The following is a 51,705-nucleotide window of genomic DNA, read 5'->3' as shown; positions in this document are numbered from 1 at the left end:
TGAGGAGGTTGGAGGACTGTGGTTCAAAGTCAGCCTGGGCAGAAAAGTCTACAAGACTCTATCTCCAAAATAATCAGCACAAAACAGGGTTCCAGGCATGGCTCAAGTGGTAGAGCATCAACAAAACAAGCAAGCTGAGCAAGTACATGGCACTGAGCTAAAACCCAAGTATTGCCAATAAGAATAATATTCCCTAGCCAGCTTTGGGAACTAACACACCTACAATCCTAGCTACCTGAGTGGCTAAGAACAGCAGGGTCTTGGTCTGGGGCCAACCCATTAAGAAAAATATGTGAGACTCCCATTTCAACCACAGCTAGGTAGTGGTATACACCTGTCATCCTAACATACAAGGGTAACAGAGATCATTATCAGGCCAGCCAGGTGGAAATATCTGGCAGAGTCTCCGTCCACAGGAAAAGCTGAGTGCAGTGTTACACACCTGTGACACAACCAACAAATGGAAGCATAAAAGTGGACAGATCGTGACTCCAGCATGGGTAAGGAGACCCCATCATAAACACAGGCAGTAAAGCTGGGTGACTATGCTCATGCCTGCAATCACAGCTGAAATCTGAGGGATTGTGGTTTGAGGCCAGCCTAGGCATGAGACTCTTATCTCCAATTTGTCAAAGCCAGAAGTGGAGCTGTGGCTCAAGTGGTAGAGCACTAGATTTAAGCAAAGAAGCTCAAGGACAGCACCCAAGACCTGAGTTCAAGCCCCAGGACTGTCAGAGAAAGGAGAAAAGGAAAGGGATTTTATTTCTGGATAAATAAGTATCTTATTTCAGGGTTCACATCTACAATCCTGGCTACTCTAGAGGTAGAGGTGGGAGGATCAGCCCAGGAAAAACCTGGAAACTCTATCTGAAAAATCAGAAGCAAAAAGGATTGGAGGCATGACTCAAGTGATAAAGTGCTTGCCTGGTAAGCTCAAGGTCCTGGGTTCAAACCCCAGTACAAGAAAAAAAAAAACCCTTATGAAAGCTTGTTTTATGTAATTCAACAGGATCCTAATTTTTCTTATAAAAGTTCGTCAATGCTGAAAGAAAAAAAAAAGAAAAAGCCCTATGTCTTTCTGAGAAGCACACAGTAACCTGACTGATAAAGTCAATCTCTCATTGCCTGAGCTGAGGACTCAGCTCTCCTGAGGTGCCCCAGTGGAGAAGCGGAGCTTGGACTGAGATCTCCTGGTGCAGCTTGATGCATGGATAGCCTACATATCCTCAGCTTGGTGCACAGAGTGCTACAGATCCTGAGCCACACTGGCTGTGAAGTCAAGACTTCCTTGCAAAACTATAACCAAGATCACACTACCTACCTCCCTGGCACACAGTTTCATGCCATGCCACAGTAGATGGTGCATGTGGAATACACAAGGGATTTCAAGTCAGACTGGATGACAGACAGAATCTTCTTAGTTTTCTCATCTGTAAAACAGACCTGGGAGAAAAACACTTGCAGAAGCATGTCAAAGAATGACACTTATTCACCTATGTTCAGATCAAACCTAATAAAAATGAAGCAGAACAGTAACAAGCAAGGAATATTTTATTTACATGTATTCTCAAACTCCACAAAAACAGAACTCACAAATAGGAGCAAAGAACAATGTTTTTCAGGCTCTCTGGGGATATACAGGGCACCGAATCTTCTAGAAACACAGCTAGCACAATAACAAAGTTTACTAACTGACATCACTTTTTGCTTCCCTAGTCAAAAAAAGGCTGTAGAGAAAAACCTTTAAATTGTGTACTAATATAAATTTGCGGCACAATTAAACTTCAATGTACTCAAAGAATTATTGTATAGTAAACTGCAGAAAATAGACAAGACACTCAATAACCTGCTCACAATTAACAACTAAGCAATAGACACTTGGATAAATATAGTATATATTACTTATTTGTTAAACCTCACATTTATAATGAGCAGATGGTTTACCACTAATAAGAACTGGTTTCTTATTTTTTAGGAGAAAACCAGATTTAGTAATGGAAATAAAAAGTACTTGACTGTAAATTGGTTTTAGAAAATATTTTCTTGGGGCTGAGTTGCTGTGAACATTTATTAACATATTTGGATCATTTTCAACAATTAAAAAATACAGATGCTAAAAAACTGAATTGCTGGAGATAACACAAAGCATTATTTTTTGTTTGTGTTCTCTAAGTAGCAATGAAACTAAGATAATACAAGGAGGTTTACAATATAATGAATAATGGTGTCAGCAGTGTTTCCTATCTAATGCTCAGGGGTAATTCTATCTTTTGGACTACCAAAGGCTAACTTAAGAAACATGTTGATAATGAAGAACTGACATTTATTACATAAACTAGCTCTAACAGAGGGTCTTCTCTAACTTTTTATACTTCTCAATCCCTATTTATACAAATGAACTTGAGGATTCAGGAATGAAAGGAGAGTAATGTTACTTGAGATCTTAAGTGACCCGTTTAAGAGAAACACAGTCAACATAAGGCCCAACATAAGTAACCATAAGCCTATATCGGTCGGTACCTTTCCTTGTGTGCCTAGTCATAAAATTGCGAAAATAAGCTTTTCCCACCTCTATAAAAAATATTACCCCACTATGCTATGTAATACATGATAGAGACAAGATCAGCTGACAAAGAAAGAGTAACTCATAGGCTCAGGTGAGGAAGAAAACACATCCTTTCCTAATCAACCACACTCTAATCCTTCCTTAAATATAACTGTTCTCCTTGATTTAGATTCCCTCTAGAAGGTCTAAAACAACTTTGCATTTTCTAGGAAAATCTGATTTGTTTTTTAATATTAAGAGTTTTAAAGACAAAAAAGAGTTTGCTGGCTATGGAGCATTCTCAGCAGCCATTACACTCCCTTCAGTTTACCACAGACATGTAAAAGTCACATTTTATAGAAGATAAAGGAAAACAAAATCACAGCTCAATGTTCTTCCACAGGACTCAACCATCTCCTGATTTCCTTCCAGAACCTAATGCAAGCCCAGGAGAGCAACTTGGTAGGCACTGAACCATTAACTAAAAGAAAGTGAACCTAAGAAAACCAATATCTAACACTGTAGTTTTCGAGTAATCATTGCTCAGTTTTTCTTCCAAACTATGTTACTGACATTCATTGTACAGTCTTGGAAGAGGTATTTAGAGAAAAACAGCATTTTCAAGTTATGTATCACAAAATTATAAGGAGCAACCAAATCCTTCACTCAGCCTTATTTCCAAAAGCAAGTGTACTTTTATGCAGAGCATTCCAGAACATGTTTTGTGCCTGACTCTTCTTTGTATTTTATTTGTGTTACATGGCCGTGACCATTAAGACCTGTTTGATTTCCTGTCTTAAATGTTTTTATCCCTGTAAGCCATGTTAATAAAGCAGATAGACCCCCTTAGTTTCATCATAAAGAATGACCACATTGCCCTGCAATGATCCTTGTACAATGATGCAATAGTGTCTTTGAAAAAAGAAATACTCAATATCCATTAGTAAGATTAGCAAAAACTGTTGCTGTGTTTCTATCTGTCCTTAAAAAAAAATAGGTCTGTCAAGTGCCCGTATCTCATGCTTCTAATCCTAGCTACTTGGGAGGCTGAGATCAGAGCATCCTGGTTCAGAGCCAGACTGGGCAGGAAAGTTTCTGAGACACACTCCTCAAACAAACCACCAAAAAGCCAGAATGCAGAGCTGTGGCTCAAGTGGTAGAGCACCAGCCTTGAGCAAAAATGTTAAGGGACAGTACCAGGACTCTGAATTCAAGCCACAGTACTTGGTTTCATAGCTCTACAAGAATAGCTATGTGTGCTACTCTCAAAATACACACATGTACATATCTGTATATTAAAGGTAGACTCCTCCTCTTCCTTCTCCTCTTCAACCTATACTTTGTGGTCAAACACTTTAAGAATGTGTTTGAAGCAACAACATTTACTAGCTGTGAAGGAAGTGATTGGTAAGTTAGGCATTACTGATAGGACCTGATTAATGATTACAGCTCTAAGCCATCCATACTCTCCTATGAAAAATAAATTACATTAGTTATGACTAAAAGCCAACGAAGCTTTGAAGTACTTTTCTGAGGGGTGCAATCAACTTCCACGTGGCAGGGGCTCAAGTTGGAACACTACATAGACTGTGGCTTTAATAGGAACAGACTGACTCTATCCCATCACCACTGCCTGGTCACTGGGTTTTAAGAAAATGTCTGGTGACAGCATGAATCATGTTAACAGCACCGTAAGGAAGCTTTGTCCTCAGAACACATGTGGGGGGAATGGAGAGAGAAGGGGGACTTTCCTAGTTACGTGACACACACTGGCTGAAACAGAAATGACTAAAGTGAGTCCAAGATTAAGAACAGGTGACGGCACTATCTGAAGAGAACAAATAGCTTTTTAGGACGTTTACCAACAACCAAAGAGTAGACAAGATTCACGTAAGAGTGGTGCCTCCCCTAGATAAAGAGAGGACAGTCCTCCTCCCTAGCGCCTGCTCTGACAACAGAAAGCCTAGGCCTGGGGGAGGCCAGCTACTCTGACAGATGTGGGTTTGGAGTGGGACTGCTTTTTGAAAGTCCTAAGCATTCAGTTCTCTTCAACTTGTTTCCCTTCTAAAATTCAGTACGTTCCTCTTTCCTCACCCGAGCTCTCTGTTCATGAACAATCTCCCCCTTCCTCAGGAGGGCGTTCCTACACAGATCATTTCCAACCAGTCCCCACAGGTGAGTTCCACAGATGCCCAGACACACCTGTACATCTTATTCCTTTTAAAAATGCCGATTTGTTTTGCGGTAGCCATCATCCTTTCACGTGACAGCGGCTGTTGAGCTACATGGGGAGGGTTTCATCTGGTGGAGGCAGCTGTTCCTGAGGTGTCACCGTCACCCAGCGCCTGCATCAGTGTGGAGCAAACCCCGTTGCCAGACTGCAGCCTACCACAGGCGTCATGTCCCAGATCTACAAGAAGATGAGACACATGGAGAGGGCCATCTCATCGTGGGGTCCAACACCAAGACTCGGCTGGCAAGCTAACTTCTGCTAATCACGAAAACAAAACCTGAATGTATACATAGGGATAAACAGTGTTCAAGAAAGCACAAATGAAATATAGGGTTATCTGTATGTATTAAAAAATCATAACTCCTTACGATAAATTTGAGTGCTTAATTCAAAACTTCATGGCGAATATGGAGTATTTTGTAGTTTTCCAACTTTAGTTAGTATACAAAGTATCAAACTTATTTCCAGTATCAGTTAGTGACCTGGAGCCCTCATAAAAAATGGAATGGTTATTTCTCTCAGTAAAGCTGCCTTCTGTTCAGGACACAGGAGACTCTAGCTGGGAAGGAAGATTATGTAGCCAGCAAAGCCCCAACCAGCTGGGAAGAGAAGCCCTGGGCCAGCTCAGCATACACAGAAAGTGAGAGCAGGCCCTTACCAGGTCACTGGGCTAGACCACCAAGATGAAGGAAAACACCACCGAGACTCACTGGCTATCCACTGGCAATAGGGTGCTGATAAGAAATGAAGGCATACTTGCTGGTCAGAAACCACAGGCTGACAAAGGGGGTAGCAACACTCACGCTAACCATTAGGCAAGCTTACCTTGACAATGCGGTCAGTGCCACAGGTCACCATCAGTCCCCTGGCAATGTCCATGGACATGTGGGAAATGTTATGCTTTCCTTCATGAAAAGTTGCTAGTGAAGTCCGACTAACAAAGATAAAGGAGAAACACCTATCTGTACCTGGAGTTAAAGGATTTTTTTTAAGCAATATAAGTAGTACAAATACTGTTAACAGTGATAAAATGAGCTTTGAAAATGTGGTTGTGGTTTTGAAAACCAACTTTATAATTAAAGGACAACAGTGTCTGGTCCTGGTGGCTCACATCTGTAATCCTAATTACTAGGAAGCCAAAACCTGGAGTTTCACAGTTGGAAGTTGACTTGAGCAGGAAAGTCCATGGAATTCCATCTTCCATGAACTAGCAAAAAGCAGGGCACTGGAGATATGGCTCAAGTGGTAGATAAAAGAAGAAAAAGTGTAAGTTCAAGCCCAACAAGACAAACCATAGTTTTATAATAGATTTCATAAAGACTGAGTCTATCTCAGTCAGGTTGTATACATCAGGCTCTGGATTCAATACCAACACTTCAAGGGGGAAAACAAAGCTTTATACAACATTGAAAATAACTTTTAAATTTATTTTTGTAGGACTAAGGGCTTGAACTCAAACTAGGCTGGTGCAATGGCTTCAGGACTGTTTTTCACTGGTCACTTTTTGGAACAGGACTGACTTCATTTTCTATCCAAGTGTGTATACCTGAACTGTGATCCACCTGGCTTCCCATCCTCACTGGGATCACAGGCACACTACTGCATCCAGCTTCCCTGTGTGAAGATGGAGTCTCACAGACTTTTCTGCCTGGGTGGACCAATCTCAACCTCCAAGTAATTAGGACTGTAGATGTGAGCCACTAGCACCTGGCTATGTGCACATATAACTGGTGCTTAGAGCCCATGGGCCTCACAGCTCAGGAATGGCCAGGCAGCTGCTAGAGCGGTCAAGGTGGCCTCACAAGTATCCAGGAAAACATCTGTCCCAGCCCATGTGACAGCTTGAAATAAACAGTAGCAATCCAAAGTCATAAAGCTAGGACAGAAACTTCTCTTTAGAAATGGCTTGTGCAGCTCTGAAGGGACAGAGGGTCATTTCTCATTTGGGTCATTTCTCAGGCTATCTGTGTTGATACTCATCAGAAGGAGCAACAGGCAGTAAGAGAAAGATCTATGAACACTCACTCTTCCTCTTTGATGGAGTCATAACAGGAATCACAAACTCGGACCTGGAACTCAAAGCCCATGACAGGGTAACTGGAGCGCTTGCTGCTGCACTTGCCACAGACGGCCTGCCCACACTTCCTGCAGTGATGCTTCCCGAGAAAGAGAAAACGGAGTCAGCCTCGCCTGGTACACATGGCAGCCTTTCCTCAGTACACAAGGCTTCCCTTTCAAGCTGGGAAATGGGAGTCAGAAAGAATGGCTTTGAGTTCTAACCACCACCTGGTGCATCAACTAACACTCAAAAGCTGGAAAATTTCAAGACATTCAGGATCTCCAAATACACTTGCTCTGTTGGTCGAATGCTGTTCCACGTAGCAAACATTAAAACCAAGTTCATCCAAAGGGGATACTCTTAGGGAAGGAAGACAAAGGTACAGTGCCTATGTGCTATGTGCCTCAGATCATATAAAGTAGTATTTATCCAAATGAACTCCAGGAAATAGAAACCCAGTGTCTGTTCTTTGCTGTTTTTTTTTTTTCTTTTGACTTGTTTGTTCATTTTTCTGTCTTTGGGAAGGTAAGGGGGAAGCACAGAAATGGAAAGAGAAAGGATGAACAAAAGCAGCAGCAGTGCTCACTAAACACTATGTTGAAAACGAACTACATAGTTTGTGGGTGGGGATGGGAGGGAAAAACTGGGAGAGAACGAAGGAAAGGGTGATACTGTCCAGAAAGAAATGTACACATTACCTAACTTATGTAACTGTAGCCCTTCTGCATATTACCCTTATAATAATACAAAAATAAAAAATTTAAAGGTTTAGGTTCATTCAAGACTCTAATCACTTAAGACTGCAAGAAGGAAAATGTATTGTATCTAAGTTTTGAGTTTTAATGTGACACAGCCTCATTAGGAAATAAGTATCCATTAACACATGCTTTGCTATTTCAGTTTCTCAGATTGTGATTAAGGAAATGTAAATCTCAAGAACATTTCGCACTAATTATTATTACTGATTTGGACATATCATTGTTAAACACCTAGCAACCAACACCTTTTCTCTCTCTTCCTTTACTAGTTATGGCATAAGAATAAAATTTATTTTTTGTTTCCATTAGAAGTAATGAAGAATACCTCATCTATTAGTTACAATGTACAACTTACAAACTAGACATGCATTGCGAGAACTCGGCTAATGACAGAATTTAGGTGTCATTTCAGAGCATTAGGCTGTTAAAAGCACTAAAGTACTTCCTGGTGAGCTGCCAGTCTCATAGCACACCTTATGGAGAGCAGCTCTGTGAGGGAAATTAAAGAATGTTTATTGACACATAGACTTCAGGTTAATCCTTCATAGGAGTGCAACCAGTCTTAAAGGAATAATAGCATTCCTTTTACTTACCTGCACACATTCATGTCACCCTGAGTGGCTACCTTCAAGCTGCTGTAGAAATACATTTTGTGGGAGAACTTTAGAATGACACCAAAACCTTGTGCAACACGCATGTTGGAACACATTTCTCTAATTTAAAAATAAAAAATGTAAGACAGGTGCTGGTCTCTAATACTTGTAATCCTAGTTCAAGAGGAGCTAGTACAGGAGGCTGAAATCTGAAGATAAAGGTTTGAAGCTACCCTGAACAGACAAATCCACAGGACTCTTATCTCTAGTTAACCAGCCAAAAGACTCTAACACAGGCATGGCTCAGTGGCACACCAGCACTAAGCAAAAAATAAAATAAAATAAAAAAATAAGACCTGAGGCCAAGTACAAACCCCAGTACAAACACAAAAATAAACAAATAAATGAGTTTTTAAAATGTTTTATTCAAAATATTTGTAACAAGAATGCTCTGATATACCTAAATGGAAACACTTTAGAATAATCTAGAATTCATAGAGTCAGAGAGTAACCCAATGAGAACTAAGTTGTTACCCCTTACCTATTTGTGACAGCATAAATAAAGCATACATTGACATGCCCCAATTTAGCCTGATTTTATATTTGGCTGGATGAAATATTGATTTTAGTAAGTAACAGTCCAAAGTTTAAGAGCTTTTAGTAATTTAAAGTCAAATTCTCATGGGGCCTCTATACATCCCTGCTTTTCCAACCAGGACAGGAACTGGAGGAGCAGGTATTAAGTTGCTGGCCCCAGCAAAATGTTACCTATGTGATAATGACAGGAAAAAAACGTAAGGGCTGGTGAGGAATAGTGCTTGCCCAGCAAATGTGAGGCTCAGAGTTCAAACCCCAGTATCACCTAACAAAAAAATTTTTTAAGAATAATAATCAATTGCATTTGCGAGAGCATATGATTCTAAAAGAAATAACAGATTAATGACATACCCATTGAAAGCATGATCCACAGAGTGACCACTCACCATGGTGACTCACCTGCCTCAAACCCAGTGTCTTTGTGTCCCACATTTGCTTTAGGTTCCAGAAAAAGGGCTGCTCACACTTTTGACAGGAATCACTCTCCAACCACTGAGGTGCCTGGGGGAGCAGATAGGAAGACAACATCAGCATGTCTGCATGTTGAAACACGGGAGCACGCTAGCATGCCGAGCATGCTAGGCTTACTGCTTCTTTTCAAGTTTCGCTGGCGACCATAATCAAGATCGTGTTTGAATTTCCAAGACTGCATTTGCTGTTTATAGGGTTGCTCAATCTGTAACCTACAGGTAAGAGGGGGCAATTAGTTACATTTTTATTGTGAACTATTAAGAGCTGTCTATATATTTCTACCAAAAGCTAGAGTCATTTGTGATCTACATCCAGTTGAGCAAAACAATTCTGTTTCTTGCAGAATCTGGTGAATTACTACTTTCTTAGAAAGGCTTCAGGGTCACAGGTGACTAAGAGGAGAAAGCCAAGGAAACATAGCTATATGCTAGGCCTCTGGGGTGAGCATCATGCTAGACTGACTGGCCCTTCCTTACTCCCCTACCCCAAATCTCAGGTCTCTCAGGAGCAGGGTTCCCTCCCTGCTGTGATTGGCACTGCAATTCTACAATCTTGACTGAGCCATGAGCTCTTGTCTTTCCTTACACTAAGCCAAACGTATTTATTGGTACTATGTGCATATATATATATGTGTATATATATATACATATGTATATATATATACACATATATATAGATATATTCAATCTGTCACAAAGTAGTTCCCTGGATTTGTTTGGGGGAGGGGCAGTACTTGGGATTAAACTCAGGGCCTTGTACTTGCTAGGCAGGTGATATACCTCTTGAGCCAAACCTCCAGACTCCTTTCTACTACTGGTCATTGTTGAGGTAAGACCAGGCCAGTATGGGCTGTAATTTCTCATCTTGTTTTTCTGCATGTGGCTGAGGACAAAAGACACACACCACCATGCCCTATCATTGAATGAGATGGGTGGAATCTCATGACCTTTTTATTTTTAATGTTCAGAAAGGCTGTGAATCATTATCCCTCATCTCTACTTACCAAGTAGCTAGGAATATTAGCTTGAACCATTGTGGCTGGCATTTTTGGTGGAAGAGGATTTAAAGTTCCAAAATTACCTTATCAGGAACTTAGAAAATATTTCTCTAAACCAGAAAATTATAAATTGTACTTGATTATGAGACAAAAACTTTAAAAAGATGATCTAACTCTAATTACCAGCTTTTGTTAAGTGAGTATAATTAAGTAGTAAATAATAGTTCCAGTAAATTAATCCATAGATCATGGTATAGGAAATATTGTTTTTCTTGATCTTAAAGGTTGAATCATAGCCAAGTACCAGTTGTTCACACCCGTAATCCTATCTACTCAGGAGGCTGAGATCTGAGAATCACAGTTCTGCCCAGGCAGAACAGTCCATAAGACACTTACCCTAATTAACGAGTAAAAACCCAGAAGTGGGAGTATGGCTCAAATGGAAGAACACCACTTTGAGTGAAAAAGCCAAGAGAGACAGCAAGTCCCTAAGTTCAAGCCCCAGAATCAGGAAAGTGACATTTAGAAGACTTAGTGAAGATGGGTTTTCTATAGATTTCACAGTACGGGCTTAAAGGAGGGGTACCAATGGTTCTTTACCTTGTATCCTCGTGTATCAAAAAATTTGAGACCATCATAGTTTGCATTTTGGATATGTTACTGGAAATCCCTGGCATAAGACAGTCATTGGAAATGTTTTAGGGGTGGGGAAAGGCAAGGCACTCCCAAATAGACTGAAGCAGGCTCTCAATACTGGGGAACTGTTGGAAATGAACAAGGAGAAAGGAAGAGTAATGGAGAGATGAGTATCCACGGAGGAAGATGGTCACCCTGATGTAGAGCTACTCCGGTCTCCCTGAGCAACCCAACAGAGCTGGTGATGGAGGTTGGCATGGTTTGGAACACTGCCTGGCAACCACATCCCTAGAGGAGGCACAGAGGTTAGTGCTGCCAACAGCACTAACGTTTGGTTGCAGGGGAGGGACACAGGTCTGATTTTTTTTCATCTAAGGTCTGAAATAGACTTGAATGTAGTCCTGCAAACCAGTTAGGTCCAGTGAAAACCAGCACAAAAGGTTCACACTAAAACTACCTTTTGTGGGGACCAGGGAGTCTAATGGGGACACCATGATGGTTTTAATGGGAAGAACAAACAGAAATCTGTCCACTCTTTATTTCCCATTCTTACTATACCAAAAATGCTCGCTATAAGAACTTGAAAGCACAAAGTTCTAGTTATTTCTCAGGGCTCTAGAAACAGATTTTCTTTCAAAGACAGTGGATATGCTCAATTTTCTTCAAAAGCAAAATTCAATCACCCAAATTCAGGAGTGGGGCTCTCTACTGAAACAGAAGGGGAATGACCCACTTCCAAACTGAGAAGGAAAAGGAGAAAAGGGGAAAAAAAGGAAGGTGACCAGGTATTTTTTTATATCTTGGTGATTCATTTGCCTCATCTCAGCAAAGACCACAGCACAAGAATAATACACTCTACCACTAATTGCTGTGTATAAAATAGTATTCATTCTATAATCTAGTAGTGAAAAACTGCTCTTTTTAAGAGGACTCATACTCTGCAGCTACTGTCATATGTTCATTTATATTTTTTGGCTACTTCCATAAAAAGTACCCTCTATAATTACAGTCTGGCAAAGGAGCAGGCTGTCTTGCATCTTGATGGCCAGGAGGACAATGACAGCCCTAGTGGTCTGGAAACTCTCCAGTCAGGGCTCACTGATGACTTAGAAGGGAATTCCAGGCAAGCAGTGTGGAGCTGAAGAAACTGGGCTCTTCCTCCCTTGCCGTGATTCTGGGAGTCCTGTACACCACATAAACACAAACGCAGATCCCAGCTATTCAGAAGGCTAAGATCTGAGGACTGTGGTTTGAAGCCCGCCTGAGCAGATAAAAATGTGAGAGTCTTACCTCCAATTAGTCACTAAAATGCTGCAAATGGCGCTGTGGCTCTAAGTGGCTGAGCACTGGCCTTCAATGAGAAAGCTAGGGACAGTGTTCAGGCCCTGAATTCAAGCCCCAGTACCAGCAAGGAAAACAAACAAACAAAAAAATCAGGGTCTGAATTTATAGGTCAAAACCTGCTACTTCTATACTACACTCAACTGGAAACCAAATCTACTAGATCATTTTTCTCTCTTTTTCTTTCTTCTACATTATCTACTTCCCTATCTCTTCCAGATGATTAAAAGGAAAAAACTGGCCACAAAGGAAGCACTCTGACTTTGTGTTTCCCTTCAGACATGTACACACACAGTTCACAATTATGTAATTTAAAGGCTCCTGCTCCTACTTTCTGAGTACTTTCTAAAAAGAATATATCAAGGATAAGAACAGGGGACTGACACCCATGAGGTTAAGCCCAAACAGATCTCCAGCAGTCTCCTTCCCTAAGCCTTCAGGGAACATGCTCTCTTCTTACTCTTTCTGAGTAAGACTGAAAACTGAAGGACCAGCCCGGGGACAGACCAACCAATTAACTGTTCTTGTTGAGAGCTTTAAGCACAGCTCAAATCCATCTTTGCAAACAAAGTATTACAATTCTGCAATACTAAACTAGTGTTCAATGTTTATTAACAAGTTACTTTAAGCTTTCCCAAGACTTTTTAGAATATTCAAAAAGAAAAGTTAATCAGCAGACACATAATCAAAATTTCCTGTCTGACTTGTCTCACAAACTTACTAGAAAAACCTAGCAACCAACATATCTTCATATGACAGACTCAGTCTTGCTATGTATAGGGTAGTCTATTTCTGTCACTAGACTGCAGGCTGGTGGTAAGCAAGAATCTTTGTATAGGACATAAAGGATAGCCATAAAGTCTAGAAATGAGTAGTGCCTCTACTGTTCAAAACACTGTATCCTTTCATTATTTCTTACGGAACACACTAACAACCAAGGGTTATTCAGAGCAGACCCTCGTGCAGGGGTGGGAGGCATTGTGGGTTACCATGTGATGTGCATTCCAAAAGGGCACCATGTTCCACACTGATGCAGAGGAACCCACCCTTAAGCCATGGTGGATTCCATGTGGCACACAGTGAGTCGTGATGCGGTGCCAATGCACCATTTATCATCATGCACAGCCACCTGAGCTTCCAGTGGCCACCCTGTAGGTGCCGCCATAAATGCTTTGGAAGTTAATACATTACTGGCACTCTTCATGCCCCCAAATCTTCTCTGGAATCTGTCCTCTTGCTATGGACATCAAAGGGTACAAACGTTGCTGAGAAACACGAATAGTCCAAATGCTGACAGAGATGAGAATGGAAATCCTGCCTGGAAACCTGATGACATCTATAAAAAGCTGTAAGAATGTAGGTATCCTTACACCAGAAGTTTTGCCTGTAGTAAATAACTGAATGGTCACACAATGACAATTAACTGTATTCACTGCAGCATTACTCAAAATAGAAAAGGATGGGTATGGTAGGACATTCCTGTAATCCCAGCTACTTAGAAGCAGAAACAGGATGATCATTAACTATACTCAAAAGTTACTAAGACCTATCTGCAAAACAAGCTTGTACAATGGTGCATGTCTATACTCAGCTATTTGGGAGGCAGAGGTAGGAGTGTGGTCAAAGTCCAGTGCAGGCAAAAGCACGAGACTCAAATTAAAAAGCTAAAAATCATCAAAGGCAGGGGCTATGGCTCAATTGCTAGAATGCTTGTGCAGCAAGTGCAAAGCCTTGAGTAAAATCTCCAGTACCACAAAAATAAACAGAAAGTAAATGAATAAGGAAGACCAACAGTTAGACTGTCAAGCAGCTAGTATCTTAGCAGACATCTCATTCAATGGTTTCTCTTTATGGAAGAGTGAACAGATGCTCAGAAGACAAGGTCCCATTAGGGGCCTGGCTACATTAAAAATTGTGTTGCCTTAGCCAAGTGCCAGTGGCTCATTACTATAATTCTGACTATTTCAAAAAGCTGAGATCTGAGGATCATGGCTCAAAGCCAATCAGGGAAGAAAAGTCTTGAGGTTCCTATCTCCAATTAACCAACAAAATGCCATTAGTGGAGACAGGGATCAAGTGGTAGAATGCCAGCCTCAAGTACAAAAGCCAAAAGAGAGCTTGAGGCCCTGCACTTGAAATCTACCACTGACTCAAGATAAAATAAACTGGGTGGCCTGAAAAGAATGCTTTGTTGACATGGACTCAAAGGAGCAGAACTCACCGGAAAACAAAAGTAGAGAAAGAGATCCATTTTCCCGGGAAAATGACACGCATCTAGCTATGTTGTTGACACATGCTTCCCGGGGCTTCCGAGAGGAAAGGCCTGCTCCGAGGGGTTGGGGAGTCTGCCACAGGCCAGATCCCTGCATGTGACAGGAGACTGTCTCACGTGTCAGCCTCCGGGGTCATCTGAGCACACACTGCTTATCATTGGTGGAAACTCTCACACGCGTGGGTGGAGGATGCATGACCTTGTGAGGCCAGAAGCAGAACAGGGATACCCCATGGCAGCACTCCAGGGGGCAGGATGTGGGGGGCTCACTAGTGACCAGAGCCTCTCACCTCTTCTCGGCTAACATCCATGTTCCACACTGCAATTCCACCATCCGAGGAACAGGAAACCAGCTGCCTGGTGAGCTGCAGGTAGCACAGCGATTGCACCCGGTCACTGTCAACGGCACACAGAGTCACATGGCTCAATGGGGAAATGACTGTCATGCACATCAGTTCAGCTCCACATTCAAGCAGTGTTTTATCACCATTTGGCACGGCAATGAGAGTTGTGTAATAAGCTTTGCTTGGCATTCTAGAACTTACTTTACAGAGTCATAGTTTCTGTAAACTACATGCAAGTCTGTCACTTAGAATGGCCAGCTGGACAAGGAAGGTCCTGGCACAGTTGAACTTTAAGTTCCTGGAGCACAGTTCCTGGAACAAGTAATCGGACAGCATGGAGATCATGTGCATGCATACACACGCATACACACATATACACACACAAACACACACTCCCATGAGTGAAAAAAATGTGTTCTTTTCCTTCAGGCTTATCACACCTATCCACTGGAAGCCAGGGAAATGATCTCCTGACCTGTCAACTTTGTACCTAATTTTTCCTTGGCTAAATTTCAACCTGACTGCAATTATAGCTGACTGACTAAAGAAGGGAGCACCTACTAGAAGACAAGACCTCAAGTATCACAACGTCAGAGCTTAGGTGAGGATGAATGTCGAGTGAAGGTATGCCCTCCCACCTTTTTTTTTCTTTTGTGTTGGATCTGAGGCTTGAACTCAGGGTTTTAGCACTGACCCTTAAACTTTTCTGCTCATGGCAAGAGTCTACTACTTGAGCTACAGCTCCACTTGTGGTTTTTTAGTAGTTACATGGAAATAAGATTCTCACAGACTTTCCTGCCCGGGCTGGCACTGTGCCTTGATCCTCAGATCTCAGCCTTCTGAGGAAGTAGGACTGCAGGTATGAGCCAGATGCCCAGCTTAATATATTCCTTCATAAGGAAATGCATGCACAATACATGCAATCTGCAAGGGTCAAAGTCCTCACTGGCAACTCTAAGCAGCACCTGCTTTAAGCAGATATCCTAAGAGAGTGGTAACTGATCAGAGGAAGAAAGTAGAAGGTGCTCTTTGGACTAAGAAATCCTGATTTATTATTTTTTTATTGTTTTTTGCCAGACCTGGCACTTGAACTCAGGGCCTGGGCACTGTCCCTAATCTTTTGCTCAAGGCTAGCATTCTACCACTTGAACCACAGCACCACTTCCAGCCTTTTCTGTTTATGTGGTACTGAGGAATTGAACCCAGGACCTCATGCATGCTAGGCAAGAACACTACCACTAAGCCACATTCCTAGCCCAGCTTTTTTTTTTTTTTTTTTTAGCCAGACATTTAAGCCTGACACAGGCAGGCACAAGTGGACTTGGGCTTATCAATTACTGAGTAGGGTGGTGTACACCTTTACTTCTAGCACTGAGGTCTTCTAGGCTGAGGCCACAGGCAGATTTCAAGTTCAAGGCCAGCCTATGCTGAATACCAAGACTCAATATCAAAAGTAAAAATAAATAAACAAAATTAGGGTTGGGACAGAGCTCTAATGCTCCATTTGGCTCCCCGCACCCTCAGATTCTTTCCCCATCCCCCCCCCCCCAAAAAGAAAAATGGTCACATACTGGTGGCCCTGAAGCAAGAGTGTCCGGCCTTTCCTGCCTCCAATGTCCCACATGATGATGCTGTTGTCCGATGCTCCTGAGAAGAGTAACCGCTGAATGGGGTCCCACCAGAGGCAGGCAACACTCCCTGGTGGGGGAGGATGAGGGGGGAAGAAATGAAGAGCTCTGCATCAGGATGTGCACACTGACAGTAAAGGCCTGAGCTGACACCAGCTGAGCATTTGAGTAGTCTATTTTTGTCACACAAAGGGTCATTCAACCATATCCTCATGAGTCAGAGACAGGACACAGCATACCCCTTATCCATCAGGATTTTCCATGGAGCATCAAACTGCTTTGAAAACCAAGATTTTTTTTTAAAGAACTTTTTCCTTATCTGCACCAATAAATTATCAAGTAGCAACACAGGAAATATTTCAGGAAAAAAAAAAACTTTTGGAGAATGAAAGTCCCTACTAATATTTCATGAAAAAATTCAGTACAATTTACTGTGGTCAGTGAGAAGATGTCAATCTAGGTTATTCCAGACCTCTCAGGTTAGAGACATTTCACACAGCATACCTGTGTTGTTTGAAAATTAAATGAATTAACTCAGAACACTGTGCTGCTGTCAATAAACTTTGTTTGTTTTTATAAAAAAAAAAAACCCTAAACCTCACATTTCCCACTTCACTGGCTACCTTATCTAATTTGATACTCTTAGGATATCTGCGGCTTTTTCTTTCAATGAATCTCCTCATTGTTTGTTGGCTACTGTTTAATAAAGAAAGAATTATTAGCAAAGTTAATAAAGCTGAACTGTTACATCAGCTGATAGTAATTCTGTAGATATACACGCTAATAAGCAAGTGACAAACTAGTTTCTCATAAACTTTCCTAAATGAATATTAAAGGTAAGAGAATGAAGCACTCTTCAAAACTAGCTTCCGGGGCCAACTTTGCATGAATCAGACATTGTTTAATCTTATGCCTCTGCCCTCCTTCAACTAGAGGTCGAGCAGCATACACACAGTCATCCAATATGAACACAACTAAGTGGTCCCAGAGCCCAGAGAACACAAAAGGGCCTGGAGGTCATGAGAAAATTGCTCAAAAATAAAATGTATTTTTCCCCAGCTATTCTACTGCTGTTCCTCTTCATCTTCCCCTACAAAGTCCCTGATCTGATGCAATTTATTTTACTTACAGAGATTAGCTAAAATACACAGGATACATTTGTTACACTTAAGATAGTAGCTACTGTCATGAATGTTTAATTCTTAATTAATGTGTGTGTATAAGAACTATTAATTCCAGGGCTGGGGATATAGCCTAGTGGCAAGAGTGCCTGCCTCGGATACACGAGGCCCTAGGTTCGATTCCCCAGCACCACATATACAGAAAACGGCCAGAAGCGGCGCTGTGGCTCAAGTGGCAGAGTGCTAGCCTTGAGCGGGAAGAAGCCAGGGACAGTGCTCAGGCCCTGAGTCCAAGGCCCAGGACTGGCCAAAAAAAAAAAAAAAAAGAACTATTAATTCTTCCAACAGGTCTTTGCTTCTTCAGTCTAAAGCCCAAAACTTCTAATTTGTGACTCTTATAATAATGTGATCTTGTGATCTGAAAATTAAAAAAAACGGACTTGCAAGTGGCTTAGTGTTCAATGAAACCAATTTATTGCGTGCATGTGCACGCAAATTACCCAATCCAGCCAAGAGAACCGTCTTTCACAAAGCATTGCTAACTCACTGCCTTGTAGAAATAAGGGAAGTCCACATGCTACTTCATTACCCCATGTCCCTACTCAGAGAGTAAGTTTCCCAAGTATAAGCCTGAGCCAGCCCACATATCTCTTCTAATTGTATTCACTTAACAGGCTTGCGGCAGGCTCTAGAAACTGACAAACTTGAAGAACAGTAATAGTGGTATCAACAATTCTTTTAAAGATCTTGTCATTACAAGCAACTTGAATGTTCTAGTGAAAACAGTAAATTAATTTAGGAAAATAACACAGAAACTATTATTCAATCAATCAATTTAGGAGTTTTTGTCAACATAAAATTGAAGCAGGCACCTTACTTTCACTTAGTTTCCTCTATCCCATTAAGCTGAAGTCAAACTGAAACCCGATAGATCATGAGGAGTTGAGAACTGTGGTTCTACCTAATTCAACAGCTTAAGCTGGGTGAGGAATTGTTGGGTGACCACTGTGCCTACCTTCATGTCCTTTGAGGGTTGTGATAACAGAGCACGTGTTCTGTTCAAGCTTCAGGAGTGTGATCTGTCCAGAAAAATCTCCAACAAAAGCATATTGAGTATCAAAATCATATCTGAGAAGCAGTTAAGGATATATACAGAATTCATCTCAAAATCCTCCCATAAACAGATAACAGTTTTATCAATGTTGTAATAGAGAAATAGTGCATTTTAAAGAAAATAAGCACAAACCCAAAACCATACCATGAGAAAAAATTTCAGATGAAAACCGCACAAGACACAGAAAGAAAAAACTAAACCAGCCAGAAATACAGGGAAAATTCATATTCACTCAATAAAAACTGATTAATAGATGAAGTGATAATATCTTAGAAACTAGCAGTGGAAAAACAAGAACTGCTAGGAAAGACAGGTAGTTAGAATCAAGTTATAATAAAACATAATAGAGTATATTGCTGAATATTGAGATCAGTAAGAAAACACTGGATCAAACAGCTTTTCATGGGACTTCTCTGAGAACGATGCTAAGCCTACAGCAGATACAGGATGTCTGTCTTTCTGTTGGCCTGGATGATTTAGTTTTAAATAAAGACAATGATTTAACTTATTTAACAAGCCGAACGCACTTATTTGTAGAAGTCATTGTAAATTTCAATTTAAAATACATTAACTGGCAGGCACTAGTGGCTCACACCTGTAATCCTAGCTACTCAGGAGGCTGAGATCTAAGGATCACAGTTTGAAGCTAGAATGAACAGGAAAGTCCATGAGACTCCTACCTCCAATGAACTACTCAGAAAAAGCCAGAAGTGGTGCTGTGGTTCAAGTGGTAGAGTACTAGCTTTGAGCACAAAGCAGCTCAGGAACAGTGCCCAAGCCCCTAGTTCAAGCCCTAGGACTGGCAAAAAAAAAAAATTAACTGTTGGTAGCAATTCATTACTTCCTGTTTATGGCTGCACACAGTAGGGCAACCTTTGTGTTCAGTCAGATAACAGCTATTACTCCAAATCACAGGACAAAGGAGTACCAAGCAAAGTCACAGCTGTGATTCTATGCTATGTTCAAAATATCACTAGTTGTGACACCACACAAAGGACAGAAACACTAATCTATGAGTATTTTTCCTCTTTTGAACTGAAAATATATGGCACATTTTTCTTTTTTAAGACAGTCTGATTATGTAGTTTGTGATCCTCCTGTTTCCTGAATACTAGGATTCAGGCCTGGGCCAGAACACACCTCCAGCTTTCTACGCAAGACCACCACTAAGCCACAAGCAATCCTTTGGCATATATTTTTGGTTTAGTTTTATATATAGGCTGTACTCAGACTAGATTGTTTTACCTCTACTCCCAGGCTTTCCAAATTATAATTTGTGTATGTCTGTCCTGGGGCTTGAACTGAGGCTTGTACACTCGCTCTGAGCTTTTCTGCTCAAAGCTAATGCTCTACCATTTGAGTCACAGCTCTACATCTGGCTTTTTGGTGGTTAACTGGAGATATGAATCTCATGGCTTTGAAATGTAATCTTTACATCTCAGCCTCCTGAGATACTGGGATTAAGTCATGACTGACTGACCCTCAATTATTTTTAATACAACCATCTTGCACTAAAACAGAGGAAATACAGAAATTCCTGGATTTTAAGTGAAATGCATGGCAATCCTCTGCTTTTTCAATTTCAACAAGCATTCATCCCAAACTAAATGCTGAGAAACTGAGGGTGTGGGGAGGAGAGGCCAGCATGTTAGGATACTGGAGACACGAAGCCCAGGAGGTGAAGAAGTGCCGCCCCAGCATGTTCCCGCTCCTCGTGCACATCCAGCTCACACATTTGTCGTGACCGGTGCTGATCACCCACTCTGTGGCCAAGCTGAAGATGATGGCAGACACCCGGTTCTGGTGAGCTGCAGGAAGACAAAGGAGAGGCTGTGCCCTTCAGGAAGAATGGTGATCTTCAAGAACACTTCCCCCATGGGGTAAGAACTGAGACTCAATTTCTCCACCTGGGTGTGTCTCAACAGTCCCCCAGAGAAATGTTCCCACCAGCCCATCCCGCCCCAGCAGATTTAGGACAATCTACTCCACCCTCAATGCACTAGGACAGGCCCTTCCCAAGGCCCGCCCTCTGCTGTCCCACAGAAAAGGCCATTAGAAGCCACATGATCGTTAAAAAGCAATGCTCAGGAGAGATATGAGTAACAGAAAACAGACTGCTTTTGTTGCTATGCTCAAGAGAACATTTTTACTTTACTGTAAAACTTTTAACTACTAATGAGTTTCATATGGAAAGCAGCAGTCTTCTTTAACACAGCAATTGTGCTGACTATCACTTCAGTGTTTTGATCCTTTAGAAAACATTACCATGGTAAAGAAGACTGACTGGACTATTTAAAATTTAAAACAGGGCTTAATATTTTACTTCTTGAATACTTTTTGTTTGTCCGGTAACTGTGTGGGTGTGGGTGTATGTGCGCGTGTGCACACGCATGCACTAGTACTGAGACTTGAACTCTGGGCCTCATAGTTTTAATTTTTCAATCAAGTCCAGCACTCTATCACTTGAGCCATGCCTCTTCCTCCAGCTTTTTGCTAGGCAAATGGAGATAAGAGTCTCTTGGATTTGTCTGCCTGGGCTAGTTTTGAACCATGATATTCTTTTCTCCGCCTCCTGAGTAGCTAAGATTTTAGGCACAGTTACCAATGCCCAGCTTGTCTGCAACATTTTTTCTGTTTCTGTGGTGCTGAGGAATCGAACCCAGGGCTTCATGAATGCTGGGTGAGCACTCTACCACTAAGCTACATCCCCAGCCCCTTGTATGCAACATTTTATTATTTATACAAAGTATTTACAATGTTTTCTAATCCAAAGTAACAGCTGAAGAGAAAGTTATTCTTTCTAATTTGTGAACGATTTCCAGGTTACTATGCTGCCACACCAGGGCAGAGACTTAACTTCTACTTCATCTGGCTTTGCATGTAGCAGATGTTTAATAAATGCATGAAGTCAGAGGCTGCACAGAGGAAATGCTGATTTTTCCTCTCAGGTGTACAATCTGCTTTAGAAGAATTAGAGGACTCTCTCCTAAATACTTATGTGAGAGTTGTCTACCCACTGCTAAGAGGTCTTGCTAAACAATTAATACTCTCAAAGGCCCCTGAAAGACAAAGGGTATTCCCATAGCTAGTGATCTCACGCTCAAGTGAAGGACTGACCCCCTACCCTGTTTTCCAAGGTGTGTACAGATACCAGGCAGGCCATAAGTGCAGACTGCCTGACGCCATCAAGGCAATCTATCTAAGCCTGGCTGTAAATATTCCATCTCAGGCCCAACCAAAAAGCCCTCCACCTCCCTGGACCTAGTGGCTTTTTCACTAACCTCTGCCTCCCTGTTCAACCCCATAAAATCCCATTCCCGAGCCCATCTCTTTACACAAATCTCCATATCTGTGGGAAGGTCTGTGTCTCTGAATGGCAATAAACAGTCCTAACCTGTTAAGAGTCTGGCCTGTTCCTTCCTTTGTCCTCCACTTTCCTAACACCAAGTCCCAGCTAATGACTTTGTGACTGGTGTGATGTGGGGGTCAGTGGGTTTTTCTACTTTAATAATGTTTCTAATGTCCACCAGTATTATTATGCCCATTTTCAAAGAGGATTATCAAGTCTATATCTAAAGTCCTATAAGCAATGGACTAGTTTGGTTTGTCTGACCCAATCACTTTTCCCACTAAATTTTAGTTGTCAAAGTCAAGATAAGTAGTGACAAGTCTACATCTATTTGTGGGAAAGATACCACAGCAAACATGCAATTATACATTCTCAGGAAAAACTGCCCTAAGATTCTATCTGCTAGCCTAATAGCCTCCTCTCCTACAGCTTAGCATGCTACTTTCCTAGGCAACACCAGGCCCATTTAGTGAGGGCAGTAAATAATCAGCCTCTCCCCCCTACCCCCCCCACCCCCAGCCCTTTACCTAGAAATGGCACTCCTTGGAGGCAATTACAACCATATAAGGTGACAAGATTCCCCTTAGAGTGACCTTCAGGCCTGGGCAGCTGCAAGACCCCTTATCAACTGCTTAGGCAGCAGCCATAAGCCCTAGTCAGCCATGAAGAAGCCCCTGGTCCACACATCCACACCTCCTGGCCACTCCTAGCCCCAATAGGTTATGTAAGTCACCTCAGACAATAGCTGGCACTTCTCACTTCTCTCTTGTGAGAAGGGGTCTTGCCATCCCTTTGCTGGCAATAAACCTTTCCTTTGTTCTTGTACTTGGACGTCTTGAGTGGTTTTCTGGCAAAGTCTAATTTACTCTAATAATATCCTTCAGCTGCTTATTGTTATTTTTTCAATGGTCTTTCTTTTATGAAATTTGGTAATGCATATTATGCTACATTTTCTTTTTTGAACTCTTAAAAGTCAACGAAATAAAACATTCGGCCATCTTTGTATTAGTCTTCAATATGGTTATTAAGATACTCTTTGGCCCAGAAATGACAAAAATCATACTACCCTTTGGCTCATAAGACATTCCAACAACCAAAATATAGGTTTAATAATGTGAGACATGTGAGAAAGAACTGGATAAAAAACTTAATGATAGATGAAATACCTTATTAAAGAATTTGCTTCTTGGCAAAAACACTGATTAGGCTCATAAGAGCTCTCCAAACTCCTCAGTAAAAATTTCATAAAAGATTTAAGAGACTGTTGATCTTGTTACAGGTAAACCTGCCGGCGATAGCTGAGAATCCAGTGTCATCTGTGTTGTGTAACTCTGCGCTGTGGCACATTAGTGAACAATGCAAGGCTGCCACTCACTATCACAAAGCAGTTTCTACAACCAACCAAAATACCAAGCTTAAGTGTACAATCATTATTTGTATCTCTTATCCTATTGAAATTTTGAACATGCGAAATAATATTGTTTCTTATTATTAGTCTACAGTTTACCAAGAAAAACATACACTTAAAACATCTAGACTCTAATTTCGCCTTTATCCACAGGCCTGAACACAGAGTCTGAGGCTAACCCTCTAGTGTTCTCAGTCAGTCCTAGTTTTTGTTAAAGGGCAGAGAAAAAAAGAGGGGTAAAGTATATGTGCAACAGATATTTCAAAGCAAAGGAGCTTGTAATTCTATTAGGAAACTACAACTCGTTGGACATTAGGGCACAGGCATAAACAGTTCATGAAAGGTAACAAATGGCCTGGCCAATGTTAAAGCTTAAATAATGTTCAAATGATGAACTTAGACTACCAAATTGGCAAAAAACAAAAACACTAAAGGCAGTCATAACTTAATTAGCAGGTACACTCAGCCACTATTCTTCAGAGAGTGAAAATTTACATTACTTTGGGGAAGTAATTTACAAAACAGATCAAGAGCATTAAGACTCTTTTCATGTTTGGCCCAACTATTCCACTGGGAGGCATTTGTCTTAAAAAGTAGTAATCAGAATTATAGAACAAAAGTCTAAGGAATAGTTAAGGATACATACACACATGCACACACATTTATACAATTGCTTTACATTACTCACAGAAAGGGATATATGTATATAAAAACACAGATGTACATTCATGAAAGCACACATTACATGATGAATATAGTAGTGCATGTCTATCTCTGAATCTTATCTGAGTACATTGGAAACCTTGTATACTGGTATTAGAACTAGGAAACTGAAAGGGAATACCAAAATCGAGAGACACAGGGTAAAAAGACAAACGACTACAAAAGCAATACTTGCAAAACTGTTTGGTGTAAATCAACTGAACAAACTCATAGGGGGAGAGGGAGAGGGGGCAGGGGGGAATGAGGGAGGAGGTAACAAACAGTACAAGAAATGTATCCAATGCCGAACATATGAAACTGTAACCTCTCTGTACATCAGTTTGACAATAAAAATTAAAAATAAATAAAAAATATAGTAGTGCATGTATTTATCAAAATACATGGAAGAAGTACATGGTCCAGGATAGAAAAATGGTTTAATTAATTCTCAAACATATACCCATTGCATGTTAATGAGCAGGAAAAGATGATAAATAAATCTAATTTTAGTCCCTGGGGTAAGGGAACTATAAAGTGTTAACATGAAAACCCAATTCTAACCATGAGAGATAATGTTCTAGTTTTTCCTTTTTGTATGTTCTGTGTGTATGCATGTATATGCATATATATGTGGATATATGTGTAAGAGTGTATGTGTATGTCATAATTACCTGGGTAGGTCTTGATAAAGTTCATTTTATTAAAATCTTCAGAAACGTGAAACTCCTAAAAGCAAGCATATGCAATAAGAAAACAGTTGTTTTTAGAACAACTTTCAAAATGAGTGAAGTCCAAAAATGCTTGTCACAAGACTCAGGACTCAAAGCAAGCTATTTAGGTGTATAAATGCTCTTTCATCACACCAGGTCCTTGGGCCACCACAGAATGGAACAGAGACATTGCTGGGACTGGCAAAGCATTTCTACCCAATTCTTCCTCAAGTGAGCCTCTCCTTCCTCAAATGCAAGTTTTGTTGATTTTGTTCTCCCGGTAAATTTTCTAAAGACATATTGTAACTAGTAGAAAAGTACATGCCTTTTTAAGTTAAAAAAAGCTTTATCATAAAACTAAGATCAATCAAAACTATAAAGAAACTAAGAATTCTACTGACGAATTCTACAATGTTAACTTGTGTCCTTTTTCTTTTTTTCAAAGGTACTGGGATTTGAATTCAAGGACTTGGGCTTGCTAGTAAATGTCAGCTAAAATGCTCAGTTCTTAAAATTAAGGCTCTAAGCAACATGGACAAGAAACACAAAGGAATACAGACTTTCTGTTTTCTACACTGCTTTGCAAAGTACAAAAATGTATGTTTGTTGTATTACTGAGCGGTACAAATCTCTGGTGCAGAGATCAATTGCTAAGAAATACAAAAGTGTATTTACATTGTGCCTTTCCACTAAAGATCCACATGAGTTTCATACATTACTAATTCAAACCACAATTTGAATGAATCTTGGACATATTACATAGAAGAAATGATAAAAAAATCGTATTGTATATAATTCTGTTTGCCTAACATATATGAAATAGACTAATCTACTCAGAAAGTAGATCAGTGGTTACTAAGACTTTTGTGGTTTTTTTGCCAGTCCTGGGGCTTGGACTCAGGGCCTGAGCACTGTCCCTGGCTTCTTTTTGCTCAAGGCTAGCACTCTGCCATTTGAGCCACAGCGCCACTTCTAGTCGTTTTCTGTATATGTGGTACTGGGGAATTGAACCCAGGGCCTCAGGTATACGAGGCAAGCACTCTTGCCACTAGGCCATATCCCCAGCCCAAGAGTTTTTAATTTATACTGAAACACTTCTCATGTCAAACAACCAGGCATGACTTATCACAATAACTTTATTATAAACTCCCCAATACAAAGCCGTTGATACAGAGATCATGAACAGTACTTACCATTACAGCTCCATTATCCTGACCAACAAATATTCTCCTGCTATCGTGATGGTAAGCCATAGTAGAACAAGGAGCTGCCAAAAGATAAAGAGCACATCAGAGCACAGCGAAGCATCTTAACTCAGTCTCTAAAGTATATCATTAAGAAGAGCTGTATAATTTAGGTTACAAAAAGGGGAGGGGGGCAAAAAGTGTTAAGAAAAAGTAATTATGAAATTCAAATGTAAACCAAGTTCTCTGTGTTGCTTTAGGTTAAAATTCCATAAGCCTACTCAACTATTTTTATAATTTTCAGGGAAGTGAAGTGGCATGAAATCTCATATGGTTGAAATTCTTACGGATGGCCATGAAGTTCGCTGACCAGTTTATGCATGATCTGACACCAAATGTCCATTAGGTCATCTGGCCTCTGCCATTCTTGCAGAAGTCAAAAATTAGCTGAAATCTGCAGACAGAGGTGTTCCCAGCATTAGAATTCCCACGTGATGGTGAATGTGTGCAAGCTGGGGAAATCACCCTGCCACATGGGGTTACATTTCTTCCCTAATGGTCAAAAAATGCTTAGAACCAAGGTAGTTGGAGGTGATGGGTAGGGTTGGGCAAGACGGAGGAGAATGATGGAAGGGGTGATAATAATTAAGATGAATTGTACTAAAAAACTGACATTTTGAATTTGAAACCTCTTTGTTCAATTGCTTATAAGTTAATTAAAAAAATGAAAACAGGGCTGGGAATGTGGCTTAGTGGTAGAGTGTTTGCCTAACATATATAAAGCCCTGGGTTCAATTTCTCAGCATCACATACACAGAAAAAGCCGATAGTGGCGCTGTGGCTCAAGTGATGAGTGCTAGCCTTGAGCAAAAAGAAGCCAGGGGCGGTGCTCAGGCCCTCGGTCCAAGCCCCAGGACTGGCAAAAAAAACAAAACAGAAAACAAACAAACAAACAAAAAAACCACTGTTGTACTGTGACAACACAACACCCTGTCTGCAGTGGGCAGCGTGGTGAGATGTGACAGTTTCCTTGTCCACACAGGTGGTACACCTGGGATGCAATCTTTTAATGTGCATGTGCCTCCTAGAGCCCAACCTACACCCTTTCTAGAAGTCAAGAGCCACAGAATGAGTTTTTCTCAGATAGGAGAAATTCTAATTTGTCTCCTGCTAAAAATCAGAATTAAATTGATTTATAAAACACAAAATTTTGCTGGGCACCAGTGGCTCATGCCTATAATCCTAGCTACTCAGGAGGCTGAGCTCTGGGAGAAAGAGGTTCAAAGCCAGCCCAAATAGAAATGTGAGAGTCCATCTCCAATTAACCAGAAAAATGCTAAAGTGAAAATATTGCTCAAGTGGTAGAGCATCTGCCATGAGCAAGAAAGGAAAGCAAGTATGAAGCTCTGAGTTCAAGCCCTAGCACCAGCAAAATACAAAAACAAAAACATTAGTAAAAATTGGATTTATTCTGACCTAAAGAATTTTACTCAACAATAGAAGAATCACAAGAAGGCCATGTAACAAAAGTGAAGCAAAACAAGTAAACTTGACTTGACTCTGAAAGAAACTCATAAAGTACAAGAAAAAAAATTGATCTAAGTGAAGTCACCCTTGAAAACAGCTTAAAATTTTCTTTTTACAAGGGAAGCAAGTAAACTATGTAACACTCAGTGGTAACCAAAGCAAAATCCACAACTGCATAGAAAAGCTGTTTGAGGCATATGGAAAGGCTGGTACTGAAACTGAGTATGAGAAAGGACTGGCATCAGACTTGTATACCTTTATCCTGCTACTCTCAAATCTAGGCTTGAGATTATTTTAAAAAAATTCTTTTGAAGAATTATAATCACAAAAATATATAACTTCATACAATCAAAAAATGTTCTTCGATTACCATGCATCAAAGTCTCAGTGACAAATCAAATCATACTTTGAAATTTCAGACATTCGTTCCCAGTATGTTTGCTGCTTCTTCAGTTGGTAATTAATTAATCTTGATACATTCATTTTAAGCTTCTCAACTCTTCTGATAACTGCTTAACAAACTACATAAATATGCAAAACCCTTCTACTGTATTAAAACTTCAACATGCTCAAAGAGAATCTAGAGAATTTTTAGTACTATGTTTATAAAAAGTAAAAAGCTTCCCCAGTTTATTTATAAACTGTGTCCTGGCTTTTTTCCCTAGAAGTAGAGATTTCTCCTAAGATAAGCAACATACATTTTAAAAAGGAAAAGCTGAACAGTCAATTTTACAAACAAGAAAACAAAAACACTCATCTTTCAGATCAGTGAACTTTTAAAAAGGCCAAAATTATATGCTTGAAACATGGACCAAAGCCAAATCCAGTCTTGCTTGTCTGGTTAATACCAAGTGTTTTGTTTTTGTAATTGGAATCCAGCCAGGCCCTTTTATTCTCCAACTCTTTATGATCACTTTTGTGGTACAGTGACAGAGTTGAGTAGTTGTCACAGACTGTTTGCTCCACCAAATCTAAATATTTACTGCCTGGCCCTCTACATAAAAATGTGTGGACCCTCCTCCTGTCTTTGGTGGACAGCATAGATTTTGAGTCATAAATGGGCATGCCTTGGAATTCCAGACACAAGCAATCAACCTCATGATCTTTACTGACTCCGCAGAGTAGTAAAAAAAAAAAAAAAATCTACCTTGTAAAAAGGTATGGTGATGATTTTATCAAATTATGTCATATTACAAAGAAAAGGACACGAGACACACAGTAATGTAAAATCTAAGTTACCACATTTCTCCACCTACAGCAGATTCTGCAAATGATTTTCATTAAATGAGGTAACATTATTGAACATAAATTGGCCAGTTTCTCTAGCTGATGCTATGGGATCCATTACAGGGCCAGTAGGAAGTAAGGAGTCATCAGTTCAACACAAGCCTATTTTGTGGTTGTAGCTATGAGGTGGGCTCAGAGGCCCAAATTACCCCCTCTGCCATGTTTATGTCATCAGACAGGCTCCATAGGCACCTTATTAACACACCAATCACTGCATATTTGAAGGCAAAAATTAAGAGTGAGGAACAGGGTCAGATATCCTTATGTGCAGATGTAGACGTAAGGTAAAGGCACTTCTGCTAAGCACGACAAATTATGCTCGGGTATCAAGTAATCTTCCAAGGTCCTCTGCATTCCACAAGGCCATGTACTGTAAGGTTTTTACCACACCTCTGATATGCATCACGTAGAATTCTAAGTCTATTTCATGTTCTTTGAGTGACTATAAGGGCAAAGATGTTAGCCAGTACTCGTAAGCTGTTGGTAAGCTATGCAGTGTCCAACAGTATGTGGACAATTGTTCTTGGGAGAACTTCATAATGATATTTAGTAACGAACTACCCAACACACACCAAATTGTGTTCTCTCCTCCTAGGAAGTTACCCAAGAACAGAAAACCCCTCACTAATGACTCAGTCTTAATGCAGCTAGAACTGCCTTCTATGTGGCTGTTTGGGATAGAATCATTAGAAACACAGACAGAAAGATACACACACACACACACACACACACACACACACAGTGGAGCTGTGAATCAAGTGGTAGAGAACTAATTAGCACTGAGTAAAAAATGCCCAGGGACAATGCCCAGGCCTTGAGTTCAAGCCCCAGGATTGGCACTAAATAAATAAACAACCAGAATGTGAGCAGTGACAATATTTTCAAAAACTGAACTTAATTATGAGAGCATACAAAGGGCTTTTTAATTGCTGATGTGCTATGATCTACTTAGACCACTGATATCAGCTGGCCAAAGGGAAAACAAAGGACAACCTGGGGAACAGGATCGTTCTCCTCCCCTGACCCCACTCCAGTTCCACTTGACTCAAGTCTGCTTCCTTTAAGCTTTACAAAATGCTTTACAAAAGAAAAGTCGTTTTCCCATGGTTTATCATAGCCTGCCAGAGGTATTGGGCAACCAAGAAACTCAATCTGAAATCCAGTAGCCATTTTTAGCCAGGGGTTTTTAAAAGGAATCTGCAACAGTGTGGCAAGTTACACAACTTACAGGCCATTGTGTGATAAATACTGGGCCAGTACTGGCCACTGTCTCTCTTCAGCCATACTCGGATGGTTCTGTGGAAAAAAAGGAAAAAGAACTTAGTCATCTGTGCTCCAGGAAAACTTCATGTTTCATTTTTAAAAACATGTTCAGTACATTTTCTGAAGTGATCTCATAAAGTTAGTCAATTGAGCAAAATTGATAAGTACACACATATTTATGGCATATATTGGATAAGTACAGTATCTACAGATTATACATAGTGACGGATCATGTAATGGTAAGTTATATAGTACCTATGAAGCTGGACAGACTAAGGGGAAAATGAAGTATGGTCAGCCTACAGCAAATACAGGAGATATTCCTCCATACTTCCCTCAAGATTAAGGGAACAAAGTCATTTTAGGGCAAAATGAAACAGGATAACTTAAGGAAACTGAGGCCTGGAGAAGCAACTCAGAAATATAATATTTAGGAGTAGAGAAGTGCCATCTTTGCTTCAAAGAGAGACAACAGGATGCATCCCTTCCTGAAGGACGTGTTCCTCACCGCAAGAATTGCCTGACTAGATTAGATGTATGCCTTCCTGAGAAAATTGCTTCCCCCAAATTTAAGCAACCCCTTGCCCAAAATGCAGATAACAGGGTGCCACCTCCTTATTTCAAGGGTAAGGATCTGTTTTTGTGGCAGGATGCATTCTAATCCAGAAACTCAGAAAATAACACCAAGTGTGGTTGGAGCAAAGGCAAAACACCTATCTTTGCATGATTTTGAAGCCAGGACCCCCCTCCCCAAAGCCTTTACCACACAAATACCCCCTGAAGCCAAAAAGCTGTGAATCTCTCCTTTAGAACACCCACACTCTGTTAGTCTGTCTCTGCCTCTCTGTTAGCTCAATAAAGCTCTGCCAAGTTTTCTTACCACTGTGACTTGTCCTAGAAATTCATACTCTGCAGTCAAAGTCAAGGATCCTAATATTTAAAGGGATACTTCACTAACCCTCACCTGTATCTGGTGACACCTAGAAGTAAGGTGCCAGTGCTGAGGCTTGAACTCAGGGCTCAAAGCTCTTACTTGGGCTTTTGTAGTCAAGACTGGCACTCTGCTACTTAACCCACACCTCTACTGTGAGCTTTTTGCTGGTTACCTGGAGGTAAGAGTCTCACTGAGTTTTCTGCATGGGCTAGCTTTGAATTGTGGTCCTCAGATCTCAGCCTCCCTGGGGTTTGAGGTGTGGCCTTGGTGGTAGAACACCAGCCAGTGAGCAAAAGTGTCCTAGTAGCCAGAATTACATGTGTGAGCCACCAATGTCCAGCTTCAAATAATTTTAATAATATAGAAATATTGATAATATGATATGCAAAGAAAATTGAGACCAAGAAACTACTTTTCTTGGTAAAGTATGTGAATTTAGCTAATTGGGCAGTAAACACAAAAAGAAAATACTCATAAAGAGGCCACCGTGCATCAGGAAAGAAGAGGCAAGTCCTACAGTGTGGCTCCTCTCCCCACAGCCCTCAGCCTGCAGTCCTGGAAGGAAATCACCCCACACCACACACAGCTCTGGCCCCTCTTTCACCAGCACTTGCACAGGGCCATAAGGAAATCCTGTGCATGTGCAGGAAAATGACAAACTAAGAAACAGCCAACGTTTAACGTGTGGCTTTACAGCAAAAGGAGAGAACAAAGACAGCACAGACAGACCCTGTGCAGCCTGCATTCCCTCAGCCCCATTCTTCCTCTTCTGTCCACCCCGGATGCTCCCATTCTGTTACTGCTCCCTTGCTCTGCCTCTGCCTTGGTCTCATTCTCCCCCAAGTCAACTCTGCACAATCATGCCTTTATTTCCAATAGCAACACAGCTCTAGACATAGTAGGTGAAAATGGTTACAGCCATATGCTGATGGCTCAGGCCTGTAATCCTAGTTACTTAGGAGACTGAAATCTGAGATTTGAAGCCAGCCTAAGCAGGAAAATCTGTGAGAATCTCATTTCCAATTAACCACTAAAAAGCTGGAAGTAGGGCTGTAGCTCAAATGGTATAGCACTAGCCTTGAGGGGAAAAGATCTAAGGGACAGTGCCTAGACTTTGAGTTCAAGCTGTAGTACTGGCATGCACATGCACACTTCATACACGCACGCGCACGCGCACACACATTCACGCACACACACAAAATGATTACAGTTGTAAACTTAAATCCATCCAAATAAATGCTTATATACATGTTTCCTTCTTTGGGGATTTTGTTTTTAGTTCAAGACAAGTAAAACAGGTCTGTAGGGATGAAAACCAGAATAGAAGCTGATTCTGGACAGAGCAAGATAGATGGAAAAGCTGGAGGGAACCTAAAGGGGAACAGCGAGGCTCTCAAGTTGACACCTCAGATCTGTCCTCAACTCTAAGCTAGAGCTGTACAGGCTACTGAAGGTGACCCCAGTTATCCTGGGCACCACAGTGTCTGCATGCTATTCTATACAAGTTGGCTAAAAGCCTTGGGGGCCAGGTCATGTGACCAGAGGACAGAAAGCCTGTTAAGATCATGACTGTCAATATAACTGCAGATGATCTATGAGCAAATGATGCATTATTTTCTTCTACAGATAATTTGGACAGAAATTAAAGAGAGATGGAGGACAAGCCTATGATTCAAAAGGTCTAAGCAACATATCCTTACAATGTTCTAGCTTATTTAAACCAATTCAAACAAATGGTCATATATATATATATATTTATACTTATATTTGAAGTAACATATATACATTTACTATACTATGTAATATTCTACCCAGTATATTTACATAGCTGATAACATATTTACTGCATGTAATAGATCTTAATATGAAACCATCAGTACTATAGACATTGACTGGCTATTTGACATATTGTGAATCATTGCTCATTTCTTTGAGTGTGATTGTGGTGTTGCTGCCTGGTTTTTAAGAAGCAGTAATTCCTAAACAGCATGGTATCTGCAGCCTCACCACCATGAGGGAGCCCTTGTCACTCACATCCTAGGCCGCCTGCTCGAGTTATCTTCTGGTCACTTGCCCCAGACCAAGCCACCTGCAGTTTATCCTGCAGCTTATCTCCCATGAAGGCAAAGCTAGAAACCTGCTCCTGTGCCTCAGGATCAATCAGGGGTTGTTAGATCCAGGTTTCACTGGCAAATTTGGTTCCTGTGACTTTTGCATCCCACGGAGCTGTCATTCTTACACTTCCCCCCAAATACCATCTCAAGTTATGCCCTAAGCCCAGCCCATGCAGTGCCCTCAAGCTCACTGGCTTCATTTGTACCAGGACCACCAAAGGGTTAAACCTGGAAGCTTTCCACCTCTTAGGTTTTTGTTGTTTTTTTTAAGTCAAAGGAAGAGAAGAACTCTGACACACTCTAAACCTCTTCAATCCCAAAGGTCTTGGGTCATGAAAGTGAGTTTCTCAAAGAATTTAGTGACATATGCTCTCCTCTTGGAAAAGACATTTACTACTAAGCTAATCGAAAGGTCATCTCTTCCACCAAGTCACTCATAACTTCAAAGAGTCAAACTTCATAAGCCTTCCAACTAATATTTAAACTAGCTCAAGGATGTAACAAAATCTTCCCAGACTCCAGAATTTTGAAAAACAGTATTGCAGTTAAAGCCTACAGGCAGAGTGCATGCAATTTTGGCCAAACAGGCCAAATAAGTAAAAATCTTACAAACCAAAGGGCAACACATGTAATCCCAGCTACTTGGAAGCAGAAAATAGGAAGATCCCAATTTGAGGTCAGCCTAGGGAGTCTGCCATCTCAACCAATAGCACAGGCTCTGTGGTTGGTTACACAGAAGGTGCAGGTAGAAAGATTACAGTCCATAGCTGCCTCCTCCCCATATAAAATTCTACATGAAAAATAAGACATAAAAAGCTGGGGGGGGGTGGAGGTGGGAATATGGCCTAGTGGCAAGAGTGCATGCTTCGTATACATGAAATCCTGGGTTCGATTCCCAGCACCACATATATAGAAAATGGCCAGAAGTGGTGTTATGGCTCAAGTGGCAGAGTGCTAGCCTTGAGCAAAAAAAGAAGCCAGGGACAGTGCTCAGGCCCTGAGTCCAAGGCCCAGGACTGGTAAAAAAAAAAGCTGGGAGTGTGGCTCAAGTGGTAGAGCACCTGCAGGCAAAGACATGGCCATGAGTTCAAACCCCAATTTTAAAAGGTTTTTAAAAAGTCAAAAATATGGAATTTCAAAAACAACAAAAAAACTAATTCCCATAAGCACATTACACAGCTGAGCTGATATGGCAAAGTTCAGTCTGTTCTGTGTCATTGTTAGTTGTGCTTAAATTGGGTGATCTGCTCAGTGCTTCCCTTCCCTTCATGTTGGGAAAATGTGCTTCCCAAAAAGCAAACTATTCCCCAGAAAAACAAGGTAAAAATAAAATACTTAAATTTTAAGTGAAAACTGTTAGATCTGCAGCAGAAGTTAGGTAATAATATTACAGTGAAAAAAAATCAATCAAGTATCTGCAGTATTCACAATAAAGAACATGAAATAAGATGAGGGTTTTGGTGAACAGTACTGTGAACAGTACTGTGTACAACAGCAATTTTCAGACAGTAATGGTGTCTATTCCATTTAGTTTCATGTTAGGGATGCTCAGAGGTACCGTACATGCAGTACAATAGAGGTAAACTGAGTTATTTGAGAGCACTGAACTCCATGCATCCTGAGCATTCACACATTTTCCACAGTGGTGGCCTCCTGAGAACCACATACCTGCAGGTAGCATGGGTCTACTGTTATTTCCTTTGTAGAACAACGTGGACCCAGACTCAGACTCAATTAGCAAGTGAGGAAATTGGCAAGATTGACATGTTCTCTTCGAGTCTTACATATCTGTCTATCACATCCAGATCAACAGAGGTTATCCTTGCATGGGAATTATAGTCCAAATCAGTCATTTTGACAATCAGCATTACAACTGGAATGCTCTTCCACCCTCTTCAAACTAGACCCTTTTCTTCCTTATACTTCAAATTTTCCATTTCCAAGATGAAAGCAAAACAATTTAGTTGGGGCCAGTGGCTCATGTCTGTGATCCTAACCAATTAGGAACCTGAGACCTAGAGACTCAAAGTTCAAGAGCAGTCCAGGCAGAAAAGTCAATGAAACTCCATCTCAAATTAACCAGCACAATGCTGGACTAGAGGCCTGGCTCAAGTGATAGAGGCCCAGGCAACGAACAAAAGCACAAGGCTCTGGTTCAAGACTCAGTAATTACACATACATGCACATACACATACATACATACATACATACATACATACATACATACATACAATTTAAAGTTTAACCACACACTAGCACCCACAAGAACCTATATATCTGAGTTGCCTAAGTGCTATAAATTATACTGTAATGTCTATTTTATGATTAGAGTAGTTCTAATTGGTTAACAAGGCTTGTAAAAATGGGCTACAGTTGCACTACTCATTTTTTTAAAAAAAATCAAGAAAATTCTGACTAAAAAAGTACTCTTTAATAAATTATAAGTATAGGCTAGCATTCATAAATTGAAAGCAGCACATGAGTACAGCTTAGTAACATTTTGCTAAATACAAATTGCTGATATCTACAATGATATTAATAAACCACCTAATCACCAAAGCATCAGTATCAGCTTTATTTTTACATAAGCTACAAAGTTTTCTGCCAGATCTAAGCGGCCCTTTCTCTGAAATAAAGCAGCTGAATGCTTCCTTTAATATTTTGACAACTTTACTCCCACGTACCTAAACTCATTTCATGTTTTTCCTGACACTTATTCTATTCTTTTTTTTTTCTTTTTGTGATGATGTATGCATGCTAGGCAGACGCTCTAGCACTGAACTACATCCCCAGCTCTATTCCACCCATTTTTCTACTAATTGGTTCTTTTTTTATACTTTGTTTCTGAAAACTTTCCATAAATCCACACCCTTAGAAACACATCTTTCTTGTCCAAGTTCCATTTTTCAGTTGTTTTAGAACAATAGTCTGATGGGTTTTTCCAAAAAGCACTTGAAAAGGAAATGTGTCATTATGCAGTAACTGACTTCCAAATTTCACAATGCTATTCTCTCTCCAACTGAGGGCTCCATCCATGTCCTCTGCCCATTCAGAGAGAAGTGAGGGCATCACACCTCTGTACCTTCTATCTCTACATAAAGTGACACTGTGACCCACATAAAAAACACTGTGTGTTAATCATTTCATTTCTCTGTAAGTCTACATTATAGCTGATCCATCTGCTTTCCAGATAAATGAAATGCAGAGGCTTGATCATTCTCCTTTAAAATTAGTTGTTGTTGTTCACAGTACCAGTGGTGGGACTCCAGGTCTTGTATCTGCCTGGCCTCCAGCCATTCCTGCTTTAGTTTCTTTTTTTTTTTTTCAGATGGGAGCTCACATTTTTTGTCCTGTATCAGCCTCAAACATAGGTAGGAGGTATATTTCTCACATAGTTGGGGCTGTACAGGCATCAGTTCCTACATCTGGCCCATAATTACTTATTTTAAATATTTTGAACTAATATGCTTTACAATGTATTGTTATGTAGGTGTAAGTAAAGGAACACCTCAAAACTGTAATAAGATGTCATTTCTAGGGCATCTTTTTATTTTTGGGGTAAGCATGCTAAATTAAAAATATTTGATAAGAAATTTGCTCCATATAATGGGAAACACATGCTTGGCCTGATAAAAAATAATAGAGATAAACTTTTGATTTAGGAATTCCAGGTGTGGCCACTGGTTTTGAAAAAAATTATTAGGGATAAAAGAACTACATATTTAAAGCTTTATATGTTTATTATTTAAGGAGCAATTTGGGAGGAAAGTGTTAAATGATAAAATAGGTTAGTGATAAGTAAGTCAAGTTTATTTAGGCATTAACAGGTTATGACGACTGATAGCTGGGGTACTGGTGGCTTATATCCAGCTACTCAGGAAGCTGAGATTTTAGGGTTGTGGTCTAAAGTTAGGGAAGTCTGAGACTTCTCTCCAGTTAACCAGAAGCCAGAAGCAGAGGTGTATCCCAAGTAGTAGAGCTCCAAACTTTAGTGAAAAAGCTCAGGGACAGAGCCCTGGCTGTGAATTCAAGCCCAGTACTGGCACGCACATGCACACACGATTATGATAACCTAGAGACGTGTGAAAATGTTGATGGAATATTGTTTTAAAAAGAGTAAAATGAAAACTTTTCTGACTTCAGTTATGCAGGCATGCTGTGTCTCCTCCACAAACAGTGGGAGTCTCCTAGGGGCGGGAGGTGAGAGAAGAGGTTCTGGAGTGAGGCAGAGACTTTCTCCAGCTCCTTGAGGGGAGGCTGAGGATGGGTCACCTGACCTCCTAGGAAGCCCTCAATCACACATTCCACAGGGAGCCCCAGAGCACTCAGGGACCTCTTTGCCTATCTGAAATCCTAACTATAGAAATATTCCCTTCCTTAAGTGTGTGTCTGCTATCACCACTGAAAACAAGCAAGGCTGAGGAAGGAGGAAAACCAGTCAGGGCACCCACTTGAGGCTCAGAGGCATTTCCAATGCAGTCAAACCACTTTCTTTTTCACAAGGCACTTTCTCTGGGCTTCTGGCTGGCCCTCACTGAGAACTCTTGCTTTGTCTGCCATCTGTGCTGGCAGGCCTTCCACATGCCTTGTGCCTGGGGCAGGCTGAGTGATCTGGAGTGCACTCAGCCCCAGGGTCCCATCAAAGCACCTAACACTTCTGTGCAAGTTGGTGTAGAGGAATGAGGGCTCTCAAAGCAGCAAAATTAAACTATCTTTAAATGTTATTTGCTAATTGATACTATTCAACTAGTTAATTAAGAAGAACTTCAGAGCTTAGGCTCTGGTGGCTCACACCTGTAGTCCTAGCTATTCAGGAGGCTGAGGTCTAAGAATCATGGTTCAAAGCCAAAGTGGAAGAAAGTCTGAGACTCTTACTTCCATTTAACCACCCAAAAAGCCAGAAGTAGAGTTATAACTCAAGTGGTAGAATGTCAGCCTTGACTGGAAAAAAATAAAGGACAATGCCTAGGCCCTAAGTTCAAGCCCCATTACCAACATAAAAGGAAGGAAGGAAGGAAGGAAGGAAGGAAGGAAGGAAGGAAGGAAGGAAGGAAGGAAGGAAGGAAGGAAGTTAGGAAGTTCAGAGTATATAATATGTTACAAATTAAGCTCAAGGTTGCTTTAACATTTTGGGTAAACAGTAATTCTGAGGAAAGATGCTTTCCTGGCCCTTTGGAAGGAAGCTGATAATATTTCATATCTTGGTAACGCTCCCAATATTGCAGTCTCCTTTACTTAAAAAAAAAATTCCTGATCTAAAAGAAACTTCAGGGGACCCAGAAAAGAAGATATGTAAGTTGGGTATACTATATGGTCTTAGAACATAAAGTTATTCACCTGGAAAGTAGAGAGACTGGTACAATCATTGGCAGGGTCAGTTTTTGTCAAAAAATAATCATTTCCTTCCAATTAGCCCTGTGTCCTTTGGTAAAAGAAAACATTGGATTGTTCCAGAGCTGATTCTCTAAATTTTAAGGCATGGAATATAGGCTTATTTTTGTAGCAAAATGGTAGGAATAAAAGTGTCCATTCATCCTACCATAGAGGGATGGAAGACCTAAGAGCTTCGGGGTGCACAAGGCTAAAGTGTCATTCTGCTGATGTTGCCATAGTGATTTTTGCCCAGGGAAGAAGTCCCTGGGGACTCCAGCACCTGCATCAATTCTACATGAACAACAGCTCCCCGGGCGGCTCATCTTCCACCTGGAGATGTTTTCTGTCTACCTGAGAAACTACATCTAGAACGTCTTTATCCACATCAAGATAATTTTTGGTGACACCCCCCCCCCCATATATCACCAAGAAGGCAAAGGACTATCCCAAGCACTGCTGAGCTGGAATAATCCAGACAGGCTGGAATTAGTGTAGGTTTTAAGCAACACTCTTACTTACAATAAAAATTTTAAAAAAATCTACCTACAGCTAGTAGTCCTGAAGTCTGTGGGTACACTTACCCCGAGAAGCCACTTGAGCTAGGAAGGAACAATGGGGTGCTTTAACTTTTGTTCCATGCTTTATTGCTAAAGAAGCTTGTTTGCTGAATTAACACAGGAGACACTACCACATGCTTCACACCATCCGCAAAACCTAAGAACTACAGGACCAGAGAAAGGATCACTAAGTTAATGGTAGGAAAAGTAGGATGGAGGCATGAAGAACAGGGATTTGGCAAAGACTGCCCCAAATCTAAAGATAATCAAAATGAGTCCAAATGGGTAACAAGAGGCTAGTCAATCACACAAAATAAAAGACATTCCAAGGAGAGAGAAGAGTGCAGAAGTGAGGAGCCTCTGGGCTCTCAAGTAGCCTCAGAACACATACTAGGAGTGGTATTTTCTCCAAACCACATCCTACTACCACAAATATCCTATCAATCTGGCCTTACTCTAAAGCCAACACCAGTGGCTCACACCTGGAATCTTAGCTATTCAGGAGGCTGAGATCTAAGGATTGCAGTTTGAAACCAGAACAAGCAGACAAATCCAAGACATTTTTGACCCCAGTTAACCAGCAAAAAGCTGGACTAGAGGTGGTAGAGCACGTCATGTACAAAAAGTCGATCAAGTGCTCAATGCTCTGAGTTCAAGCCACAGTAGTGGCAGACACACAGACACACAGACACACACACCCCACACACTAAATGCCTTCACTCTAAGAACCCTGGTTCCCCACAATCTTTCATTTGGGTACTCCTGAGGCAAGGCAGGTTAAGTCAAAATAAGAAAGATGAGAAGGAAAATAAAAACATCCAGACAGGTGACTTCATTTAAAACTTCTCTGGGCTCATCATCATCTGCTCTGGGCTCACCTTGATCACCAAAGCAAGCTGTTCTGAGTATAGGATTTGTACAGCACAAAGAATGTGGTAAGTGAAGAAAGGCAAACAGTTCAAAAGACCACATCCACACTAAAGTGGTAAAAATATTAACTGAATATATATGTGTTCATGATATAACAGTTCTCAGAAATATTGGCAAATACACTGAATACCTAAAGGCTAGAACCCTGTATTATCCATTGCATTACAATGTGCTTCCTATAAGGACTTGGAAAAAATTATACTAAGTGAAGTGAGCCAGACCCAAAGAAACATGGACTCTATGGTCTCCCTCATAGGGAATAATTAGCACAGGTTTAGACAAGTCATAGCAGAGGATCACAAGAGCCCAATAGCTATACCCTTATGAACACATAAGATGATGCTAAGTGAAATGAACTCCATGTTTTGGAAACGATTGTTATATCACTGTTGTAACTACTTTCAACGTGCTATGTGTAACCGTAGCTTCTATTATTGATGATATTCTTGTATCCCCTTCCTGTGGTTGTACCTGCACTATCTCTGTATCTTATCTGAGTAAATTGGAAACCGTGTACACTGGTATTAGAACTAGGAAACTGAAAGGGAATACCAAAATCGAGAGACACAGGATAAAAAAGACAAACGAGTACAAAAGAAGCAATACTTGCAAAACCGTTTGGTGTAAATGAACTGAACAACTCATGGGGAGGGAAGGGAAAGGGGGGAGGGGGGGAAGAGGGAATGAGGGAGGAGGTAACAAACAGTACAAGAAATGTATCCAATGCCGAACATCTGAAACTGTAACCTCTCTGTACATCAGTTTGACAATAAAAATTTTTTTAAAACCAAAACAATGTGCTTCATATGAAGGAAATGGCAGGTAAACCCTAACCACAGAGAGGAAAGGGCTACTGAACAGCCAGAGCTGAGTCTCTATCAACCAACCAATTACTGGGAGTAGAGGAAGTGCTAGGTGAATGACTATCTCTGTGCAGGCATACAGGCCACGGGGGAAGATGACTAAGTCCAAAGCAACAATGACTAATACCTCGTGGTAAGCTGAAGGAAGTTCAGAAAGACTGAAGAGAAGGAGGATTACTAAATGAGAGATGTGGAACCTGAAGGGGGCCCAGAGAACACAGCAGGGGGTAGAATTTAAGAGAGAAGAAGAGAGGCCTCCTGTACCAAGGTGTCTGTCCAGGTGTGGAAATGTACCAGATGTTAATGAGCCAGAGCACAGTCTTACCCTTCCTAGACACGAAAGAACCAAGAAGTAGAAATGAAGCTAGGTAAGAATGAGTTATAGGGGCTGGGAATATGGCCTAGTGGCAAGAGTGCTTGTCTCGTATACATGAAGCCCTGGGTTCGATTCCCAAGCACCATATATCTAGAAAACGGCCAGAAGTGGCGCTGTGGCTCAAGTGGCAGAGTGCTAGCCTTGAGCAAAAAGAAGCCAGGGACAGTGCTCAGGCCCTGAGTCCAAGGCCCAGGAGTGGCAAAAAAAAAAAAAAAAAAAAAAGAATGAGTTATAGGATCCCCCAAGTCCCTTTAAAGATATGAAATGATGAGTTAATGAAAGGTCATGAGCAGAGAGAAGACATCATAAAAGCCATGTTGAAGAATCCAGCTTTGCAGGACATAAGAAATAGGGCACGCCTGAACTCAGTGAAGCCACATAAAGGCTGCTACAGTGACCAAATAGACTAGGTCAAAGCCCAACAAAATCAACATTAGGAAATGGGCATGTCCAAGGGGGAATGAGGCCAAGGGGAGAGGGGGTGAGGAATGAAGGGAGGAAAGGGAGGAGACACAGTCAAAAATTCACTGCACATACCACAAAACTAAGAAAAGGGAAGAGTGGGTGGAAAAGAGATGAGAATACTGAAGGGGTGATACTAACCAAGATGCACTGTATTCATTCACTGCTTTGTTATTGGCATCTTCTTTGCACAACTACTTAAAGATAATTTTAAAAATAAACATTGTTTTCAAAAAAGAAAGTTCAAAGATGATGAGACAGCACCAGGGTAGATATAGGCAGGTATGCAGGACAGAGTGAATGGAATCAGACTCAACACTGCTGACCTTAAAAAGGCCTGCTTGCAAGACTGGCAGGCGTGAAGTAGTACCATGAGAAGGTTCTCACCATTCCCTAATTCAAAGAGTGGTTCACCTTGCCTTGTTTGTACAAAATATATGGGTTATGTCAAACACTGGCTTTATTTCCAGAAGTCTGAACATTTGGTACAATGCTAAGAAAAGGATAATTTTATGATCAGGCCCAATGAAAACTTGGCGCAATGGGTCTCTGAGGCACTTCTCTGATGAACATTTCACTCATGCTGTCGACTTGATGCTGGAGGAACTCAGCACAACCTGTGTGACTGTGCACACAGGACACTCCTACAGCTTGTGCCCCATTTCCTCACATCTTCACCCCACGTGAATTTTGTGCTCTTGGACTATAATAAATCACAGCTCTGAGTATATGAGTCCTTCAGTGAATCAGTGAGTCCCCTCTTGGGGATCTCAAACACAGCAGGAAAAGGTTTATAAGAGAAATTAATCTAACTAACATGATTTGAAAGTGACCAAATAAGGAAATAAAGAAAAGGCTTGACTCAAACACATGGTGTTGTTTTTCAGGCAAGAAGTGTTACTGGATCCATACATGCAGAATAAGCAGAAATATTTTTAGCATCTAGTGATGGACATCAAAGTAATTACAAAAACACAATGGGAATAAAATAAGTTTGAGAAAGAGCAAGGGAAGGAGTAGCATTGTCCAAAAAGAAATGTACTCTTTACCTGACTGATGTAATTGTAACCCCTCTGTACATCACCTTTATAATAATAACAGATTTTAAAAAATAATAGCAGCTAAAACTTTATGCTAGGCACTGTTCTACTGTGCTTGAACTCAGGGTCTATAAGCTGTCCTTGAGGGGTTTGTTTGTTTTTTGCCCAAAGCTAGCACTCTACCACTTGAGCCATACCTCCCCTTCCAGCTTTCTGGAGGTTAATTGGAGATAAGAGTGTTAAGGACATTCCTCTCTGGGCTGACTTCAAATCATGATCCTCTGAACTCAGCAGCTAGGAATACAGCCACCAGTGCCTGGCTTGAATACATGCATTTTGAATACATGCATTTTGAGTTCAGGGTTAGCCTGTAAGGTTTTATTTTGCTTTTGAGGTGTCTGGTGTTGTTCTACGTGCTTTAACTCCATTTTATTAACTCATAAACTCCTCAGAAAACCCTATGTGGTAGGCACTATCATTACCCTCACTTTGCAGATAAGAAGTCTCTGATGTGAAGAGGTTAAGTAGCTTGCTCAAGGTCATATGGCTGGAATTCAAACTCAAGACATCCTGGTCCTGGACTTTGTATTTTTAACTATGCTATAAAAAGATTGTAACAATGAAGAATTAGTATAATACCAGAGGAATAAATGCATTTCCACCCAGGCTTCCTGCCTTCCCACCTCTTCAGTTCATTTTCTAGTACAAACAAAAGGATCTACATTTAGGCACTGCCTAGCAACTAAAATACAGCAGTTAGCACTCTGATTTTCTGTATAAACTAACAACTTCCTGTATGCCAGATTTCCTCTTAAGCATAATATTTAAAAATCAAGTTGTTTACTTAGGATCGTTCCAATGAGCAATTAATAAGTATGCTAATTTTCTCAAAAGCAGGTTAATCTGCTTAGAAATGTCTACAACGAAACATTTTAAAATATCTGGTATAATAAAAAAAAAAGATGCCATGAAAGTATTTTATTTTTCTTGTAATTTTTTTTCTTTCGGCAGTCCTGGGCCTTACACTCAGGGCCTGAGCACTGTCCCTGGCTTCTTTTTGCTCAAGGCTAGCACTCTTCCACTTGAGCCACAGCACCACTTTGGCCATTGTATATGTGGTGCTGAGAAATCGAACCCAGGGCTTCATGTATACGAGGCAAGCACTCTACCACTAGGCCATATTCCCAGCCCCAGTAATTTTTACTTTTTACTAGCCTATGTACAACATCAAAAAAAAATTTGAGAATACATAAAACCTGTCTCTGTTAGACTTGGACCAAAGAAAATTGAGACTCGTACAGCAAGGAATCTTGGCTTACAGACTCCTGTGAAAGCAGACTCACTTTCAAACTCTGATTTTCAAAAATAAAGGCAGCAGATCTATAGTCTTCACTTATAATTCAGATTTTTATCTTTGAAATATCATTCAACCAGCTGACTAAAAAAGTTTGTCCAGCTCCAGCCATGCAGTCCACACAGCCAGCTACCTGCCCAGGGAATTTGCTTCTCCTTTCTCACACATTTTACCTCTGTCCTGAAAGCAGAGCTGCATTTTCAGTTTTCCCTGTATCTGGATGGTGTTCTTTAGTTTCAGTTCTTAAGCTCTACTCAAGGTATTTGGATGGTGTTAATTTCCTGAATATAAAGACACTACTATTTTATTGATTCAACTATAATTTTTTTAAAAATACTGAATTTATCATTCTTACACTGTGTTCAAATTCCAAATGTTTAGTTCCAAACTTTAAACTATTTTAACTACAGTTAAAAAAATACTAGTTTCATTTTAGTAGAAGACTGAAGTTTAAGTAAAAGGCCTTAAATTATTACTTCAATAAAAAAGGAATTTGTATAAGCAGTTATATCATTCTGGTAGATGTTCACAACACATTAATTCATGAAAGTTCCTATCCAGACCTCTAAGCTCATTGCCTCCACCATTAATTACTTGTCTTTGTATGATGGAATTAAACCTTGATCCACACTAGCTTCACATTCTGTGGAGGGTTGTTATTTATCTCTGCCATTGATGGCCTGAGTATATTGGGAAATAAGGCAGTGTCATCATTTAGATCTTGACTGTTGTCCAAAAGCGCAGAAGTTCAAGACTTGTTCTCCAGTTGATGGTACCATTTTTGGAGGTGGGGCCTACTAAGAAAGTAAGTGCTAATGGTGGGCCTTTCTTGGGCCCTTCCTCTCTTTCTTTTTGCTTCCTGACCAACATGATCTGAGCAATCTCCTCCACATGCTCCAGATCCCCATTTGCTGCCTCACCACAGACCCAAAGGCAACCGGGCCAAGAGACCATGGACGGAAACCTCTGCAACTACATGGCAATATAAACCTTCCTCTCTTTAAGTCACTGTCTTGGGAATTTTGTCCTATGGCCCAAAGCTGACTAGTGCTGTGTATGTGTGAATGACTCAAGGAAAATACATAGCAGAAGGTGGAAAAAAGGTAAAAATGTAGAGTATTTTCCCGTAGTAAGTCTACATAGGAAAGTACATCCTTAGGGAAAGCCCCCCTTCCCAGAGAACATTAATTCTCAAAGTGTTATCCTCGGGCCAGCAGAAACAACCACCACCACCAAAAACATTCCCTAGGAACTTCACAGAAACAACCAACTCTCAGGTCCTTATCCAATTTTCCCAGTCAGGAAATTCCAGGGAGCTGGGTGCCAGTAGCTCACACCTATAATCCTAGCTACTCAGGAGGCTGAGAGCTGAGGATTACAGTTCAAAGCCAGCCTAGGCAGGAAAGACAATGAGACTCTTATCTCCAATTAACCACCAGAAAACCGGAAGTGGTGTTGTAGCACAGGCCATGAGTTCAAGCCCCAAAACTGACAAAAAAAAGAAAAAAGAAAAATTCCAGGGATAAGGCCCAGGAACCTGCATTTTAACAAAACACCCAAGTGGTTCTGATATATACCCAAGTTCAAAAAGTATCATTCTTGAAAGACCAAAAATCAAGAACATTAAGCCTTGACCAAAGTTTCTCAATCTTCACACTGACGTGTGAGGTACAATAATCCCTGTGTATTATGAGCTGTGGAACAGCATCCTTGGCCTTCACCTGCATGGCAGTGGTATCTTCTCCTCAAGCCAGGACAACCCAAAATGCTCCCAGGCATTGGACAAACGTCCCACAGGGGCCCAAATCACCCATGGTGGCAAACCACTGATATTGAGTTTCTCACTTTTCTTCCTAGAATCTTCTCAATTATTTCTCATGGCCTCATATCCTTTTTCTTTTTTTTTTCGCCAGTCCTGGGGCTTGAACTTGGCCTGAGCACTGTCCCTGGCTTCTTTTGCTCAAGGCTAGCACTCTACCACTTGAGCCACAATGCCGCTTCTGGCCTTTTCTGTTTACGTGGTGCTGAGGAATCGAACCCAGGGCTTCCTGCATGCTAGGCAAGCACTCTAATATTCTCAGCCTCACCTCATATCCTTAATAAAAGGAATAATATACTTACTACTGGAGCAATCACTGACACATATTGCCTGGACTCCATTTTTCCAAATATGCTAAAATACTAGGCACACAGCAAAAAGAACCAGGGCTTCAGAATCAGCCCTGCATTCAGATGGCAGCCCCATTACTTAATACTTATGTGACTTTGAACAATTATTTCCATGTCTTTTTTGTCTGCTTTTGATCTGTCAAATATCAATGGCATGTTCCATTATTCTCTCAGCAAAACTTGGAAAGCATTGCTATTTCTACAATGGAACTGATAAAGCATCACATTGCCTGAAAAAGATAGACTACAAAGTCTCATCTATTCAAGTTTCAGATCCAACTGTACTATATATAGATATATAGAGATATACATATGTGTATATGTGTATTGTATATATTACTATGTATTTAATATATACTTATTATATGTAATATGATTACATTTATTGTATATACTATATAACATAATTTATACAACATATATTGTATATGTATATATTATAAGGTACACATTATATATGTACCGACATCACACACACACACTCACACAATTTTACTTTTCAGTTGGGTAGAATTTTGGAAGGTAACTGCCCCCTCCTCACAGAACAGAATGAACACTGATACAATAACTCACACAATGTCCAATTCTGTACTGGCAGAGCAATGGACTTCAAAGCACTAGCTCTTGTGATTTCTAAAGTACAAATTCCAATCATGTCGTCTGGCTGTGTTAAACTCCTTGCTGGTTCTTCACTGCCTACAAAATAAAGTCCAAATTCCTAAGCGAGTCACACAAGACCCTTCCAAAACCGGACGCTGGCCTTTCCAGCTCTTAGTTTTCTTTTCTGCCATGGTCATCCTGGCTCTGAATAAGAACAAACAGCTATGATCTGTTGGGGGTTTTTTGTCTTTTTTTTTTGTTTTTTACTAATAAAATTCATCTTCTGTCCTGTCCTTTCTCCCTGGAAAGCCCATTTCATCCTTCCTTATTTAAGTCACTCCTCTCTCCACCAGTTCAACTCTGAGGATAGGATCTTCTGAGAGAGGCTAGATTTGAGCTCTGATCCCAGTCTAGGGAACCCTCCTCTTCCTCCACGCTTGGCCAGTATCTTGGGAGCTGAGTACACAGGGCTACATTTTCACCAGACTGGCCAGCCCTTGGAAAGAGTGATTTGGGCATCAGCTATCTTTCTGCCCCAACACTTGTAAGTATCCAACAAATTCTTGGATGAAAATTGAGGTGTTCTTTCTCAAGACAGGGGCCATAAAAATCATGTGGCTTCCATGTAGCTTTTGTAGTCCCAGGACCTCACTCTCAATAAGTATATTTCTAAAAATATGAATGAACAAATAAATGAGCGAATGACAATTTGGCACATATTATGACATTTACACAAAAACATCATGACCAACAACAGCAGCAAAACCATCGCCAGGTGTTGGTGGCTCATGACTGTAATCCTAGCTACTTAGAAGGCTGAGATCTCAGGACTGCAGTTTGTGAAGCCAGCCTGGGCAAGTTGATATCTCCAAGTAATCAGCAAAAAGCCAAGAGCAGATGTGTTACTCAAGTGGTAGAGTGCCAGCCTTGAGTGAAAAAGCACGAGGCCCAAGGTCAAGCCCCAGTATCAAAACACACACACACGCCAGAGGTTCACACTTATAATCCTAGCTACTCAGGAGACTGAGGATCCCAGTTTGAAACTAACCTCAGCAGGAAAGTCTATGAGACTTTTATCTCCAATTAACCACCAAAAAGACTGGAAGTGGAGTTTTGGCTCACTTGGTAGGGCACTAACCTCGAGCAAAAAAGCTCAGGGACAGTCCAAAGGCCCTACATTCAAGCTGGCACAGTTAAGTTCTCCCATTAAGTCATCTAAAATGTGGGTGTCTATTAAAAGTCCCTCCTCCCTCCTTGAAAGTTCTCTGAAATAGAAATTAGAAACAAGGTTGCTAACCAGCTCAGGGTCATGTACCAGGGCCTTGCAGTACAAATGCAAAGATGAGCTGATCCAAGCTCCCCAGAACATTTCAGTCCCAGAGCAGCTTAGTAATCACTTCCCATAAAACATTTATCAGCACTCCTCCTGCTCAGTAATCTCAAATATTCAGCAATTTATTCAACAAGCATGAGTCATGAATAAAATATTTTTAGTGAATCAAGACTTATCTGCCTCTACGTCCCTGTCATGCAAATAACATTCTGCTCTTTGCCTTTGTTGACTTCTCATCTCCCTATAACATTCTGCTCTTTGCCTTTGTTGACTTCTCATCTCCCTATGTATCATCCACTCTTCTCTCCCCCACTCCTTCCAGCTTCTCATGCCCACACCCCACCAGTCATCTACTCTGAAGTCTGCTACATGTCAACTGCAGAGACAGGCACTGCCTGCTCACAATAATCTGACTACCTAGTTGAATTCACTCAAAAACAAAATACAGGGGCTGGGGATATGGCCTAGTGGCAAGAGTGCTTGCCTTGTATACATGAGGCCCTGGGTTCAATTCCCCAGCACCACATATACAGAAAACGGCCAGAAGTGGCGCTGTGGTTCAAGTGGCAGAGTGCTAGCCTTGAGCAAAAAGAAGCCAGGGACAGTGCTCAGGCCCTGAGTCCAAGACTCAGTCCAAGACTGGCAAAAAAAAAAAAAAAAAAACCAAAAACATCCATCAGGCTTTCTCTTCCCAATCAGGAGAGGTCCGCTGTGTTACTTTCTCCCACAGGCATAATGACCAAAGGCTGGACTCCATTAGAGACAACAAACAGAACCTGGCATTCTCCACAAACCTTCCTCCTCTAGGGAAAGGGGGGTCTCCTCACTACTTAAGACCACTCATTGTACCAAGAAAACATAGTTTCAGTCAATAAACATCAGTCATTTCCTTTCCACTCCTACCAGAAAACCACTCAAGTTTTAAGTTTCCATCAAAACAAGTTCTATTGCTCCAATCGGTTACAGTGCACTGAAGACTATTACAGGAGGGAGATCTGACTGCATTTTTTTACTTCCTTAAGTGTCTCTGTGACGCAGAGGAACTCATTTCACCCCACAGACTCAGTTTCCTTTAGGAAATTAAACAATTGGGCCAAATTCATGTTTGCCAAAAGTGTGGTCCAAGGCAGGATGTCTCTGTATAAGAGAACTTTGTATGTACATTATATGACATGTCTTGGTTTGTTCTTTATGGGTAGATGATGGTTACATTTTCTGAACTATTGTAAAAATGTCTTTTTAGCTGGGGAGGTGGCTAAGAGGTCCAAGTATCTGCCTAGGTCCTGAGGTCAAAGCGCAGTACCACAAAAGGAAAAAAAAAAACTGATTTTAAAGTACATGCACCTGGCCTTTCTAAAAGAAGAAACTGGTTTAAAAAAGAGAGAATGAAAGAAAAAGATGCTAGTGGCTCAAGCCTCTAATCCTAGCTACACACAAGGCTGAGATCTGAGTATCAGAGTTCAAAGCCAGGCAGGGCAGAAAAAAAATCTGTGGGGTCTCTAATCCCCAATGAACACAAAACTCATGGCAGAGGTTTAGCTCCAGTGTTAAAGCTCCAGCCTTGAGTGAAAAAGCTAAAGGGCAGTTCCCAGGCCCTGAATTCAAGCCCCAATACCAGCATTTTAATAGAAGAGGGAAGGGAGAGCAAGGAAAGGGAGAAGAGGGAGAAGGGGAAAGGGAAAGGAAAGTGGACAGGAGGAGAGAATAGTTCAGGGGTCTTAGCTGTGAGGAAAATAACTGATATTTTGACACCTGGCTGGTGTACAACGGAGGGACACACACCCGAGCCAACCAGAAGGAATAAAGGAACGCCAGGACCCAGTCCTGGGGTCTTCCCTGCAGAGGTGACCCGGGACCCACCCCATCGAGTCCACAAACTCCTGAGGGCTGCTGAGAACCCCCCCTCCCCCCGAGGCAAGGGAGTGCTGTGGATGGGATCTGGCATCCGGGGAGGGCTAGGAGACCCGGAGTCTTGGAGGGGCGTGGACGTGGCTGGGTTCGGGACTGGAGGGGGCGTTGGGTGGTTACCGGGCCAGAAGGCGCAGGAGGTGGGCGCGGGGAGGGCGTGGCGGGGCTGCGGAGCGCGGACCGGCTGGGGGACGCGACGGGAGTCCCAGGGCTGCGGAGCAGTGGAGACCTGGGGCCAAGCTGCAGAGGCGGCATGGGGTCGAGACCCGAGTAGCCGCGGGAGAGACGGGGATGTCGTGGGGGGGCCGCAGAGGCGTCGCGCGGCGGGAGCCCCGCGTCCTGGAGGCCACGAGTTCTGAGGTCCCCACATCCTGGGGAGACCCCGCGTCCTGGGGGCCCCCGCGTCCTGGGGTCCCCGCGTCCTGAGAAGACCCCGCGTCCTGGGGGCCCCCGCGTCCTGAGGAGACCCCGCGTCCTGGGGTCCCCGCGTCCTGAGGAGACCCCGCGTCCTGAGGACCCCCGCGTCCTGGGGAGACCCCGCGTCCTGGGGTCCCCGCGTCCTGAGGAGACCCCGCGTCCTGAGGACCCCCGCGTCCTGGGGAGACCCCGCGTCCTGGGGTCCCCGTGTCCTGGAAAGACCCCGCGTCCTGAGGAGACCCCGCGTCCTGGGGTCCCCGTGTCCTGGAAAGACCCCGCGTCCTGAGGAGACCCCGCGTCCTGGGGGCCCCCAGGTCCTGAGGAGACCCCGCGTCCTGGGGGCCCCCGCGTCCTGAGGACCCCGCGTCCTGGGGAGACCCCGCGTCCTGAGGACCCCCGCGTCCTGAGATCCCCGCGTGTCCTGGGGCCCCCGCGCCCTGGGGTCCCCGCGTCCTGAGGAGACCCCGCGTCCTGGGGACCCCGACTCCTGGGGGCCCCCACGTCCTGAGGGGACCCCGCGTCCTGGGGAGACCCCGCGTCCTGGGGGCCCCCGCGTCCTGGGGAGACCCCGCACCGGTAGGCCGAGGCCGCGGACCCCACCGCCCCCCACCTCCGCCCCGCGGCCCCAGCCGCGCGTCCTCCGCGCGCCCCCCCCCCCGCGCCCCGGCCCTACCGGTCCTCGCTGGCCGTGATGACGCCGTCCTCCTTGGGGATGAGCAGCGCGGCCGTGACGGCGTCCTGGTGGCCCTCGATCTTGCTCAGCAGCACCGGGCGGCTGCTCTGCGGCCTGGAGTGGATCTCCGCCGCCATGTTCGCGCGGCCGCGGCCTTCCCCGCCGGCGGCCCATCAGCTGACGCCAGGCGGGCCGGCGGGCGGGCGGGCGGGCGGGCGGGCACGCGCGGGTTGCCCGGGGCAACCAGGCCGCGTGGGCGCCGCGCCGCCGTAAACTCGCGAGCGCGGCCGCCGCGGGGCCGTATGACCTGTAGAAGCCGCGCAGCAAAAAAATTCAGCGGCCTTGAAAGGGAGGAAAGCAAGGGTAAGAGGAAAGATTGGGGGTTGAGCGGTCGGAGAGGACAAAGACTTGTCCCAGTTCGTCTAAGAGGCTCCTTCCCCAGAGCTTAACCTACTCCTTTCCC

The 51,705-nt window shown here is 41.9% G+C and overlaps 1 protein-coding gene across 1 annotated transcript; it reads right to left on the bottom strand.

The window, feature by feature from the left end:
- Nucleotides 1-3,663: 3,663 nt before the first annotated feature.
- Nucleotides 3,664-51,428, bottom strand: Wdfy1 (WD repeat and FYVE domain containing 1). Its single transcript, XM_048344661.1, has 12 exons — nt 51,243-51,428; nt 30,105-30,172; nt 26,072-26,145; nt 24,840-24,894; nt 20,367-20,517; nt 18,611-18,723; nt 16,418-16,544; nt 14,793-14,898; nt 9,185-9,286; nt 6,804-6,934; nt 5,604-5,712; nt 3,664-4,955 (listed from the first exon to the last, which is right to left on the bottom strand). Exons 1-12 carry the CDS (start codon nt 51,377-51,379, stop codon nt 4,896-4,898), a joined length of 1,233 nt encoding a protein of 410 aa, XP_048200618.1. The 5' UTR covers nt 51,380-51,428; the 3' UTR covers nt 3,664-4,895.
- Nucleotides 51,429-51,705: the final 277 nt, after the last annotated feature.

The sequence above is a fragment of the Perognathus longimembris genome, chromosome 4, assembly GCF_023159225.1.
Source record: "Perognathus longimembris pacificus isolate PPM17 chromosome 4, ASM2315922v1, whole genome shotgun sequence".
Taxonomy (NCBI): Eukaryota; Metazoa; Chordata; class Mammalia; order Rodentia; family Heteromyidae; genus Perognathus; species Perognathus longimembris.
Note: the sequence above shows the minus strand (reverse complement) of the source record. Positions and strands in the feature narration are given on the sequence as shown.

Coding starts and splice junctions, on each gene's coding strand:
- Wdfy1 (XM_048344661.1), bottom strand. CDS start 51,379: ATGGCGGCGGAGATCCACTCCAGGCCGCAGAGCAGCCGCCCGGTGCTG. Junction 20,518..24,839: donor CTTTATCAAGACCTACCCAG/GTAATTATGACA, acceptor GTCTTCCTGCAG/CTCACCAGAACCGGGTGTCT. Junction 18,724..20,366: donor TCCTGGGCTTCGTGTCTCCA/GTATCCTAACAT, acceptor ACTGCTTCTCAG/ATATGATTTTGATACTCAAT.